General features: G+C 37.6%; 1 protein-coding gene and 2 long non-coding RNA genes across 5 annotated transcripts; all 3 read left to right on the forward strand.

Moving 5' to 3' along the window:
- Positions 1–40,888: 40,888 nt before the first annotated feature.
- LOC122049358 lies at positions 40,889–42,010 on the forward strand. Its single transcript, XR_006130935.1, has 4 exons — positions 40,889–41,395; positions 41,480–41,541; positions 41,627–41,725; positions 41,952–42,010. It is a non-coding gene; the product is annotated as an uncharacterized LOC122049358 (long non-coding RNA).
- A 637-nt stretch (positions 42,011–42,647) lies between these two features.
- LOC122046588 lies at positions 42,648–50,758 on the forward strand. The gene is made up of 6 exons (XR_006130312.1): positions 42,648–44,556; positions 44,631–44,712; positions 45,348–45,466; positions 46,177–46,271; positions 48,874–50,393; positions 50,481–50,758. It is a non-coding gene; the product is annotated as an uncharacterized LOC122046588 (long non-coding RNA).
- A 14,618-nt stretch (positions 50,759–65,376) lies between these two features.
- On the forward strand, positions 65,377–70,998 carry LOC122046592 (receptor-like serine/threonine-protein kinase SD1-7). Of its 3 annotated transcripts, XM_042607365.1 has the most exons (8): positions 65,377–65,555; positions 65,940–67,112; positions 67,199–67,342; positions 67,496–67,614; positions 67,695–67,905; positions 68,010–68,250; positions 68,422–68,572; positions 68,657–69,361. In XM_042607365.1, exons 1-8 carry the CDS (start codon positions 65,468–65,470, stop codon positions 68,927–68,929), a joined length of 2,400 nt encoding a protein of 799 aa, XP_042463299.1. In that variant the 5' UTR covers positions 65,377–65,467; the 3' UTR covers positions 68,930–69,361. The 3 variants fall into 3 exon arrangements, with proteins under 3 accessions (XP_042463299.1, XP_042463300.1, XP_042463301.1); XM_042607366.1 differs by lacking the exons at positions 68,422–68,572; positions 68,657–69,361 and adding an exon at positions 70,102–70,998 and having other exon boundaries at positions 65,379–65,555; XM_042607367.1 differs by lacking the exon at positions 68,422–68,572 and having other exon boundaries at positions 65,381–65,555; positions 68,657–68,826.
- The last annotated feature ends 1,091 nt before the right edge of the window (positions 70,999–72,089 follow it).

Below are 72,089 nucleotides of genomic sequence, written 5' to 3' on the forward strand. Positions count from 1 at the left end.
CTAGGAAAAGGTTCAGACCTTTGTACAAAAATTTTGTACAGTGGAACCTATAGGTTTTCCGAGTAGCAACCAACAAACTGGTTACTAGAATTATCCATAAACCATAGGTCTCGGGTTCAATAGCCGCCTAAGCTATTTTGCGGTTCTAATTATTTTTGCTGCTTCCGCTACTCGGAAAATTCCGGAAAAATATCTAAAAATCCTAGAAAAATCATAGAATATTTATAATGCAGTTTCGAGAATTTTTCGGGCGTTACAATCCCCCATACCTTATAAAAAGTTCATCCTCGAACTTAGAATAACTCTGGGTACTTCTGTCTCATGCTGGCTTCTGTCTCCCAAGTTGCCTCTTCTGCTGTGTGACTGTGCCAAATGACTTTGACTAATGGTACTTCCTTGTTCCATAATTTCTTAACTGCTCGGTCTATTATCTGAATAGGCCGACTATCATAGCTGAGGTCTTCGCGGATCTGTACCAACTGGGGCTCAATCACTTGGGTGACATCGGGGTATGCTTCTTGACATAGAGACATGAAATCGTTGTGGACGGTAGACATTTCCAGGGTAGCTCTAGCTCATATGCTACCTTGCCCACTCTTCTGCGATAAGGTATGGTCCCACATATCGGGACTTAGCTTGCCCTTCTTCCCAAGCATTACTCCCTTCATGGGAGCTACTCGAGGAACACTGAATCCCCACTGAAAACTCTGTGTATCAGCATAGCTCTTCTAGCGGCTCTGGTGTCTCTATCCTCTGGCGGATCATTGTATATTGTTGTGCTATCGCTACTAGATCATGCAAGTTCTAGTTCCTACATTCACCACTCTCATACAGTGATTGGAGATCTACACCTCAGCCCATAGAGCCTCGTAAGATGCCATCCGATAGTGGCACGATAGTCGTTGTTGTATGCAAATTCGCTAGGCTCGGATATTTGCACCAACTTCCCTTGAAATCTAGGGCACATGCTCGGAGCATATCTTGAGTACTTGATTTACTTGCTCGTCGACCATCATGCGAGGATGGAAGGCATCTTTGAATTTTAGCCGTGCCCAAAGATGGTGTACACACTCCCGAAGTGTGATGTGAACCCTCTTGTCTGCATGCGAAATAATGGTTCGTGGGACTCCATGCGGCCTAACGATTTCCTTGAGATACAACTGAGCTAAGCTGCTCCATGGAGTAGGATATTACGATAGCTAGGAAGTGGGTGATTAGTCAACTGTCGACTATTACCCGGATGGTATCAAAACCATTCGTGGTTTGGATAATCCCACTATGAAATCCATGGAAATATCCTCCACTTCCATTACTGGCAAGTAATAAAATCCCAAGGTCTTCACTTGTTAAATGTTCTCCTCTTCCATTACTGCCAATCTCCTCTTCATCCTGTGCCACCAAAAACATTTCTTCAAGTCTGGTACATTTTTGAGCCGGATGCATCGCATAGGGAGTCTTGTGAGCCTCATCTAGGATTTTCCTCTGTAGTTCCTCGATCCGGAACATCTGTCACCAAAATACAACACCCGCTATCCGATACTCTCCACCTTCTGTTTTTGCTAATCCTTGCTTGATATTCTGAATTTCGGGATCCTGTTCCGTATCTGGATGTCACCAAGCAAGGTCGACTCTAAGGTCATAGTAGAGAGCTGCAACTATGAATTCGAGACCAAAATCTGCGATCTCTTTATGTAAGGGTGGTGACATGGTGCTAGAGATAATAAGGTAGCCTTGGACTTCTGCTAAGTGCATCCGCTACCCTATTGGCTTTCCCTGGGCGGTAGAGGATGTCTATATCGTAGTCCTTGACCAGCTCTAGCCATCTGCGCTGTCGCATATTCAGATCCTTCTGAGTGAAGAAGTACTTCAGACTCTGATGATCTGTATACACTCTGCACTGAGCTCCATACAAGTAATGTCTCTAAATCTTGAGAGCGAACACCACTGCTGCAAGCTCAAGGTCATGAGTAGGATAGTTCTTCTCATAATCCTTAAGTTGTCTGGAGGCATAGGCGATCACCTTGCCATCTTGTATCAGCACTGCTCCTAGTCCCAACTTCGAGGCATCACTATATATGTCAAAGCTATCTGTATTCTCTGGTAGAGTCAGAATAGGTGCACTGGTCAATCTCCTTTTCAGCTCGCTGAAACTGTTCTCACAGTCCTCTATCCACTGAAATTTTCTGTTCTTTCTGGTAAGAGTTGTCAGTGGGGAGGCTATCCTGGAGAAGTCCTCTACGAATTTCCTGTAGTAACCTGCTAATCCCAGAAAGCTTCTGATCTCACTGGCGTTCTTGGATATTTTCCAATTGCTCACAGCTTCTATCTTATTGGGGTCTACCATGATACCATCCTTTGAGATGATGTGACCCAGGAAGGACACCTGATCTAGCCAAAATTCACATTTCGTGAACTTGGCGTACAGCTGATTCTGCTAAAGGGTCTATAATCCTCGGTGTTACGCATGTTCTTCTGAGTTGGAATAGATAAGGATGTCGTCGATGAACACGATAACAAACTTATCTAAATATTCCTGAATACCTTCATGAGGTCCATGAAAGTAGGTGGAGCATTTGTCACGCAAAGGGCATGACTACGAACTCATAATGTCCGTATCGGTCACGAATCTTTGTCTTGGGTATATCCTTCTTTAACCTTCACTGGTGATAACTTGATCGAGGTCTATTTTAGAGAACACTGCTCCCTTTAGCTGATCGAGAACACTATTCAGGAAGAGGATACCTGTTCTTAATGGTGACTTGGTTCAGTGCTCTGTAATCTATGCATAGGCGCATGCTCCCGTCCTTCTTCTTCACGAACAATACAAGCGCTCCCCATGGTGAGTGACTAGGGCGTATGAAGCCTTTGTCAAGTAGCTCCCGTAATTGCTCGTGAAGTTCCTTCAGTTCGGCTGGAGTCATGCGGTAGGGTGCTTTGGAAATAGGGTTGGTACCGGGAATGAGCTCTATCTCAAATTCAATCTCCCTGTCTGGTGCTACTCCTGGTAACTCTTCAGGGAAGACTGCTGGGTAGTCACTTACGACTCGGACCCCTGCTAGCTGTTGGTCCTTGTCCTGACTGGTACTGATTACGTGTGCTAAAAATCCCGTACACCTTGAATCCATTAATCTCTGTGCCTTCATAGCCGAGAGAAACCTCTTGGCCTTTCTTTTGGGTTCTCCGACGAATTCGAACTGTGCTTCTGCTTCAGGTTGGAATATGACTTTCTGCTTACGACACTCGATGGAAGCACCGTATCTGATCAAGAAGTCCATTCCAAAAATGACGTCGTAGTCAGTCATATTTAGCACGATCAGATCACAGAAGAGTTCTCTGTCTGCTATAATGACTGGCACTGCTCTGGGCCAGTGCGTGGATGCCATAATTTCTCCTGAAGGTAAGGTCGTCAGAAACTGACTACTGAGTGCCTCTGGAGGTCTCGCTAATTTCTTTGCAAATGCCCTGGATATATAAGAATGGGTTGCCCCAATATCGAATAAGACAGTTGTACTTTGCTGTAAAATACTAATCTGACCTGTAACAACTGTCGAGGCATTTGCTACGTCCTCTCTGGTGAGTGAGTAGATCCTCGCATTGGTCATAGCTGGAGGGGCTTCTAATCTGCCCTGGCTGATGTGTGGACCATCTAGAGCGGCCTGCATCTGATGCAACTGTGCTGGCTGGCCTCCGTACTGAATCGGCTGTGGCTGAGGAAGACAGGTCTTGTTTGGACACTGCTTAGCCATGTGCCTTTCTTGTCCACATTCAAAGCATCCTCGTGTGCCCTTACGACAAACTCCAGGATGGAATTTCCCACAAGTAGCACACTTTGGATAACTGGGCTGCTTGCTGGCTGGTCCTCCTTTTGGATAACTCCCTGGTTTACGCTTGTTACTGGAGTTCCCTTTCCAGTTAGAGCTGTGGCCCTGCTGCGCTACCTGAGCCTCCTTGACCCTTAGGTTACGAGGGGATTTGCTTCTGCTGATTTTGGTAGTGCTCGGTGGTCAGGCCGGCTGACTAGTTCTTCGGTGGTTTGCGGGTTGTGGATGCCGCCAGCCACGTTCATTGACTTCAACATCTTGAGCATCAACCGGACTCGTTCTTTTTCTGTGCTGACTAGTTATGGGCATAGACGAGCCAACCTGTTGAATTTCTTCACGGCTTCCTCCACTGTAAGGTTGCCCTGACGAAACTCTGTGAACTCGTCGTAGTGGCGGTTCGTAACCCGCATGTGAAAGAATTCCTCAAAGAACTCCTTCTCGAAGTCAGCCCATAACATTTGGTTCACTGGGCGCTTCGCTCTGATTCTCTCCCACCACATGCGTGCATCCCCTGTCAGGCAGAAGGAGGCACACTTCACCTTCTCGTGTTCTGGACAGTCCAGAAGCTCCATCGTACTCTCCAGTGTTTTGAACCAGGCTTGTGCATCCCATGGTTCACTAGTGCCTGAGAAGTTCTCTGGCTTGACTCTCTGCCACTGGATCAGATAAGCCTCTCTCCTTGCCTCTGCTGTTGGGGCTGCTAGTGCTGATGCTGCAGGCTGGACTGGTGGAACCTCTAAGACCACTGGAGTCGTCAGATTTGGTTCCGGGGTGACTGTGGGGGTATTCTGGCTATCTCCTGTTGCTGTTCAGCTAGCTGCTGCTGTAACTGAGCCACTAGCGCTGTAAGGTCTGGGGGAGGCACTGAACTGCCTGCCTCATGCTGGGGCTCAGTAGCCGGTGTCCTTCTAGCTGGGCGTCCCCGTGCCATTTCTAAAGACATAGAAGACAGGACATGTATAACTAATACAATTATAATTGTATAACTATTGCTATCATGTTATCTACTATCACATACTAACATGCATTAGTTATCTATAAACATGAACTATAACAAGAAAGCAAGGAACATAAATAAAGTAGAGGTATTCTTACTTGGAAGCTGCAGGTTCAATGCTGATGTGTGTGTAGGAAGTATGGAACACTGCTCTGATACCACTCTGTAACGACCCGCCTCCTACTGACTAGGCTGCGAGGCCGATCATTACGTAATGCTGTGCTAAATTACTATTGCCGAAAATCTGGATTGATTAAAATTTTACTAAACTAATTACTGTATCATCTGAACTTAATATTCTAGGTGTACCTAGGAGTTGTACACATGCTAGGGAGGATAGTCTATGCCTCTCGGATGTCCTGCTAGCTGTAATCAGGCATTTCAATCGACCCATGGATCTATTGGGCTGTCGGATCGATCCAGTGATCGATCCAGCTTGACACTGGCACGGAAGAAGACTCTGGATCGGTCGGCTGACCGATCAGCAAGCCATCTCGCTGCTGTATGCGGCTGGATCGGTCCACCGACCGATCCAGGAGTGCACTGATCAGTCGGTAGACCGATCCAGTGGCTCACTGATCGGTCGGCTGACAGATCAGTGAGTTGCTGCACCCTCTGTTCGCATTTGGATCGGTCGACTGACCGATCCTTAAACTCTCTGCTCGCGACTGCAGTGGCACAACTCAACTCTGATCGATCCGTGGATCGATCGGAGTTTCTGATTTCGCACTGAAACTCTGATTTCAGCACTTGTTCGTGCCAAAATCTCACATTTCACTTATACAATCCATAAAATATATTCTAATGACATAAAGCTAGCATTTTAAACTGGATATAACGCATGGTTTACTAGTTCGTAGCATTTAACAATTAAAAATGCGTGAAAATAGAAATACTAAAGGTTCAATTGTTTAAGCTTGCTAGATCCCTTAAGGATCTTTTATTCCATGTTCCTGCCACACACACCATCTCTGCATTGACCTCCAGCTTCCTCTGCTAGTTCATCTTCCCTTTACATTTATCTGCAGTATAAGGGAAAATAGTATCTGTAAGCTTTAAGCTTAGTAAGAAACCATCTACCTCACTAAAACATGCATACGATGCAATATGCTTTTAAAACATGCTATTTGAAAATACATACTGAATATGCTAAGCATGGCATGACATACAACACATAGAAGTAAACTAATCATGGCAATAAAGCTAATGATAAACTATCATTTGTATCAACAGAAAACTAAACTGATCTGAACATAAACTGAGCTAGACTAAAGTTGAATTCAAACTCAACTAACATAACTAATCTTTGTGAGTTTTGAAAAACTAATAATGTAATAGATTAAAGTACATAATCATACTGCTAGTGGGCCCGGCAACTGTACATGCTATGCGCGCATCCTTAACTAGACCCGGGGTTGCAAATCCCGAATTTTGTAAGGTTTACTAGGTTATCTAAACCTAGGGACCGACTATGGGAGCCCAGCCCAGTGGATATCTAATCCTGTACAGTGCCACTGAAAATAAAATACTGAACATAACTACAAATTGCTTATTTTGCTGTTTCTAGGTTGTCTGAACCTAGAGATAGGTTATCTAAACCTAGAGGCGACTGTGGGAGCCCACCCATTGGACCATAGTCCCATGTAAGCTGTAGTAAGGCTAACTAAGCTATTTTAAATGCTTCTATTGTATTTACTGAGCTATTAAAAATACTAAGTTGCATTTTACTGAGCTAATCATTTAATCGGACATCTAGTGTGCTTAAACTCTCCCCTCTATTAGGGAGACTACCTCTAGGCACCCGACAACATCTAAAACCTCCAACTGAAGGGGGAAAGACGTGTCCGGCCCATCCAAATGTACTCACCAAATCCCTAAACCTGCGAGGAGGGTTAAATACACCCTATGTGTCCGAAAAGTCTGCATATAACTAACTAATGCATGGAAAACCAAACGGAAGCTACTTATACTGTAGGTGAGGGGTTTCTTACCTCGTACGCTAATTTCCTTACAATTCTATTCGCTAGAATTCCGGTGGAGACGACTTCTCGGCGATCTTCTCGCGTCTAAGCGTTCCCCTCGCGAAGGAGAGCGTCCTCGTGCCGGAGTTATCGCCGGAAGATGTCCTTGGGGCCCTAGGGAGAGAACCCTAGGTCTTCCTTGTGGTTAGCGCCGAGAGAAGGAGAAGAGGAAGGGAGCGGCGTGAGGTTAGGTCTCGGAGGAGAAGTTGCCGAACCAAAATAACCCTTCACCTAATTAATTCCCTATTTATATTAAGTGGGTATTTCGGCCCAACTTAAACTCAAATATAAATGTTTCCCTTTCCTTTCAGCACGGCCCTGCTGGGTTCAACTGGTTACTAGAATTATCCATAAACTATAGGTCTCGGGTTCAATACCCGCCTAAGCTATTTTGCGGTTCTAATTATTTTTGCTGCTTCCGCTACTCGAAAAATTCCGGAAAAATATCTAAAAATCCCAGAAAAATCATAGAATATTTATAATGCAGTTTCGACAATTTTTCGGGCATTACAAAATTAGACTTAAGGGACTTAGGAAGAATAACATCTACACAATTGACTTATCAATATCCTCAATAAAGTGTCTCTTGACACAACAAGAGGAAACCCAACTGTGGCACAGAAGACTGGGTCACACGCACACTAGACTCATTTCAAAAATGAGTCAAAATGGTCTAGTTAGAGGTTTACCCAAATTAAAATTTATTGAAAACTCAATCTGTGATGCGTGTGAAAAAGGAAAATAAACCAAGTCAACCCACAAATCAACCAACCTAGAAAGAACTAACTCCGTACTTGAGCTCCTTCACCTTGACCTATTTGATTCACATGGAGCCAAATCACTAAGCAAGAACCAATATTGCTTAGTAATAATTGATGACTACTCTAGGTACACATGAGTAAAATTCCTAAAAACAAAAGATGAAACCTATGAAATATTTACTAATTTTTGCAAATTAATGGAAAATGAAAAAGATACTAAAATCAAAAGAATAAGAAGTGATCACGGGGGGGGGGGGGGGGGGGGTTTTAAAAAACATAGGTTTACCCAATTTTGTAAATGGATACCAACATGAATTTTCATGTCCTAGAACCCCCCCCCCCCCCAAAAAAAAAAATGGTCTAGTGGAACGTAAAAATAGAACACTACAAGAAGCCGCTAGGACTATGCTAAACGAATATTATTTAAATCATCAATTTTGGGCTGAAGCAATAAATACTGCAAATTATATTCAAAACAGAATTTTAGTTAACAAACTTCACAATAAAACACCTTATGAACTTTACTACCATAAAATTCCCAATCTAAACTATCTAAAAGTATTTGAGTGTAAAGTTCACATTTTAAATACTAAAGATTACTTAGGAAAATTTACACCCAAGTCTAACCAAGGAATATTTTTAGGATACTCCTGTACCAGTAGGGCCTTTAGAGTATATAATCAAAATTCCTTGAAAGTTGAAGAAACAACTAATGTAATATTTGATAAAGAAAACAACATATCCAATATAAATGAAAATATTGACATCACCCCAAGAGGTGTGGAAGATGATGAAATCCAACCCAACCTTAATGAGTCAGAAGAACCAGTTTCTGACCCACAGATAAGACCAACTAGAGTAAGTACCTCTCACCCACCTGACCAAATTTTGGGTGATCCAAACCTAGGAGTCAGAACTAGATCATCCTATAGAAACCTAAGTCAGATTGCCCTTATTTCTAAAATTGAACCTAAGACTATAGAAGAAGCCCTACCTGACCCAGATTGGATCATTGCAATGCAGGAAGAATTAGCACAATTCGAGAGAAACCAAGTCTGGGACCTTGTACCTAAACCCATGGATAAATCAATAATAGATACCAAATGGATTTTTAGGAACAAGTTGGATGATCAGGGTGATATAATAAGAAACAAAGCTAGACTAGTAGCCAAAGGGTTTAGTAAGTTGAAGGCTTAGACTATGATGAAACCTATGCTCCAGTAGCTAGACTCGAATCCATTAGGATGTTATTAGCCTATGCAGCAAATAAAGGGTTTAAGTTGTACCAAATGGACGTTAAGTCAGCCTTTTTAAATGGGTTTATCAAGGAAGAGGTCTACGTAAGCCAACCTCCAGGATTTTAAGACTTAGACTACCCAAACCATGTATTCAAATTAAAAAAGGCGTTATATGGACTAAAACAAGCCCCTAGGGCATGATATGAAAGACTATCTAATTACTTAATATCCAAAGGCTTTAACCAAGGACAAATAGATCCGACCTTATTTGTAAAAACTATAGAAAAAGACATCTTTATAGCCCAAATCTATGTTGACGACATAATTTTTGGCTCAACTAACTCTAAGTTTTTAAAAGAATTTGTTAAATTAATGGAAAATGAATTCGAAATCAGTATGGTTGGAGAACTCAACTTTTTCTTAGGCTTACAAATAAAACAAACCAAAGATGGAATCTACATTTATCAAACTAAATATGCTAAGGAATTAATTAAAAAATTCTGCATGAAAAATTCAAAAATTATAAATACTCCAATGGCAACCAACATTAACATTGACTCTGACCCTGAAGGAAAACCAGTAGATCCAAAGTACTATAGAAGTGCCATAGGTAGCCTACTTTACCTAACTGCAAGCCCGACATATTGCTTGCAGTACGAATGTGCGCAAGATACCAATCCTATGCAAAAGAGTCACACCTAACATATGTTAAAAGAATACTTAGGTATATTAAAGGAACTCTAAATGTAGGACTCTGGTATCCTAGAACTTGCACCTTTAACCTTTATGACTATTCTGATTCGGACTATGCCGGGTGCAAATTAGACAGAAAAAGTACAAGTGGTAGCTGCCAGATTCTAGGTCAGTGCCTAGTAAGTTGGTCAAGCAGAAAGTAACACTACTACAGAAGCTGAATACATAGCTCTAGGAGAATGTGCATCTCAACTGTTGTGGATGATGCATACATTAAAAGACTATCAACTAGAATATAAAAATACAAAAATCTTTATTGATAATATCAACTCAATTAATCTGACCAAAAATCCTATTCACCATTCTAGGACTAAACACATAGAGGTAAAATACCATTTTGTAAGGGATCACGTAGCTAAGGGTGAAATTGCACTCAATCATGTTGAGTTCAAATCAAACCTAGCTGATATTTTTACAAAACCTTTACCTGAACTTGAGTTCAGTGCACTTAGAAGGCAAATAGGAATGTGTTGGGTAGAGTATGTGTCTCGTTTTGTTATCTTGTTTTTTTTCAAAATCTAGAAAAAATGGCTTTCAAAATTCCAATTTATTAGATTTTTCAAAAAAAAATTGGACTTAGCCTAAGGTTTCCCCCTAGAAATCATGTTCCCCTAGACTTATGTCAGAGCATCTCACAAACACCTAGGTATACCTTGATTGTCACTACAACAAAAATATTAAAAGACAACGATTAAAAACCGTTGTCGTAGGCCTTTAAAACCGTTGTAATTGGCAGTGTTGTTAAAAGTGGGGGGCTACGACAATGGTTTTAAACCGTTGTCTTTGAATGAAAAGACAACAGTTTTACAACGGTTTTAAACCGTTGTCTTTGAATGAAAAGACAACGGTTTAAAATCGTTGTTATTTAGAGCATTTTTAATAACGTAACACTGCCAATTATAATCATTTTTGGGGCTACGACAACGGTTTTTAACCGTTGTCTTTGAGGGTGATAGACAACAATAACGGTTTTAAACCGTTGTCTTTTAAATTATTATATTTAATACCAATATATCAGATTTCAATTTAAATATATAATAAAGAATCATAATCAAGAAAGAATATTCTCCACAACAATATCATTCAAAATGTTATAGTTATACAAGAATTACAATCACAAAAGAAGAAACATATCTCATGTTCAAATAAAATTTATCCCATTACAAATAAACTTCCATGGAAAATCACATATTGCATATCTTTTAAAGTGCAAACTGTATCAAAAAGAAGCTTCGGCCTATCCTTACACCGTATTGTGACCACAGAATAATCCTTGCCAAAACCAATTGAAAAGTAGTTGTTTGATTCTAGAGAGTCTTTGAGGATCAGTTATAGCTGAATTCATCTCGTTGTTCACCTGCATAACTGCTGCAGCTCGAGTGTTTTGTGTCCAAACCTCAGCACTCACCCCATTGCATTTAAGATCAGTAAGAACAACACTAACTTCAGAGAGGAGGCCAGGCCGATTTGTCCCTGTCAACTCGATGGATGTGTGATTGGAAGAAGGTTTGAGATCTACATATCTCCTTCGTGAAGGTACAGCAGAAGAACCTTCCCCTATGGACTATAAAACAACTCTTGGGCATTTCGGACGCTATGGTACATAACGAAATAAGAGAATGCAGGAAGATGGAATTGAAATAAAATACCTTTTGAATGCACTCCTTTATATTATCAAGGTCCTTTTGTCTCTCAATTTTCTTCAACAAGTTGTCCAAGTTATTTATGATAAAAAAAGACAAGTTTCAAAATCTTGAACAATTCACTTCAGCAAGTTGAAACTGGAACCAGTCGCCAATCTTATCTGGTAGGATTGGATGGAGTCTGGTTAACCTAGATTTTTCACAAGTTTAACTTGGAAAGAATAGTCAGACCTCCAAGTGAAACCATAGTCCAGATTTTTCAATACAAGGGTCCTAACAATTTAAAGAATAAACTCATTGAAAGAAAAAAAAAACACACCTTTTGGTTAAAATTCCATCTCCCCCTTGATGGAATAAAGTCCTCTCCATTGCCAACTCTGAGCTACAACATTTGCTTTAGTTGTCATAAATAACCTCAAATAATACGTAAAAGTATAAATACAAAACATTAAACCATACCTGGGGAGGTTGTAATACTATGCCTCCTACTTGAGTAAAAGCAGTGACAATGCTAACGCCACATGCATGTAGGAGTGTGTTAGGATCATAATTATTAAACCTCAAAGCCTATCATCCAAGGATAAGCATGAAAAAATAGCATACATGTCATACCAACAAAACCAATCTTAAAGATCGGCACATACCTCACTGAGGACACTCATTCGTTCTTGAGGCTTCAACCTTGACTTTTCCACCAGGGAAGCTCATTAAAATGTTGACAGCGATTTGATATATCTTTGCAGTGAAACTAAGGAGCATAGCTGAACAGTTTGCCAAATTTGTGGAGGGATACCAGTGCTCCTTCTTGTTCTCCAAATACCTGCAAAAAGAGTTTGATTAGTCGCGTTGGAAATATTGTAAAGTGGATCTGAAGCTAAAACTATTCTTAAAAAATCAGGTTGAAGAACCAGAATAATGACATGTTAACATTCAAAACTTTGTGAGAACATGTAAAAGTGTAGATTTCTTAGTTCTTACCCCAGTATTCGTTCTCTCATGACAGCAATCTTTTCCACAGGAGTTGCGACATGAATACAAAAGTCGATAGATTCACCCATATCTGGACTCCGGTAAAAGTTGCCTAGCAGCAAGGAAGCCAGAACGGTGTTCAGATATGTAACCTTAAGGTTGTCAAACCTCAAGAAAATTGTAGTCAAGATATTCATCTCCTCCACACACATCTGGAAATTAGAAAATTTTTTAAGAAACTATTTACCATACTATGAGAATGTGTATGAGCTGAGAAGTACCTGAACTCCATCTATTTCACAGCGGTCCTCGACATCAAAAGGGTGCATTGCGAATAAGAAAATAATAGATTCAAAGACCATCTTCAAACTGTTGCCAAAAATAAAGACTAGCAGTAAAAGCTGAGAGCTTAGAAGAACAAAGAAATGGGTGGTGGCAATTCCCAGAATAAGTATGGTGAATCTATTTATGACAACATTAAATATTGGTTCGACGACATTTTATGGTGAGGAATTATGTAATTTGTAAATAAGCATTTTAGATAACAGATTAAGCTAGTGGAAAGTTAACTAATTGCCTTTTTATTTCCTGAAAGCAGGAAGGGTAACAAATTGATAACTTGGGACATTTGTTAGAAGTAGGTGAAAAGAACCAACATTAGATCCACAAAAATGACTAGGTAGCTCAAAATTTTGGTCTTGTGTGTGTGTGTACTATGTTACCTAGTCCAACCTATATGAAGTAGTCATTATAGTCTTTCTAATGTGATTCTCATACCTAAAATCTATTGAGAAATGAGTGTGAGAGATGTTTCGGAGGGAGATGCCAACTACTTGGCCACAATCAATGTCACAATGTACACCAGCAAACTCGCAGGGAGATTGGGAGGAACTCCAGCTCTCAAGAACACCCAGAGGATCTTCCAACTGATCTTTTATTTCAAGAAGCACAGTGGTCTCGAATGATATCGAATAAGAGATGTGAGCAACAAAAAGGAAAATAAGAGCAGTGAAGAAAAGGGAGTGAAGAGAGGATTTCAGCATTGAGAATGTTGATGAGATGAGAATTTCTGTAAGAAATACAAGTTCCGCACCTGAAAATTCTACACAAAAAACTGAGGACTAGTTAGAAAGGTTAATACATCTAATATGACTTTTATCTCCAGAATAATTCAACAGAAGGTTAGAGATTATTATTATATTTGAATTTAGCTTGTGGAACTGAGAGATTGAGACATTGAGTGCTACTCATTACATAAATTGCAGAACTGGAAGGAAGAAATAATCCAAAGCGCAAGGAATTTATTGCTTCTAATTCATTTTAATCTCTTTTCCATCTCACAAAATAAACAATGAAACATTTGGGCACAGAATTCCTTCCCTTCTCCCTAAATCATTCTTTGTTTTTATTTTCTTAACAAATGAAACCAAAGAGGGAATGCTCAAAACAATAGACAGTTTAGGCACCTTATTTCAGATAGAAAAGCACAAAACCTAATGGTAAAAAATTGTTTTCTGTTAAATCAAAGATTTTTAATTTTTTTTTAACTGAATTAGAAATGAAATCATCCACGAAGAAAACGAAGCTGATTACGAAACACAAATACAACAAGCACAGAAAAAGTGAAAAAAAAATAAAATAAAAGAGGAGAAGATCTAAAGAAAGAAAAGGGCGAGGATTTGTTACCGGGGAACAAGATCAGTGAGACGAGAAGCTTTAGGATCTGTCAGAATGGTTGCTGCGATCGTAATCAAGCTTTAGGATTTGTGTACTACTTGATTGTGGCCAAGTAGTTGGCATCTTAGGGCTTGTGATGTGATCTTAAATTCTCACCTCTTTCTGCCGACAGTAATCAAGGTCAGTCCAGAGCTCTCATCCTTGACCCGATCCGTTGGCCATCCAGGACTGGGGACGATGGTAGAGATCGATGATGTGACGACCACCCGGCGCACTCCGCTCTCCTTGGCCGCGTGGAGAACGTTGAGAGTCCCCGTCACCGCTGGATCTAGTAGTTCCATCTAATCAGAAAGGAAACGAGGTTAGAATAGGGAGGAGGAGATCTGGAAGGGAAAATACGGACCCGGGGATCCTGGACACGAGTGATGATGCAAGGTGAGGCGAGGTGGAACACCCCGGAGACGCTGCGAATGGCTGCGAGGATGGAGTCCGGATCAAGGAGGTCGATCTGGAAGAGGCGAAGGCGATTGGAGGCGCCAGGTAGGGATCGTAGGTGCGTTGTCTCGACCTCGTCTCCTGTAGAAGTTTAGTTAAAGAGAAGGTGGAAGAGGAGGGGGAGGCGGAGAAGAGAGGAGGAGGAGAAGAGAGGGGGAGGCGGAGAAGAGAGGAGGAGGAGAAGAGAGGGGGAGGCGGAGAAGAGAGGAGGAGGAGGAGGAGCACCTCCGCCTCCGCCTCCACCCAGCAATCTGCACAAGCAACCGCAGCAACCACCCACGCTCCTGAGAAAGATTGTATGATGAGAGGTTTAGGGTTCGGGTAGTCTAAGGGGGGGAGACAGAGCGCCAAAAAATTTCCAGAGAGAGGGAAGCAAATCATTGCTACAACAAAAACGACGATGCGGGGAAAAACGGCCCCTAAAAATGCGCTTAAAGACAACAGTTTTTGAAAACTGTTGTAAAAAGTGTTGTTGATTTTACAAAAAGTTACTCAACGATAACGGTTTTTACAAAACCGTTGTCTTTTATTTTTTTTGGGCGATCAAAGACAACGGTTTTGTCAAAAACCGTTGTCTTTTACCAAATTAACAACAGTTCCTTCTAAAACCGTTGTCTTTATGGTGTTGTCTTTTAACAATTTTGTTGTAGTGTGTGTTTGAAAGACATATATAGAACGGTGTGAGATGCATAGGGTACAACCTGGACTCAAGAATGCTTATATCTGTGCATCAATATGAGTATGGGCGTTAAACACATAATATACATCAATCAAGTCAAGTTTTCCAGCTCTAGTCAAAACTAACTGGATCAAATAGACTTAACTTGACTAACCATGTGAAAGCTGTTGCCCTATAGGCAATCAGCAAGTAGCTAAGGGTTAGACAGTTGGTAAAGGATACTCAATTTTCTAGTTAAGCATGTTTGATCTTTAGGGCTCTGATACCTCTTAAAGTAAATCTGTTGAACATGACTCATGCTTGGACTTAAGGACCAACTGACTTTGAATGAATAACCTAAACCAAATTTTTAGCTATATTACTCCCTCCTTGACCTAAAATTTAAGTATTGTTTAAACTTAAGTTAAGTTTATTGAGCTAAGCTAAGTTCCAATCTTAATTTTAAAAACCTGTAAAACTTAGCTCACTTTGAAATCTAACTTTGTAAATTCTTGCACAGTTTTGCAAAACGTAACTCATTCCAATCTTAAAAAGTGACTTTAAAATTTTCTCCTAAGTAAAAATTATATTTTTACTAGCTTTTTAAACTATCAAAAAGATCCACTGTCTAACAGTTTAATAATTTTAACTAAGTTTCCAAAGAGCTAACATCATCTTTTCACTTAGCTAAAAATAAGAAATGAAAATTATAAAACTGTTAAGTGGTCTCAAAATCTAGTTAATCAAATATCTTTTCTTGCTTATTTTTGATATATGGCAAAGGGGGAGAGTAGCAATTTCAAAATTAATTGTAAAATTCAAATTTAAAATAATGAATATTAAAGGGGGAGTAACAGTTAAGGGGGAGTCTATACTTGGCAATATACTTTAAATTCATAGGGTTTACTTTAGCAAATTTGCTTGTGTTAAATGTGTTCATCTATTCGTTTTTCATATCTGTTTACTTAACTTTGAATTTGAGTTGCCATAATAAAAAAGGGGGAGATTGTTGATGCGGGAAGCATCCGACGATCGAACTCGTGTTTTGATAATGGCAAAGGATTCAAAGTTAAGGTGTTTTGTAATCTAACAAATCTGCTTGAATATTACAAGAAAGTCCTAGCTGCGGTTAGGCAAAGGGAAACCCCTAGGGGGTGATAACCCTAGGTCATAGGGGGTGGTAACTCTATGCGGAAAGTTTTGCCAGGTCGATGGCTTCAGGCAAAAGTCCTAGGGGGTGGTAACCCTAGGTGGAAAGTCCTGGTGTCTCGAACCAGGTGAAAGACTGGACTAGCCGGGAAGCGGATGTCCAGCAGAAAGTTCAGAAGCGTCGAGTGCTGAGCAAAAGTCCAGTCGATCTGGAGGATCGCACTGGCAACAGGTAAATCTCCCGAGTGGAATAGGTGATGACGCGTTCCCCGTAGAGGGAACAGTAGGCGTCGGGTTGACCTAGGGTTTCCGGACGGAAATCCGAAGTCAGACCCGGACAGTCCGGAGACTGTCATAATATTCTTTATCATATTCATGCTTCTGTTTATGCTAACTTTATGTTGCAGGATAGTGTTTGGGACTAACATGTCTTGCAGGTACAAAATAATGAAGTTTTCCCTCGGATGAACAGTGTCCGAGGCGCCTCCATGGAGCTTGGAGGCGCCTCGGGTGCAAAAGCTGACCTGGCTGCGAAGCATCCATGGAGGCGCCTTGAAGGGAGTATAAGGCGCCTTGGAAGGCGCCTTGAGTAGGGTATAAGGCGCCTTAAGCAGATGAACTTCGACCAGTTCAAGCTTGATCCACGCGGAGGACTCGGCAGTATGGAGGCTCCTTGAACAGCCTTCAAGGCGCCTTGAACACCCTTTATAAGGGGGTTTCAACCAGCACTTTAGTATATCAACTTCCAAGCGATTGCTTTGCATCTAGCTGCTAACGACACGATCCAGAAGTGTTGCAACAACTTCCCGACGACCCGGAGCTCTGTTTTCTTCTTCCTTAGTTGTCGGTATAAAGTTGTTACAATATTTTCATTGTAATTTGTAATTCTTATCGAGCTTATAGTTGTTGCCCACCGGAAGCGATCAAGGATCGCAGGCCTTCGAGTAGGAGTCGCCTTAGGCTCCGAACGAAGTAAATCCCTTTGTGTCTCTGTGTTTATTTATTTTATTCCGCTGCGCTTTAATTACTCTGATAGTTTTCTGATAATCGAACGAATTAGCCGCGAGGGCTATTCACCCCCCCCCCCCCCTCTAGCGCTTCTCGATCCAACACAAACTCATCGGGAGACCAAAATCAATTTCTCCTCTCGATCCATGTTGTAGCCTCTATAAAGCCTTGTATCCACCAAGCCGACTTCTTACCCAAGTAATGAGCCGGACACATCCTTGCTTGGAGCAAGGGGGCCAGCCAAGCATTGGCTTGGAGCCTAAGAGGTGGTCGGCCAAGCCATGCTTGGTGTCCAAGCATGGGGTCAGCTACACCATTATAACTAAAGGGAGATTTTATTTTTTGGTGTCCAAGCATGCTTTTTTTGTAGTTGTCTACATGTTTTAAAAGCGAGAGATTAATTTTAAAACTTTCCTTTATTGCCATGTACAATAGGAAATTTAGAAAAGAGAGATTTTAATTATTGTTAAAATTTTCTTTTTTTAAGGGGAGGTCACAAATAAGGAAGTTTTAATTATGTTTAAAACTTTCCTTTTTTACCATGACCAAGGATTATAAAAGAGAAGGAGAGGGTGCCTCATGAGACACACAACCTAAGCCTTGCCCCCTCTCCTCTCTTCCTTGTGGCCGACCCTCTCCCTTCTTCTTCTTTCTTTGTTTTCTTTCCCATAAGGCCTGCGACACCTTTCTTCTTGTCTCCTCTTTTGCTTCCTTAGGGTCGGCGACATCAAGGATTGGAAAATCCTTGTGGCTGGTTGCTTGGAGAGGAAGAAGAAGAAGAGGAGAAGTACTTGGTGGTCGGTTGCTTGGAGGAGAATAAGAAGAAGAAAATTCCCTATTTTGGCATCCCTTGGTGGCTCGAGAGTCTTGGAGGAGAAGAAATGGTTCAGGGGGATTTCATCTTGGTAGATCGTCGCCCACACGATGTCCAAGAGGAGGAGAGGAATACAACAGAAATCAAGAGGTCTTTAGCTACAAAGAAAGGTACAACTAGTATATTATCCCGCTGCGTACTAGTTTTGTTTTCTTTGTATGGATCTTGAAATACCAACACAAGAGGCTATTGTTTTTAGTTTTTTGATTTCGTGTTTCGATTTCGTGTTTCGATCTTGTGCTTCTATTGAGGTCTCTTTAATTAAACCTAGGGTTACTGTAAGAAGTCAAGTACCCAATTTCTTTGAAAGGCTTTGTCTAGGAAGTGGTGGATGATCCCATAACCAAAAAGGCCTAGTGCCTCGCCATGTTTAACCTGGAAGTCAATATTTGAAATAGATATTTAATTAACTTCTGTAATATGGATTAACTTTTGAAGAACACATAGGTTAAACTTGGAGTAAAAATGTTAAGTATCGTTTCCAATCCAAGTTTAACTTCTGAAGAGCAACTTAGATTAATAATGTTAAGCATCGTTTGCAATCCAAGTCTAACTTCAGTAGAGCACATGGGTAGCTAGGTTAAGTTCTGTGCTTGTACAAATTTTTGTACAGGGGAAACAGAACGGTGTTCCGAGTAGCAACCAACAAAAATAGTGTTCCAGGCGTCGAGATTAATTGCATATACTCCATTCTCAGTCTTCCAAATAGATTCAAATCTGTAAATTAGAGACTTCCTACTCTTCATCAAATTTCAAAGGTGTTAAATGATATAACTTAGCTTGTAGCAACTCTACACAAAGAAAACAATAGTAAATTGCAAGTGCAAGCGACGTAAATCCTTAAACTTTCATGGTGTAGACGCAACTCTTTCTTTTACAGTTCCTGGAAATAGGACTAGAAGTAAAATTCTTTCTACATGGCCAATCCTCCTCCGGCTAGAATTGTCACAACCCACGATCGATGACTGACATCGGTGTTGCTTTCAAACCCAAAATTTGAAAACAACCAGCCTTAGTAGTATAGTAATTATCAAAGAAAACTAGTCTTTTCATCCCTAAAATAAATAGTATATTATTTTCACCATTTGAACTAATTAAATTACATTTACTTAAATTAAGAGTTCATTATTACAGCAGAATTCTAATCTTCCCGTCAGTAGTTGAAGCACATTCACCATCCCCAGAACTCGACTTACTCTCTTTATCCTTGATCTCATTCTCAGTTCCAATTTTGTCTCTAATTTAAATGGGTTGTAAGGGGTGAGTGGTTTAGAAGTCACTCAGCCAGCAGGAGACAAAACATAAATACTGTAGTTCTTGAAAAGCAGTAGTTTTCAGTAGTAAAATAACAATAATCTCAACACAGGTGTTAATGTAGACACTGAAATTAAATCATATTCCTTATGGCTTAAACTGATATCAACCCTCTAGAATTATTCCTCGTAGAGGAGAGGTCGGCAATCAATAATAATTAAATAATCAATAGTGATCAGAATATGTATCCTACGATTTAGTTCATGATCAATTTAGTACCCAAAATCTAGTAATGACAATAATTAGTAATAATTCAACAATCGATAATAACAGTAGTGAAACAAAATAATTTTCAAAAAATAAAACTATCACTTTTAAAACTCATAATTTGTATAATAAGCCCACTTATAACACTCCTTAGAAATTAATACGGCGGTGACTTCTCCTTGCCAAAATGATTTGTTGAAAATCCATCTTCTCTTACTATGAAGATTTTCCTTCGATAGGTGTATGGTTATTTATAGGGGTGAAGTTTTGATCTCGCACTAATCCCTTATCTCCATATCCCCATGATCCCACTAACCCCATTATCTCCATTTCCCCATGATCCCACTAACCCCATTATCTTCATGTCTTCGTGATTGCCTCTCCATTACTACCTTTATTCAGGAGTTACAACTCTTTGGATTTGACTGGTCTTCACATCCCTCCTTATGGAAAGTTTTGTCCTCAAAACTTGAGTCACCTTAGGCTTCAAAAAGATCAGGGTAGTGTATACACATTGCCTCTTCTCTTTCCCAGGTAGCCTCCTTGGTAGTATAATTGGACCACTAGACTTTAACATACAGGATAGTCCTTCATCTGAATACTTGATCCTTTGAATCCACGATTCAAATTGGAACCTCTTCATACTTCAGGTTTTCCCTCAAGTTCCCTTGAGTTACTAATGGATTGGCCTTCAGGATATGACTCGGGTTCGTTTATATCTTCTCAACTGAGAGACATGGAAGACAGCGTGAATCATCGATAAAGTTATAGGTAAGGCCAGTCTATATGCTAGCATGATAATCCTTTCTAAGATTTTAAATGGTCCTACATATCTAGGACTCAGCTTTGTAGACTTGTCAAATCTTGCCACACATTTCATCGGTGAAACCTTTATTTATATTTTCTCGCCAATATCGAATTCTAAGGGTGTTCGTTTTGTATTAGCCCAACTCTTTTGACTATCTTAGGCTATCTTTAGTCTATCTTGAATAATTATCACTTTATCCATGGTGGCTTGGATGAGCTCGGGACCCGTAAGGGTCTTCTCTCCCATTTCATCCCAATATAAGAGAGATAGACATTTTTTACCATACAGTACCTCATATGGGGGCATCCCAATACTGCTGTGGTAGCTATTATTATAGGCAAACTCGATTAAAGGTAGATGATCAGCCCAATTTGAACTAAAGTCTAGCGTGCATGGTCATAGCATATCTTCAAGTGTTTGGATGGTTCTTTTCGTTTGCCCATCCGTTTGTAGATGGTAAGTCGTGCTAAGAGTAACTTTAGAGTCCATTGCCTGTTGAAAGCTTTTCCAAAATCTGGACACAAATCTGGGATCTCTGTCAGACAAGATACTCACTGACACTCCATGTAGTCACACTATGTTATAATATACAGATTAGGTAGCTTGTCGAGATTATAATTTATGTTGACTGGTATGAAGTGAGCTGACTTGGTAAACCTATCCACAATTAGTCATATAGCATCATGACTCTGTCATGATCTCGGTAACCCTACAACAAAGTCTATAGAGATATGTTCCCATTTCCATTCTGGAATTTTACACTTGTTAACACACCAAACACTTAGCTATGAAGTTTGCAACGTCTTGCTTCATTCCACTCCACAAGAAGCTTTTCTTCAAGTCTCCATACATTTATGTTCTTTTGGGGTAAATTGAGAATTTGGATTTATGTGTCTCAGATAGTACTTCCTTTCAGAGGTTGTCAACATCTAGTATGCATAGTCGTTCCCTTATCCAAAGTGTGTCATTACCATCTACTTGAAATTCTGAGGCTTTTCCCTCCTGAGCTTGAGCTTTGAGTTTTATCAAATTAGATTCTTGGTTCTGACTTATTTTGATTCTTTCACGTATGCATGGTTTGGCCAACACTAAGGTAAGAATCATCTTTCCCAAGTGTTTTCGACTCAAAGCATCTGCCACTTTGTTGGCTTTTCTTGGATGGTAACTAATAGGGAGATCGTAATCTTTGAGAAGCTCAATCCATCGTCTCTACTTCATGTTTAATTCCTTTTAAGTAAATAAGTATTTAAGGCTCTGATGGTCAGTAAATATCTCATATTTGACCCTGTATAAGTAGTATCTCCAAATTTTTAAAGCGAAGACTACTGTTTCTAGCACGAGGTCATGGGTAGGGCAGTTTTGCTAGTATATTTTTAACTGGGTTAATGTATACACAATCACTTTGCTATCTTGCATAAACACACATGCCAGGCCTCCTTTCGAAGCATCACTATATATGGTAAAACCATTGCCTTATGTGGGTGGAACCAATATTGGTGTTGACACCAATTTTCTTTTTAAGGTTTCAAAGCTCCTCGCACATTTCTCATCCCAATTGAACCTGAACTTTTTTTGTGTGAGTTTGGTCAGAGGTATGGCCATTGAGGAAAATCCTTCGAAGAATTTCCTATAGTAGTCGACTAATCTTAAGAAGCTTCAAACCTCGATAACAGTTGTCAGCTGTGGCCATTCTAGTATTGCATCCACCTTCCTTGGGTCCACTGATACTCCCTCTGCGGATATGATATGACCCAGGAACATTACACTCTTTAGCCAGAATTCATATTTTTTAAACTTGGCGTATAATTGTTTCTGACGAAGAGTTTTGAGTGTAAGCCAGAGGTGTTCTATGTGGTCTTCTTCACTTGATAAGTAGACAAGAATATCGTCGATGAATACTACCACAAAGTTATCCAGAAATGGCATGAAGACATGATTCATAATGTCCATGAATGTCGCGGGAGCATTTGTTAATCCGAATGGCATTACGATGAATTCGTAATGCCCATATCTCGTTCAGAATGTAGTTTTCAGAATATCCTCTCCTTCAATTTTTAACTGATGGTATCCTAACTTGAAATTGAGCTTTGAATGCACTTTAGCTCCTTTGAATTGGTCAAATAGGTCAACAATTCTTGGTAGAGGGTATTTGTTCTTAATTATAATCTTATTTAATTCCCTGTAATCGACGCACAATCGTATGTTGTCTTTTTTCTTTATGGATAACACTGGAGCTCCCCATGGTGATGTACTTGGACTTATCGGTTTCTTTTCTAGTAGTTCTTGGAGTTGTTCCCTCAGTTCCTTGAATTTTGCTGAAGTCATTCGGTATGTAGCCTTTGAAATTGGCATGACATTCGACAATAAATTGACCTCGAATTCAATTTCTTGATCAGGAGGTGACCTTGGTAGTTCATCCGAAAAAATATCTGGAAATTCCCTTACTATTGGTATATCTTCTATTCTTAACTCAGAGTCTCCCATGACATCACTTATCATTAAAAGATATACTTCTTCCCCATATTTCATGGCTTTCCAAGTTTGAGAAATGGACAAGAGAGATTTCTGCTCCTTAACTTTACCATGAAAAATAATCTCCTCTTGATATGGGGTTTGTAGTCGAACGATCTTCGCATGGCAGTCCACCAATGCGTGGTTTTTAGCTAGCCAATCCATCCCAAAAATCACATCAAATTCTACCATGTTGAGTTGGATTAGATCATCCATGAACTCTTGATTTGTTATTTGTGCACTACAACTATAATATAGAGAGTGTGTTTCAAGATATTTATTTGCCAGTGTCTAGGGATGTAAATGAACCAAGTGTTCATGAACAAGCTTGGTGTTCGGCTTGGTAAGAGCTTGTTTATGTTCATTTAATATACATAAGATTAATTAAATAAACAAGATTGAACAACTCGTTAAGCTAAATAAACAAGCTTGAACACATATGTGTTCAGCTCATTAACGTTCGTGAACAACGTTCATGAACAACGTTCATGAACAATGTTCGTGAACAACGTTCATGAACAATGTTCGTGAACAACGTTCATGAACAATGTTCGTGAACAACGTTCATGAACAATGTTCGTGAACAACGTTCATAAATAATGTTCGTGAACAATATTCATAAACAATGTTCACAAACCATATTCATTAATAAAACTCTTTTCAATATGTTAAATAAATAATAAAATAAAATAAAATAAATTTAAATCATCAAGATCAATAACCAAACAAATAATAAAAAGTTTTAAACAATCAAACAAGCTTGAATTGAGAACTTGATAACATCTAAATGATCCAAGCTAGAACCAAGCTCAAGCCAAACTCGAACCAAGCTCAAGCCAAGCTTGAATTGAGAGCTTGATAACATCTAAATGAACCAAGCTCAAGCGAAGCTTCACACAAGCTCAAGCTCATAAAAAATAAACCAAGCCAAGCTTGAGCGCTCATTTCAAAAGCTTGGTTCATTTTAAGCTCGGCTCGGCTCGGCTTGATTACCTTATCAAATAAACTTGAATACCCCAAAGCTCGTCTCGGCTCAGCTTGTTTACAGCCTTACTGGTGTCGCTATTTTATAAGGTTCTTCTAGTTTTTCTAGTTTATCCCCTACTTTCTTCGCAAATCTCTTAGAGATAAATGAGTGTGTGGCACCACAATCAAATAATGCATAAGCAAGTAGATTGTTGATTGGAATGGTACCTGCCATGACATCATTAGTTGCATCCACTTCTTCCTGGGTTATGGCATATACATTGGCATTCGTAGTTACTTTGTTATCTCCTTGAGCTCATGTACCTACACCATTGCTTGGACCTTGATGTAGAGCTCGAGTGTCATGCTACGGGAGCTTATCAAATTACAATTAAAGTTTTCGAACCCCTCTACACTAAAGTAGTATAGAAATGACTCGGATCATCTCCCAAAGAATGTAACGATAGGATGATAACTTCATGATTGGTCGGCTTTTGGATTTTTATATGAAATTGGGGGTTTGGGTTTTGAATTTTGCGTCTATGGAATTAAGAGCAATATAAGTATGAAATTTAGTCCTAATGAATAAAAGACATCCTATCTATCCATTAGTAGTGATCTCATAGCACATTGTCACTCTACGCTATGATTTCACCATTAACGGAATTAAACTAAAAATGAAATAGCAAAACATTAAATGAAACCTATTCTAGTAAATGAAAGACAGTGCAAGTAAGAAAACCTAGTCTAACTTAAACTATGATTGCAAGGAAATTAGAGACAACACAGAGTAAACAAATAATGAAACTAAGCATGGAATGTAACTTAGAGCATTAAAGAAAGCTAATCTACCCTAGCCTAATTGCATGAAAATAAAAGACACAAATCTAACTAACATTCAAATAAGCTGAAGCAAGACAAGAATAAACATTGCAAGAAGTTTAACAAACTTAAATGCGACAATTGAAAAAACAAAAGGTGTTGGGATATTTAATCGAACATGTTGCGTGTGAAAATCAAATTAGCCAAAGTGTATGCAATCTAAGTATAGGGAGTTCAAATCAATACAAGCATTTCACATTCAACAATAACAATCCACAGAAATAAACCAATGCATAACCAAATCAACACAACCAACACATGAAGATCAAACTAATGTTGGAAGGAAATTGCTGCTCGGAATGTGAAAGGCTACTGTGGCTGGCCAAATTTAGAGAAGATCTGCTGCAGGGAAAAGGACAGGGATGCGCTTGAAGGTGAAGAATCTTACCGGAGAACCCCTCCGGTGAGGTGGATGATCGGAGCCGAAGCTTGCCTGCCCTTTTCCCAGCAGCAGATCTTCTCCAAATTTGGCCAGCCACAGCAGCCTTTCACATTCCGAGCAGCAGCTTCCTTCCAACATTAGTTTGATCTTCATGTGTTGGTTGTGTTGATTTGGTTATGCATTGGTTTATTTCTGTGGATTGTTATTGTTGAATGTGAAATACTTGTATTGATTTGAACACCCTATGCTTAGATTGCATACACTTTGGCTAATTTGATTTTCGCCCGCAACATGTTCGATTAAATATCCCAACACCTTTTGTTATTTCAATTGTTGCATTTAAGTTTGTTAAACTTCTTGCAATGCTTATTCTTGTCGTGTTTCAGCTTATTTGAATGTTAGTTAGATTTGCGTCTTTTATTTTCATGCAATTAGGCTAGGGTAGATTAGCTTTCTTTAATGCTCAAAGTTGCAATCCATGCTTAGTTTCATTATTTGTTTACTCTATGTGTCTCTAATTTCCTTGCAATCATAATTTAAGTTAGACTAGGTTTTCTTACTTGCACTGTCTTTCATTTACTAGAATAGGTTTCATTTAATGTTTTTCTATTTCATTCCTTAGTTTAATTCCGTTAATGGTGAAATCGTAGCATAGAGTGACAATGCGCTATGAGATCACTACTAATGGATAGATAGGATGTCTTTTATTCATTAGAACTAAATTTCGTACTTATATTGCTCTTGATTCCATAGACTCAAAATTCAAAACCCAAACCACCAGTTTCATATAAAAATCCAAAAGCCAACCAATCCTGAAGTTATCATCCTATCGTTACATTCTTTGGGAGATTGCTTTTTAATTAATGGATTAGATTGCTTTCACTACAACAAAATTGTTAAAAGACAACACCATAAAGACAACGGTTTTAGAAGGAACTGTTGTTAATTTGGTAAAAGACAACGGTTTTTGACAAAACCGTTGTCTTTGAGCGCCCAAAAAAAATAAAAGACAACGGTTTTGTAAAAATCGTTATCGTTGAGTAACTTTTTGTAAAATCAACAAGACCTTTTACAACAGTTTTCTAAAACTGTTGTCTTTAAGCGCATTTTTAGGGGTCAAAGACAACAGTTTTAATAAACCGTTGTCTTTGACTTTATTCTTTCGTCGTTTTTCCCCGCTTCGTCGTTTTTGTTGTAGCAGTGATTTGCTTCCCTCTCTCTGAAAATTTTTTGGCGCTCTGTCTCCCCCCCTTAGACTACCCGAACCCTAAACCTCTCATCATACGATCTTTCTCAGGAGCGTGGGTGGTTGTTGCGGTTGCTTGTGCAGAATTCTGGGTGGAGGCGGAGGCGGAGGTGCTCCTCCTCCTCCTCCTCTCTTCTTCGCCTCCCCCTCTCTTCTCCTCCTCCTCTCTTCTCCGCCTCCCCCTCCTCTTCCACCTTCTCTTTACCTAAACTTCTACAGGAGACGAGGCCGAGACGACGCACCTACGATCCCTACCTGGCGCCTCCAATCGCCTTCGCCTCTTCCAGATCGACCTCCTTGATCCGGACTCCATCCTCGCAGCCATTCGCGGTGTCTCCGGGGTGTTCCACCTCGCCTCACCTTGCATCATCACTCGCGTCCAGGATCCCCAGGTCCGTATTTTCCCTTCCAGATCTCCTCCTCCCTATTCTAACCTCGTTTCCTTTCTGATCAGAGGGAACTACTAGATCCAGCGGTGACGGGGACTCTCAACGTTCTCCACGCGGCCAAGGAGAGCGGAGTGCGCCGGGTGGTCGTCACATCGTCGATCTCTGCCATCGTCCCCAGTCCTGGATGGCCAACGGATCGGGTCAAGGATGAGAGCTCTGGACTGACCTTGATTACTGTCGGCAGAAAGAGGTGAGAATTTAAGATCACATCACAAGCCCTAAGATGCCAACTACTTGGCCACAATCAAGTAGTACACAAATCCTAAAGCTTGATTACGGTCGCAGCAACCATTCTGACAGATCCTAAAGCTTCTCGTCTCACTGATCTTCTTCCCTGGTAACAAATCCTCGCCCTTTTCTTTCTTTAGATCTTCTCCTCTTTTATTTTATTTTTTTCACTTTTTCTGTGCTTGTTGTATTTGTGTTTCGTAATCAGCTCCGTTTTCTTCGTGGATGATTTCATTTCTGATTCAGTTAAAAAAAAATTTAAAAATCTTCGATTTAACATAAAACAATTTTTTACCATTAGGTTTTGTGCTTTTCTATCTGAAATAAGGTGCCTAAACTGTCTATTGTTTTGAGCATTCCCTCTTTGGTTCCATTTGTTAAGAAAATAAAAACAAAGAATGATTTAGGGAGAAGGGAAGGAATTTTGTGCCCAAATGTTTCATTGTTTATTTTGTGAGATGGAAAAGAGATTAAAATGAATTAGAAGCAATAAATTCCTTGCGCTTTGGATTATTTCTTCCTTCCAGTTTTGCAATTTATGTAATGAGTAGCACTCAATGTCTCAATCTCTCAGTTCCACAAGCTAAATTCAAATATAATAATAATCTCTAACCTTCTGTTGAATTATTCTGGAGATAAAAGTCATATTAGATGTATTAACCTTTCTAACTAGTCCTCAGTTTTTTGTGTAGAATTTTCAGGTGCGGAACTTGTATTTCTTACAGAAATTCTCATCTCATCAACATTCTCAATGCTGAAATCCTCTCTTCACTCCCTTTTCTTCACTGCTCTTATTTTCCTTTTTGTTGCTCACATCTCTTATTCGATATCATTCGAGACCACTGTGCTTCTTGAAATGAAAAATCAGTTGGAAGATCCTCTGGGTGTTCTTGAGAGCTGGAGTTCCTCCCAATCTCCCTGCGAGTTTGCTGGTGTACACTGTGACATTGATTGTGGCCAAGTAGTTGGCATCTCCCTCCGAAACATCTCTCACACTCATTTCTCAATAGATTTTAGGTATGAGAATCACATTAGAAAGACTATAATGACTACTTCATATAGGTTGGACTAGGTAACATAGTACACACACACACAAGACCAAAATTTTGAGCTACCTAGTCATTTTTGTGGATCTAATGTTGGTTCTTTTCACCTACTTCTAACAAATGTCCCAAGTTATCAATTTGTTACCCTTCCTGCTTTCAGGAAATAAAAAGGCAATTAGTTAACTTTCCACTAGCTTAATCTGTTATCTAAAATGCTTATTTACAAATTACATAATTCCTCACCATAAAATGCTGTCGAACCAATATTTAATGTTGTCATAAATAGATTCACCATACTTATTCTGGGAATTGCCACCGCCCATTTCTTTGTTCTTCTAAGCTCTCAGCTTTTACTGCTAGTCTTTATTTTTGGCAACAGTTTGAAGATGGTCTTTGAATCTATTATTTTCTTATTCGCAATGCACCCTTTTGATGTCGAGGACCGCTGTGAAATAGATGGAGTTCAGGTACTTCTCAGCTCATACACATTCTCATAGTATGGTAAATAGTTTCTTAAAAAAATTTCTAATTTCCAGGTGTTTGTGGAGGAGATGAATATCTTGACTACAATTTTCTTGAGGTTTGACAACCTTAAGGTTACATATCTGAACACCGTTCTGGCTTCCTTGCTGCTAGGCAACTTTTACCGGAGTCCAGATATGGGTGAATCTATCGACTTTTGTATTCATGTCGCAACTCCTGTGGAAAAGATTGCTATCATGAGAGAACGAATACTGGGGTAAGAACTAAGAAATCTACACTTTTACATGTTCTCACAAAGTTTTGAATGTTAACATGTCATTATTCTGGTTCTTCAACCTGATTTTTTAAGAATAGTTTTAGCTTCAGATCCACTTTACAATATTTCCAACGCGACTAATCAAACTCTTTTTGCAGGTATTTGGAGAACAAGAAGGAGCACTGGTATCCCTCCACAAATTTGGCAAACTGTTCAGCTATGCTCCTTAGTTTCACTACAAAGATATATCAAATCGCTGTCAACATTTCAATGAGCTTCCCTGGTGGAAAAGTCAAGGTTGAAGCCTCAAGAACGAATGAGTGTCCTCAGTGAGGTATGTGCCGATCTTTAAGATTGGTTTTGTTGGTATGACCTGCATGCTATTTTTTCATGCTTATCCTTGGATGATAGGCTTTGAGATTCAATAATTATGATCCTAACACACTCCTACATGCATGTGGCGTTAGCATTGTCACTGCTTTTACTCAAGTAGGAGGCATAGTATTACAACCTCCCCAGGTATGGTTTAATGTTTTGTATTTATACTTTTATGTATTATTTGAGGTTATTTATGACAACTAAAGCAAATGTTGCAGCTCAGAGTTGGCAATGGAGAGGACTTTATTCCATCAAGGGGGAGATGGAATTTTAACCAAAAGGTGTGTTTTTTTTTCTTTCAATGAGTTTATTCTTTAAATTGTTAGGACCCTTGTATTGAAAAATCTGGACTATGGTTTCACTTGGAGGTCTGACTATTCTTTCCAAGTTAAACTTGTGAAAAATCTAGGTTAACCAGACTCCATCCAATCCTACCAGACAAGATTAGCGACTGGTTCCAGTTTCAACTTGCTGAAGTGAATTGTTCAAGATTTTGAAACTTGTCTTTTTTGATCATAAATAACTTGGACAACTTGCTGAAGAAAATTGAGAGACAAAAGAACCTTGATAATATAAAGGAGTGCATTCAAAAGGTATTTTATTTCAATTCCATCTTCCTGCATTCTCTTATTTCGTTATGTACCATAGCGTCCGAAATGCCCAAGAGTTGTTTTATAGTCCATAGGGGAAGGTTCTTCTGCTGTACCTTCGCGAAGGAGATATGTAGATCTCAAACCTTCTTCCAATGACACATCCATCGAGTTGACAGGGACAAATCGGCCTGGCCTCCTCTCTGAAGTTAGTGTTGTTCTTACTGATTTAAATGCAATGGGGTGAGTGTTGAGGTCTGGACACAAAACACTCGAGCTGCAGTAGTTATGCAGGTGAACGACGAGATGAATTCAGCTATAACTGATCCTCAAAGACTCTCTAGAATCAAACAACTACTTTTCAATTGGTTTTGGCAAGGATTATTCTGTGGTCACAATACGGTGTAAGGATAGGCCGAAGCTTCTTTTTGATACAGTTTTCACTTTAAAAGATATGCAATATGTGATTTTCCATGGAAGTTTATTTGTAATGGGATAAATTTTATTTGAACATGAGATATGTTTCTTCTTTTGTGATTGTAATTCTTGTATAACTATAACATTTTGAATGATATTGATGTGGAGAATATTCTTTCTTGATTATGATTCTTTATTATATATTTAAATTGAAATATGATATATTGGTATTAAATATAATAATTTAAAAGACAACGGTTTAAAACCGTTATTGTTGTCTATCACCCTCAAAGACAACGGTTAAAAACCGTTGTCGTAGCCCCAAAAACGATTATAATTGGCAGTGTTACGTTATTAAAAATGCTCTAAATAACAATGGTTTTAAACCGTTGTCTTTTCATTCAAAGACAACGGTTTAAAACCGTTGTAAAACTGTTGTCTTTTCATTCAAAGACAACGGTTTAAAATCGTTGTCGTAGCCCCCCACTTTTAACAACACTGCCAATTACAACGGGTTTAAAGGTCTACGACAACGGTTTTTAACCGTTGTCTTTTAATGTTTTTGTTGTAGTGAGACGACCCGAGTTATTTCTATACTACTTTAGTGTAGAGGGGTTCGGTAACTTTAATTGTAATTTGATAAGCTCCCGTAGCACGACACTCAAGCTCTACATCAAATTTTAACGTCGTTGTCGGGGATTGCTTGCCATCGTTGCTCGAATCGAGAAGCAGAGGTGGTCAAATGGAATCGAGAAGAAGAAGAAGAGTAGATAGGGATGGAAGGCCGGCAGCGAGTAATGAGCAGAGGTGGCCGCCGACTGTTGGTGAAGGAGGAGGAGACGAAGGAGTGGCATCACGAGCCCTAGCTCGAGGAGAAGTCGCACGGAAGAAGCCAAGCTGTGTCGTGCGCGTGAATAAAGCAAAGGGTTTTTCCCCTCCTTTAATCTGGATCGTCCATCCTTGTAAGGAAGATGGATGCAGATCTGGCCATTTGATCTAGCTGATGAAGAGATGAGTGGTGCGGATCTATTTGCCTTCTTGCTTGGATCCAATGGTCCATATAGCTTCAAATTTGGATGGAGGGATTGATGGCTTAGATCTGAATGAAGGAGGAAGATCTCTCTTGATCTGGATCAACGACTCATATTAATTCTGCTTGATCTCCCTCATTTGACCTCCAAATCAAGTCAAATTTAATCCGACTCGTCCCTAATCGATGACTCTTTTGATTTCCTACAAATTCATAATAAAAACATGAGATTAAATAGCAGGATTTGTAGAAAATTTACAATTAAGTTCAAAATAGATCCTACTCACAAAACATAATATAAATTCAAAATTAAGCATGCGAGAAGATAAAAATTCCAAGAATAAGAGCCAAAATAATGCATAAAAAATGCTAGTTATCAACTCCCCTACAATTATTCTTGCTCGTCTCGAGCAAATAAAATAAAACTAGGAAACAACCAAAAACTTATCTCCCTATCAATTCCCTAACAATACTATGAAATTAGTAAAAGAAAGGTATTTAGGATCATCAAATTTTAAGAATCAAGGTATTCATGGTTCCAATTCTTACATAAGTCAATAAGCATGGTAATTTCAATCAACTTGAATAGACTAAGCATGATAAAGCCTCACAAGGTGGGTATATGCACTAATACTCACATAAATAATAGACATAAAAGTGGAGCTCTCTCTAAAGCAACTCATGATATTGCACTACTATATGCTTGCTTATTTTCTAATTCTCCACTAATGTAAACATAAGTACACATAAATCAAGAGGACTTATCATGAATAATTATGAAACCACACATGTAAACAATAGAACAAGAAGGATAGACAATAAAGGAATTCAAAAAGAATATGAGAGCATTAGGGTAATCAACATGAAGAATACAATCAAATACTATACTCAAAAACTCATTCAAACATCCAACACTCAACTCTCTTTGCACATTCTCATTGTGATATACATCAACCACTATAATATCTCCGAAATACATGTATGTATTAACAACTTAACTCATGAGAATCTCTCAATAACAATATAAAATGAGTATACATCAATCTTTCCATGGAGACATTCCTTCTTGTTCATTACTACAAAACAACAAATGCTTGAGAATTTTTTTGATGTTTATTTTTTCTTCTTTGTTTTTTTTCTTTTAGTATATAGAGAGATTTTTTTTTCAACAAGCATTCGTCCATACATATTTGCATCCTCCACACTTAAACTTGTCCATCTCGGACAATATAACAAATCATTTAAAACTCACAACAAAAGGGGACTAAAAATAAACCAATAAAGATGTGACAATGAAAATGTAACACATCATGCAATCACCCAATGCTCTCATCAAAGGACTAGGGAATGAATGAATCGATAAAGATATGCTAGTGAAAATATAATGACAATGAGAAGATATGACAAGGGAAGTACAATGATACATGAAAGTAATAGGTGAAATGCTTACTGGTAAGAACAACAAAGTATAGGAACAACTAAGAGATCAATAAGAAAATTTGCCTCTATCATATTCATGCAAGCTTATGTTACCATAATTTCAAAAAGAATCAAAGCAAGTTCTAGAGTGTCAAGTATCACAAGTGCTATCACACACAAGAGGATTAAGGATAAGCGTGGGAACAACCTCACTAGGTGAATAACAAAATATCATGCATAATCTAACAAGATAGAGTCCATCACCACAACAAATGACTAAATGTAATTAATGTATCCAACCATACAAGAGAAACCAAAACTTGATAGTCAAACTTAACTATCTTTTTTCGATTCTCAAAGCATTATAAAGGGACGTCTAGGGAGATATGACTCAAAATCAAGCAAAGTATAAAAAAGACCAAACAAAATGCAAAACAAGAAAGCAAAGTATGAAAGCAAAGTATAGAAGCAAACACACATGCAAGTGTAAAGATAAAAAGAAGCAAGAAAACGAAAGGAAAGGAATGAACTCCCATTTATTCCTGGCGGCTGAAGACGGTTTAGAAGTAGAATCCATGCCGGTAGTGGAATGATCCTTCCCGGTGGTTGCAAACGGTTAAGGTGCAAAATCCAAGTTGGGAGTGGAATGTTTGCATTTGAAGTAAAGACCGCTCCCTTCACCCTATTCTTTTTGAAAGTTCTTCTCGGAGGTTGAAGGCGGTTCAACTTAAGTATCCACTCTAGGGGCCTATAAAAATCTGCAAGGCCAAGGACAGAACACACCTTCCACATGCATGTGGGGTAAGGAAGAGATGAAACAATATCAAACTTAGACAAGCATGAATCCAAATATGAGTCACATCCAAAAAAATCAATATTAGGAACCTCTATGGAATTCTCTAAAAGATCACAAGAAATACTAACCTTGCTGTACTAAAATGTACCTGGAGGTTCTAGAGTAATGGATGTGACTTCATCTTCATCAAGTAATAGCTTAGACTCTGATTCTGGCTCAGGTTATGGTGGTGCATCAAATAGAAGTGATTCTTGGGGCTTTGCCTCCACAGCACAAGTCCCTACACTCTTATCATCAGGTGGTCGTGCAACAAAACTAGGTGATTCTTGAGACATTGCTTCCACCATGCAAGTCCCTACACTTTCCTCATCAATAGATGTGTAATCAAGCTCAGTTGGCTCCTCAACATCACTAACAACACCTGTATCAACAATATCTACAACAATAATGTCATCAGAGGCAGGATCAACTACAACTATATCATCATAACATACAAAATCATAGGAGTCCTGTAGAGCTCTAGAATTAGAATCATGGTTGTCACAAGCTCTATACTCCATCTCCTCACTAGATAGTTGTGCTTGTCGCTGGCTGATAGATGCCGCAATTTGATCCAGATACATTTGGAAATTCTGTAGTGATTCTTCATTCCTTTGCTGAGACTGGATATATTCCTCTTGTTGTTGCTGCATCTGCTGTATTAAGTCCTTCAAATGTTGAAATTTTGATTTACTAGGGGCATGGACTTCTTCAGTGCTCTCTTGAAATGTCCCCCAAGGAGCTAGTTCGGTCTGATTGAATGGATGTGAATATGTAGACATATAATCATCATGAAATCCATGTGACCTCTGATACGATGGAAAAGATTGATCCAATTGTTGTTGCTCATTCCCATACTGCTCAAGAATTTGTTGGGGTTGATAGCATTGGGATTGGAAGTATCCATGATGCTCTGGAATCTGGGGTTGAAAGTACTGAGTCGAATAATTGCCCCAGTCATGACTATAGGTACTAGGAGCTAGATGATATGCTTGTGGATATTGATGTTGGAAATACTGGGGTTCCATAGGAAATCTAGCAGTCTTTTGAATGAGATGACATATAGCAACTGGATGCAATGGACTGCCACAATTTGTACATATGTGCCTCACTTGCCCAGTATCCAAATTGTGATATTCATTGAAACCTCCAAATTGTTGAGAATAAAGATCTATGTTGAACAAAAAGAATTATCTTGGTCTTACACTGAAACACTAACAGACAAGATTAGAAAACACAGGAGTATATGATATCAAACACATGAATCTATGAACATTAAAGCATTTGACAATTTTTTTAAAAAAAATAATCCTAAAATTATCAAACACCACTACAAGTTCCCCGGCATTTTCCCAGCAGCAGATCTTCTCCAAATTTGGCCAGCCATAGCAGCCTTTCACATTCCGAGCAGCAGCTTCCTTCCAACATTAGTTTGATCTTCATGTGTTGGTTGTGTTGATTTGGTTATGCATTGGTTTATTTCTGTGGATTGTTATTGTTGAATGTGAAATGCTTGTATTGATTTGAACTCCCTATGCTTAGATTGCATACACTTTGGCTAATTTGATTTTCGCCCGCAACATGTTTGATTAAATATCCCAACACCTTTTGTTATTTCAATTGTTGCATTTAAGTTTGTTAAACTTCTTGCAATGTTTATTCTTGTCGTGTTTCAGCTTATTTGAATGTTAGTTAGATTTGCGTCTTTTATTTTCATGCAATTAGGCTAGGGTAGATTAGCTTTCTTTAATGCTCAAATTTGCATTCCATGCTTAGTTTCATTATTTGTTTACTCTATGTGTCTCTAATTTCCTTGCAATCATAGTTTAAGTTAGACTAGGTTTTCTTACTTGCACTGTCTTTCATTTACTAGAATAGGTTTCATTTAATGTTTTTCTATTTCATTCCTTAGTTTAATTCCGTTAATGGTGAAATTGTAGCATAGAGTGACAATGCGCTATGAGATCACTACTAATGGATAGATAGGATGTCTTTTATTCATTAGAACTAAATTTCGTACTTATATTGCTCTTGATTCCATAGACTCAAAATTCAAAACCCAAACCACCAGTTTCATATAAAAATCCAAAAGCCAACCAATCCTGAAGTTATCATCCTATCGTTACATTCTTTGGGAGACGACCCGAGTTATTTCTATACTACTTTAGTGTAGAGGGGTTCGGTAACTTTAATTGTAATTTGATAAGCTCCCGTAGCACGACACGCAAGCTCTACATCAAATTTTGACGTCTTTGTCAGGGATTGCTTGCCGTCGTTGCTAGAATCGAGAAGCAGAGGTGGTCAAATGGAATCGAGAAGAAGAAGAAGAGTAGATAGGGATGGCAGGCCGGCAGCGAGTAATGAGCAGAGGTGGCCGCCGACCGTTGGTGAAGGAGGAGGAGACAAAGGAGTGGCGTCACGAGCCCTAGCTCTAGGAGAAGTCGCACGGAAGAAGCCAAGCTATGTCGTGCGCGTGAATAAAGCAAAGGATTTTTCTCCTCCTTTAATCTGGATCGTCCATCCTTGTAAGGAAGATGGATGCAGATCTGGCCATTTGATCTAGCTGGTAAAGAGATGAGTGGTGCGGATCTAGTTGCCTTCTTGCTTGGATCCAATGTTCCATATAGCTTCAAATTTGGATGGAGGGCTGGATGGCTTAGATCTGAATGAAGGAGGAAGATCTCTCTTGATCTGGATCAACAGCTCATATTAATTCTGCTTGATCTCCCTCATTTGACCTCCAAATCAAGTCAAATTTGATCCGACTCAACCCTAATCGATGGCTCTTTTGATTTCCTACAAATCCATAATAAAAACATGAGATTAAATAGCACGATTTGTAGAAAATTTATAATTAAGTTCAAAATAGATCCTACTCACAAAACATAATATAAATTGAAAATTAAGCATGCGAGAAGGTAAAAATTCCAAGAATAAGAGCCAAAATAATGCACAAAAAATGCTAGTTATCAGACCTTCACCCTTTCGCTCTGGATAAGGGCATTGAATGATACAATGTCCCACTTGTCCACATAGGAAGCATGCTCCTGTCCTCTTGTGGCACTCCCCAAAATGTGCAACTCCACAAGTGGGGCATGTCTTGGCCTTTTGGTTGGTTAGAGGACGTGTAGGTCCTCTAAGTTGGTGGTTTGAAAGACTTGGCCTTTTGAACATTTGTCTTTTGCTAGAGGAGCCTTGACTCATGTGCAGTCTTTTCAATCTGTTCTGCTCTCCTCATCATTTGATATCAATCTAGGCTCGAATTGCTAACCCCATTAACTCTTTAAAATCCCTTGGCTCACAAACTATAAGAGCTGATTGAATTTTGTTGTTTAGGCCCTTCTTGAAATGATGGAGTTTTAATATCTCATCTGCCATGATCGCTAGAGAATAGGTTCCTAGTGCGTGGAACTTGGACAAATATTCCACTACTAACATATTTGGATTTTGAGTGAGCTTGTCAAATTCAGTTTGCTTTTGAAGTCATATGATAGTTGGAAAATATTGTCTCAAAAAGGCTTCTTGAAACCTTTGCCATGTGTTTGGTCCCCTTTCAGCCAAGGAAGGTGTAATTCTTATAGGGATCTAGAGCGCTAAACACGCATAAGCGTAGCGGAAAGTTAACTAGATCCTCTCCAGAAGATTCATGCGAAGAAGAAAACAATCATATATATACTAAGTTTTACATGAGAGGTATGCCTTTATTGCGTGCCCTTTACAATCCCGACAGTAACTTTTTCTTTGGATGCAGTTCTCAATGCGATCAGGCATCCGCGCCTCTACGGTATCCACACGAACACATCCTTCGTTCGTCACACGAACGAAGCCTTCAAAGAAGAACCACCTTCATGGTGCTAGCCACTCATGGAGGTTCGACCAAGAGCCAAAATCGCCCAAGGAGGAAGGAGGAAGAAGAGGGAAGATTAAGAGTCACACTTTTCATCTCTTTTTCATCTAATGAAAAATTCATTCCAAAAACCTATTTATATTCATCCCATGAATACCAAGGATTTTTTTTGTCTCTTTGTATTCCTCTTAATGGGTTGGATTATTATATTGGATTAACCATTAATCCAATAACCTAATAAGTCTAACCCATTGAGTCTAACCCAATAATCCAATGTGTCTAATTCGGATTGGACTCAATCCAATGAGTGAGTTCATTTGAGTCTAACCCAAAAAGCCTAATAATCTCATAATTGGCTCTTATGACTAATTACTAACAATTCTCTCTCACCACTTTACAGCTTTAATTTGTCTACCAGGAATGGGGTTACAACCTCCAATTTAAGTTCATGGGGAACTTCAAGCAATTAGAGATGATTCTCTATCTCCTTGAACCAGTTTTGCCCAACCTGCGGGTTTGAGTTCCCATTGAGCTCGGAACTCTTGTCTTCCGAAGACACTCATAATAATGTTTAGTCCCATTGGGCTGAGGGACTGATGATGGTGGTTGATTAGTAGCTGGGTTTACAAACCTTGAAGTGTGGTCGCCACTATTATTGCTATAGCCACTATGTCTTCATGACTTAGGCCTTGTGCTCTTGGTGGTGGTTGTTCACTACAATCTGCTTCATTGTCATTTTCTCTTGGATAAGCGTAGCACAAGTTATGATTAGCTCGTGGTACCATTTCTTACAAGATCATGATATTCTAAGAATAATTGTTGGGGCGCGTAATGTAATACTAGAACATAGTAGAAAAGATCATTTTAATGATTTTAATACATAAATAGATAAATAAAATAATATAATATTAGAATTTGAAGTAATCTACTCTAACTCTCAAATGTATATTGCCTAGTCTATTACCTCTCTATCTCCTAAATCCTCTTCTTCCATAGGGTCCTCTTTGGGATCCTCTTCCTCTTCCTCTTCCACATTATCGCCTTCTCCTTGTTGTTGCTCAATAATTTAATTAAGGCCACATTTTGATCACCAAGGACTCCAATAGCGCCTTAAGTTCTAACAACTTGTTCTCCATTTGATTATAGTAACCATCATACTGCTACTGGATATGATCCATTTGTTGTTGCAGGTTTAGTTTTTGCTGTAATAGCAACATTTTGAGAGCAGTAAGTCCTCCAATTATTTATTGGGCCTTTTGCAACTCTTCTAGTGCGTCTCTGGGTTGTTTCTCTACAACGTGGTAATTGAAGGCAAATCATATTGCATCCATTTGGAGGCGGTCTCTTAATTATAGTAATTTGGCCTTCTCTTGTCATTTACACGTTAAGGAAATTTTTAGTTCTTATGATGGATAACGATTGGAATTCAAACTAGTTAACATACAAATGGATAATGGTTGCCATGCAAAACTTGTTAACATACAACTAGAAAACAAATGGATAGGTGTTTGAAATTCAAACCTTCATTTAATAAATATAAATGAATCATATGCATATATATAAAAACTTAAAATTTTACACAAATTTTCATAAGGTCAACATATAAATATGAAAATGGGTACTAGTGGAAGTCAAACTTTCAAAAGGTTAAAATAGGAAATTTGGAAAATTGGGTACATCACCCTTTAAACGGTGGCATTTTGTAAGAGTCGAGGGTTTATATGAGGAACAGCATGAATATAGATTCGTCTCGAAAAGGGCTTCATGTGTATATATTATAATAGTCAAAACTCTTCCTTGATCAAAAGTTTTGGCTATATGAAGTTTGAAAATAATGTGTTTAAGTTGGCCTATCCAACTCAATTGGATTACTGGGTCGAATTGGGTTATTGTAAGTTGGGGTTTCTTTCTATCTATTTTCTTCTCAGCAAAAACTCTATACAACTTGATTATGGGGAACCTCACTTTGAGACCACTTCAATGTTACGGCCCGTGACCGGCGACTGATATCGGCGTTGCTTTCAAACCCAAAATTTGAAAACAATCAGTCTTAGTATAGTATAGTAATTATCAAAGAAAACAAGTCTTTTCATTCCCAAAATAAATAGTACACTATTTTCATCATTCAAATTAATTAAATTACATTTACTTAAATTAAGAGTTCATTATTGCGAATTCTAATCTTCCTGTCAGTAATTGGAGTAGATTCACCATCCCCAAAACTTGACTTGCTTTCTAACCTCGATCTCATTCTTGTTTCCACTTTCATCTCTAACTATAACGGGTTGTAAGGGGTGAGTGATTTAGAAGTCACTCAGCAAGCGGGGGATAAAATACAAATGTTGTAGTTCTTAAAAAGTAATAGTTTCTCATTAGTAAAATAACAATAATCTCAACACAGATATTAACGTAGGTACTAAAATTAAATTATTTTCATTATGACTTAAACTGATATCAACCCTCCAGAATTATCCCTCCTAGAGGAGAGGTCGGTAATCAGTAATAATTAAGTAATCAATAGTAGTCAAAATACATATCCTAACCATTTATTTCATGATCAATTTAGTGCCTAAAATCCAGGAATGATAGTAATCAGTAATAATTTAACAATCGGTAATAATAGTAGTGAAACAAAATAATTTTCAGAAAATAAAACTATTACTTTCAGAACTCATAATTTGCATAATAAGCCCACTTGCAACACTCCTTAGAAATTGATACGGTGGTGACTTCTCCTTCCTTGACAAAATAATTCTACTAGAAATCTGTCTTCTCTTACCATGAAGATTTGCCTTCCATAGGTGTATAGTTATTTATAGGCACTGCAAGAAAACAGAGTTTTAGAGACGAAAAATTTCGTCTGTAAAAGTCATTTTTTCTGTCTCTAAAGAATGTTTCAAACGGAATATTTTATCTCAAAAATCCATTAGTGAAAACCCCGTAGCTAATTTTGAGATGGAAATATTCTATCTCTAATTTCAAAAAATGGATTGAAAAATTGTTTATAAATCTATTTGTATATTTTATTTGCCCAAATGAAAATAATTTCAAATATAAATTCTGTTTCTAAATTTGTTTTGAATCTGTCATTAGTCTATCTCAAATTAAATAAAAAATATAATTTAATATATTTATAAGTCCGTTTATAATTTTATTTATAAATTCTATCTTAAATTTTATTTTAAGTCCGTTATTAATCTATCTCAAATAACATATTAAATATGATTTTAATTTGTTATAAATCCGTTCATAATTTTATTTATAAATTCATATAAAATTTAATTTTTAAATTAATCACTAAATTTATAATATATTATATTTTTATATTTCTCATCCACATAATGTAAAATACCAGAAATAGGCGAATATTAATAAGGGAATTTTTCGAAATTTTTGAAAATTTTTCGGAGCTCGTACGGACGAGTTGACGGGGATAAAAACAGGACAGAAAAAAGCTTGTTTAGGCTACCATGTTTTAATGAGGAAAAGTTTTATTTTTCTTTTCCTTTTTCTTTTCTTATTCTTTTTCTTTTCCTCTTATTCTTCCCGCATGCCCTAGCCTTTCCCTTCGCTCGGCGATCTCTCTTCCTCCTCGCGCCGAGCCGCCAAACCACCTGTGCCCTAACCGCCAGGAACCCCAGCGCCTGCAGCCGGTTAATTGCCCTGCCCTAGCTTGGATTGCGAGCCCTCTCCGCCGCTGAGATCAGGAAACGCGCCGGCAACGCTCAAGCCATTGCCGGTTTTCCCCCTTCTTGGCACCCTATCTCCGATCACCTCACATCATAGCCGAACTCTTTTTTTTTCCCCTCATCTCTCGCGACGCCGGCCTTCTCCACGCCGAGTTCTGCACAAAGCCACCGCCGACCGAGCCACATCCTGGTCCTCTCCTCCGCGCGGGCTGCGCCCTTTGCTCCTCTGCCCTAGAACTCGAGCCGCTGCTGTCGACCGAGATTTTTTCTCCCCTAACGCCAGTTGCCACCACCTCTGTGCCTGCCGACGCCGCTGCCCTAGTGCTCTCTGCCTTGAGCAAATCCACGGTGAGATTTAGTTTGGTTGGAAATTCTGTGGGTTCAAGAATCTGGATTAATTGCTGTTTTGGTTTGTTCGATTTGTTCCAGCAGCAACCCATTTGTGCAGGTAGCCACAGTTCTGGTGTGGATCAACAACCACGGCTACGAGTTGGGTAAGAAAAATTAAGTGTTGCTGATTTTATGATGTCCTCATCTTAATTGGACAGTGGGAAAGAATTCTAATGGGATTTGTTGTAGTTTCCTTGATCCAGCAATTTATTTTGTTGTTAGCGGCGACAAGTTGATCTTCAGTTGTGCGGTTGACAGAATCTTTAGAGTGGTGCAGATTTAAATTGGGTAAGATACTTAATTGAGTTTGTTTGGATATGTTTGATTCATTATATAGATGGTGGTTCATGTGTAGTTTGATCGACTTGTGGTTAAGTTAGAATGGAATCCTAAGCTTTGGATTAGGGATAGTTAATTGTGATTAACTATTTAATTAGGGTTCCTGGAGAAAAATAATTTGGTTTAGCTATTTTGCTTATAATTAAATTTAGCTAAACTATACAGTTTATTACAGGACTTTGATTCGAGACGAGTATCTCGATTGTTGGATTGGACCATTTCGATTGGAGGCGGGTACTTTTGACTTATTGTCTTTGATATGCTTAGTAATGAAATTAACATGTTGCATTAATTGTGTTTCTTATTTGTTTCGGTTAATCACTGCCCAATACATGTTACCTGTTTGATTGGTTGTTTGTTTGCATATCAATTGTACCTGCTGAGCGTTGGACTCACCCCACCTCTATTGTTGATATTTTTTCAGATTGATGCTGTCAGGAGAGAGTTCTAGTTGCTAGTCCCCTGCAGACCACGAAAATACTGGATGATCTTTTAGTTTTATTGTTTTGACTATGTCCGACTTATTCTGGTTTTGATACTATGAATTTTTGATACTATGGATCTGGTATGAATGTATGTGTCGATGGTTTTGGTGTTTGGATATGTTCTACTATATGCCTGCCTAGACGGCAGAAGAGGTAAGTTGATCTTATCGTCGGATTTGAGCTTTACGAGTGTAGTTGAGTAGGGTTGATTTCGAGTCAGGGTATTATTATGTTGTTTACTTGTCATATTAACTGCGTGGTGATGATTTATTTACATGTTATTATTCCAGCCGCATGTGGCTGAGGTATATGTGATATGTAGAAAGTTTCAGATTGTCCGCCGTGCAGGGGAGATGTTGTCGAAATTTCTTCGGACAGAGACTCCTCCGGGGCGTGACACATAATACTTTAAACAATCGTACATTTCAAATAAATAAAAAATATTTAAAACAATTAATTTCTAATGCAAAAGTATCATACAATTAATATTAAAAAAGTAAATATTCACATCATCTAAATACACTTAACTATTAATCAAAGATAAAGTAATTTAATCTTTATTTCGCCAATCACGATGCTCACGGTCACAGGGACCAGATCCTCTTGAATATCAATGATATGTATATCTTGTCTCTTGAATCATTTTACAAATCATCTCCTTTCGATTTTCTTCTCTTTGCCTACCTTCCTTGATAAGTTGTTATTCCCTTTGTCTATTTTCTTTGACAATGAGTCCCAATTTATTTTTGCTTTTAATAGTTTCTTCCTCCATCCTCTTGCTAGTAGCACATATTTTTTCAATTTCTCGAGATAATTCTTTGTTCTTCTCATTGGAGCACATGTCATTGGAATGCCCATTATATGATCTTCTAAAGTGTTTTTTGATAGCATCAAAATCCATATACCCTCCCCTTACATCAGTTGTCCACCACATCACACCATGATTTGAGATTGAATGAAGGCTGAGAAGACTGATTATTAACATTTTCTCTCTCTTTATATTGTTCATGTCCATATTACAATAGCTTATATTAGTTTAACAAATATAAAAACAAACAAGTAAGAATTAATACAAGAAACTAAAAAAAATTAATGAATAATTAATTATGTTGACTTACACTAACTCGAGCTGATTTGTTATCCAAAAACTCTTCGCATTCGTTCAAAAACCTCAAATTCAGCCACTTCTCATCCCAAATATTTTTTCTGCAATCATACATAATTTATGTCAATATAAAATAGAACAAATGAGATACATTGAATTTATATCTTTGGTAGTAGACCCATCCTTCACTGTCATTTTATTCTTATGTGCAATTTCACATTTAATCTTGTGATCTTCTTTATTCCAATGAATTTTAAACAAGTCATTCCATATATTAGCTTTTATCCAGTCAAGTCTTCCATCTATCGTATCTAATATGTTTGGTTCCCTTTCTAAATCTTCTTGTGCATATGATAATGTTGCTTTCACTACAACAAATATGGTCTTTCTCAATGGTGGAAAGATAACGATTTTAGGAAAAACTGTTATAAATTTGGGAAAAGACAATGATTTTTGACAAAATCGTTGTCTTTGATGCAACGGTTAACCCAAAAGATAATTTTAACAATAGTTGGGACAACGGTGCAATGAACCATTATCAATGAGAATTCTTTTATAACGTTTGGAATAATGGTGCATAAACCATTGTTATTGTCCTAATAAGACAACGATTATAAACTGTTGTCAATGAAATTATAACTATTGTGTTTTTTCCTGCCTAAAAACTCATGCATGGGGAAATGTAAAAAAAATAAAAAAATAACAAACTTTAACCTAGATCTATTCTTGCACAACTCCTTTATTTACACTTCAGCCTTTGACCTCACCGCTTCACCGCTCTGCCATAAAACAAGAAAGTTAGAAAGAGAAGAGGAGGATGGACAAGATGCAGAATCTCACAACGACCTTCTCTTCTTCCTCTCCCTCTCCACGCGTCACTGACATCGATGGGGTTGTGCCTCCACTGGTGGAGCTGGTGGGGGAACGCGGTGGAGGTACAACCGAGAAGGTGGTTGTGGTGCTTGGAAGCCTGGTAGCGGTGGTGGAGGCGGGTGGTGGCGGCGGGTGGGATCGAGGTTCTCATGGAGGCAACGGAAACAAGACCAACAATTGGGAGAGAATTCGTTGTGCATGTGCTGCTACAGCTTGTCGCCGAAAGCCCTCGTATCTAAGGGCTCCAAGTGGGCGAAGGCACAATTCCACCACTGGTTGTGCTGTCGCAGTTGGGCTCATCGAGGGCTAAGCACGAGGTATCTCTTTTGCTTGTTTTTCCTTTACTCAATCTTCTATTAATCGTCTTACCAACGTCGGAATTGCTTCACAGGCGGCGATGCTACTGGGCTACTTGCGGGAACTGCGGTACTAGAACTAATCTGCGCCAATGGATGCAAGGCAAAGATTACTTGGTAACGTTAAGCATTGTATAAATTTTACCATTTGTATACATTTTAAGCATTAATAGGGGGCTGTTACTACAAGTAATGGAGTCTTGAGTGGACTAGGGCAAGTCTGGGACTGTGAGTTGTCGTGTGAATATAATTTTGGATGTTTAGTTGCTAACAATCTAACAGTCTGCTTATATGTGAGTGGCCACTCCTACAACGTTTTACAGATGTGTAATAGTAATATTGGTTTTGATAGAAGAAATTATGGGTCTCAGTGAGGATTCTCTCATTTAGACAAGGTAAATACAAGATTTTTATCTAGCATAACTGAAAGTTTTTGTGAAATTTAGATTGTCTGTAGTAGATGGTGTTTACTAGGAGTTTAGAGTAATTTCTTATAGTCGCCAATGATTGTTGCATTGTTGCTCTAAAGGAGTGTTCAATGTGACCAAAGGAACTCAGTTGGGAACCAAAACCTAAACTTGTCTATGTGGCTCAAAAAAAACACAAGTTGAACCATATTTTCATCTAGTGCAATAGATAAATCAGAGATTAGAGGTAGCTTTATAGCTTTATATATAAGATGTTTTTACATACAAGTTAATGCCTCAATGTTGCTGCTAATAACAATTTGTCCAATATTTCTTTTTGTACAGAGGCTCTCTTTAGTTTGAATAATGTGATTGGGCATCCTGATGCATTGCAATCAGATAATGTTGTTTCAACACTTGGAAAAATATGCAAATTTTATCGTGATGGTATTGATGCAGCTAAGGTATTGTTATTGCTCATATTTCTTTGCAATTTTTTTATGTGCATTTCATGTGCTTTATGATTGTAAATTTTGTTGTTTGAAGATTTGTCAAAATATTTCAATTTTCTTTTCTTTATAATTGTGTTGCCCCTTTTTTTTCTGGCATTTTGTAATTGCAATCAGCTAAAGCATCCAAAATTATAAATTTTTTGATTGCTAATAGATGATATTATTTAGGTTAGATAAGGACATATTATGCATTTATTTTATTTCAATTTTCTACGTGTGTTACATCTTACCTATTTAAATTGCATCTCACCTATTTAAATCATTAACATTTCCTAATGCTAAACAAGTGCCATCTTAGATTGAATTCACCAGAGAATTCTAAATATTGTTGGTTTTCAATTTACCTTTTCTTAAGACTTTGTTACTTTTTCTATAAATGTTCTTTTGCCCTTCATTATTCTTGTACTGTAGAATACTAATGAAGCATAATATTCTTATTTTTTTTATTTGATCAAGGGGAGATTTATCAACTATTACTTCAGTAACATAGGATTGCATGGACATTCATGTCTACACTAGAAATCATGCTCGTTATATGTACTTTGATGTGTGTATTTTTTGTGAATAAATTCATGCAAATAATATTGTGTGTATTTTTTAAGTGGATTGAAGCTTTTTTTCAATTGGTCTTACTTTTTAGCATGTTTTTAATCTCCATGCAGGGGTGAGGTCATTGGAAGTGGACTCGGAGGAGCAGAAGATGGTGATGGTTGGTGACAACGTCACTCCATTTGAAGTCCTCATTGGTGTATCAAAGGTTATGTTTCCAAAGTTGTGCTAGATCCTTAGTTAATTGATTGCTTAGCAAGGATACTGCAAACAAAACCAAATGCAAACTTATTCTCTCTAGTATGTTTTCTAGTAATTAAAAATCTTGGAATCAATCTATTTGAAATGCAAGCAAATTTATTTAAGTACTTCTTAATGAGATTTCGAAATCATTGTATCAGTTTGTATTAGAAGAGACAAAGCTTCCAACTAGCTATCCTTTGGAGAACTCTAAAATTGAGAAAGTTCCATTGCTGACTTCAATAGAGGCCGAATCTACTAGACATGAGAATGAGAAACTACAAGTATTTTATATATGTTTGTAAGAAGTATTGTATATATGTTTTGAACTTCTAGCTTCCAACTTTTTTGCATTTGCTAATCAATTAGTGACTGCTACTTTGTGGAATGGTGAGCAAAGTCTTTGGACTTACCCACCACACATCACCTTTCATTCCTTACCTGGTTCTTCACCATAATTTTTGACCAAGGGAATGAACTGTTCATATAGTCCAAATTATTTGGTATCAACTCCTTAATTTATTTCTACCTGAATTTCCATGTATCAACAGTGTTTCTAGGAGGACAATATAAAGTTTGAACTACCTGATATGACTCACCGAAACTGCTTGTGGGAACTATATGTGCTACAATTTATTACTTGTTTGAGATATTATTATCCTCCTTTTATTCATCTTTCTTTTTTTTTGCATATTAGCTGTGAATTCTGTGTTGGAAACCAAATAATCTGTTGCCGGAGATTTTAGGGAACTTAGTTGAATTTAAAACTTATACGGAATTTAAATTCAACTTACAGTCGAAATGATCTGAGCGGATAATCTCAGGTTGCCAGCAGGGTTGGTTTTCGTAACACGGCAGAGTTGAGCGACAGGGCAGGTCTACAGAGCGGTAGAGCAGGTCTACAGAGCGGTAGAGCAGGTCTGCAGAGCGGTGACCAGAGCGGAAGACTAAGTCTACAGAGTGGAAGACCAGGTCTGAAGAGTGGCAAACCAGAGCGGAAGACTAAGTCTGCATAGTGGAAGAGCAGGTCTGCAGAGTGGCAGACCAGAGCGGAAGACCAAGTCTACAGAGCAGAAGACCATGGCAGGTCTGCAGAGCGGCAGGGCAGAGCTGCAATGCGGAAGACTAGAGCGGCAGGGCAAGTCTGTAGAGCAGCAGACCAGAGCAGTAGAACAAATCTACAGAGCGGCAGACTAGAGCAGCAGGTCTGCAGTAAGGAGGACCCGGTTTGCAGAGCAGAATGACCAGGTCTGTTTGAGTAGGTCTGCAGAAAAGAAGACCAGGTCTGCAGAGCAGAATGACCAGGTCTGTTTTAGCAGGTCTGTAGAAAGGAAGACCAGGTCTGCAGAGTAGAATGACCAGGTCTGTTTGAGTAGGTCTGTGGAAAGGAAGACAGAGAGGCAGAGCAGACTAGACAGTAAGGTCGGGCGAAAATTCCAATCGGGCTAGCTGACCGAGGCCTGCGAGTAGCAGTTTCCTTGAAACAGATTCACCCACCTCCGGCTGTGCTTCGAGGGTTACTCGGGTCGTCTGTTTCCCAGTATACAACGATCGACCGTGAACTCCACCAAACACTGGTGGTCACGGCGAACTAAGTGGCACCCGAATGGTACCACCGGCACTCTGGCGAGCAGGAATTATGCGACAGAGGAGAGGAATAAGGCGGAGAGCCTTTGCTTGCTTCACTATGTTATCTTCGTAACCTTTTGCTCCGTTACACAAGCAGCAAAAAGATTTATGTGGCAAAATGTTGGGTGTTCCGCTTGGGCAAATTTAGCCCCGACCAGTCTGGCATTCGTGTGCGCAAGTCGCGCTCGCGCACGAGTCAACCTGGTTCAGTGCAATCTGGGCCTTGGATTTGGACCCCCCCTGCGCACCCACGCGTGAGAGAAACCATCTCCCCATGCATTTGTTCACATCATTAATGTATGTGAAGCAATATAAACCAACAAACTTGTCTTGAAACTTCCAATGTGGGACTAAAGTCCCATTCACAATGGAACTTCTTCTCTTCCACCTCTTCTCCATCCACACTTATTTAACACTCTGGATGAGTTACATTTTTTTGTTGTTGTTTTGTTCTAGCAGTTGTGTCCATTATATCCACATAATCCAAAGCTTTGCAATTATTACCACTTATATTATCCACTAATCTTAACACCGGACAAATTTTTAAGAGTATTATAGCATAACTTAGAGAAAATACAATTACTAGGATTGAAGTTTTGCACAACGTTTATATTTCTATGAATTTAGTCTCCTGTAATTTTGAATGTCTTGAGAAATAACTTCTTGTAGATTTTATTCCATTTGTATGATACAAATTGTTTATCAAGCTCTACGGTAGAGTTCCCAAAACTATTCTTGTTGCAATGTCTTGAAAACTATGAAGCATACTAAAGCTTAATTTCCCGTTATTATTTTAATACTTCGTTACTAGACTCCATCATATTGAATATCATAAGGTTATTTGACTAATTTCGTTAATTTATTCTATTTTACATTCTTGCTTCTCAAGAGTAATGTAATAAATCCTTGCTATGGTGTTGACTTGAAATATATCTTTACAGTTGGTCCTATCTATTTATTCGTTATGCACTCCTTATTGCTTATGTGGCTCGCTCTTCAGAGATTTTCACAAACACCTTCAGCATTCCAGTGTATGTGCACTTTTAGTGTCTCATTAAAGTTGTATATGAAAGAAAATCTATGCTATTTTTTTTGGGTTTATGTCAGCAGGAGTTTTATTTTCTTATGTTTCACTTATTTCAGTTTAATCATAGTCCAATTGTTTTTTTTTATCTCTATACCTTCTTTTGTGTTTTGTTTTTGGATAGGACATTGTTCTTCCATAAGTCATCTACATCTGCCTTGTTTTTATTATGTTCAATGATTGTTTACAATAGGTATCGACATGATTAGGTGGTCATGGCCTATTGTGCTTGAAAAGTGAATTATGTTCCTGTTATATTCACGATTCTACACTGGACTTTTCTTATCATTATTTTTAAAAAATATTTTATTTCTGATGAATTTTCCTATTTAATAATGACTCAGCAGTGTCATGATAGTCATGCACATTTAGTTTCATTTTTAAAGAGTGAAATATTATAATTATAAAACAACCATTTCTAATTTTATTTACAACTGCATGATGGTTTTAGCATAAGGAGAACTAAAAATTTACAACTTTTAAAAGGAAAATTTTCATGTGTGACATTCCAAGAAAATGTTGTACCATGAAATATATAGCTACATCAAAATATTTATCATTTATAACAAAAGCCTAAATATTCCAGTACTTGGTAATAAGTGTCTTTAAGCCTGAATTGCAAGTAAGACAATTAAAGTTTCTTTTGTGTTTTTACCTATATTATTTGGTTCATCCAGAGTTATTAGAAGATATTGAGAAATTATGACAAAAGACACAGCAAATGAGAATTGGGGGCAATTAGTTTGGTTTCATTTGGGACTTTGGGATATACCCATTTTTTTACTGGTTTGATTAGTTAGTGACCAGTTCATGATATACTTAGAGTGTACCATTAAAAACTGAACTGATCCTTGTTGAACTGGCTAAGCTATCTAGAGCATTAGTGGCTTGTGATTTATTCATGGGGATGTCAGATGGAAGTTTGTATTGGAATTCTTCATTGAAGAGCTTGATAAATGCGGAACTTTGTTTAAGCATGTTATTTACCATATAGGAGACATTATAAGTACTAATGATCTTGGCTAGAGGTGTCAGGCAGAAAGCAAGTATTTAATTTCCACGTAGTCATAGTTATTTTTCCTTTTCTCTCTTAGCTCGTGTTGGACTTGTTGTTATCCTTCATTAAGGGTTTATAGACAATATTGTCTTTTATAATTTTTTTCATTAAATTTGTCTCTTATCTTTTCAATGGTAAATTTATTAACTTTTTTTTTCATCAATGAGTATGCCTTTTGTGATCTTTGTTGTTACTGAGATGATTTTACTTGGTTATATGAGTTTCACATCAAATGTTTCCGACTGCAAACATCAAAACTTGTGTCGGTTCTTGTTTACCATGATTTGCTGGGAATGTTGCAACATCCTCATTATGCTAAGGTAATTTTATTTTTAATCAAATTTTCTTTATCCTGATATATCCTTGGCAGGTAGAGTTCTAAGACAATACTTTTGTCCTAAATTCAGTGAAATTAGTTGATTATAGAAGAAGAGAAGAAGCAAAAATCCTAGCTCTGAAAACATTACAGAGGAGAGGCCACGACGTATCGAAAAATTGAAATATTATTTGTTAGAAGGATGTTGGTGATAAGTTATCGTTGTATGAATTTATTTTTGGTGGTTGTTTACTTTAATTTCAGTAATATACTCTTTGCATATATGGTAAAGAGAATGTATATGTTTGACTACAAGTTTGTATATATGTTTGGCTATGAGTTTGTATATATACGAAGTGTTCATTTGAATTGGGATATTTATGTTTGTCGAAAATGGATTATTGTATATTGTTTATAGACAACGGTCAATGACAACGATTTATTATTCTCTAGTGTGTTTAGAAATGACAATGGTTAAATTGATATGTTGAGAAATGACAACGTTTAAAATAAACAAATGACAACGGTAAAAAAATCGTTGTATTAGACTAAAAAAAACCATTAGATTTTTATGTGTGTATTTTTTAAATAAAAAAGGTAAAAAATAATTGTGAAATAGGCAAAAAAACCATTGTCATTATCTGCATTGAGAAAGATAGGATTGCTCAAAGACAATGGGAAAAACCATTATTTTTTTACTTTAAACACAATGGTTATAAATCGTTGTCGTTTTTGAAAAAAAATCGTTGTAATCTTTATCACATACACAACGATTCAACTTAAAACACAAGGGTGAAAAACCGTTGTGTTTCAGGTAAATAGACAACGATTTTTAATTGTTGTCTTTGAAAGATCCTATCTTTCTCAATGGCTCAATGCAGATAATGACAACGACTTTTTTACCTCTTTCACAATGGTTTTTCACCATTGTCTGTGTATTTTTGTTATAGTATTTCTTAGCTAAATGACTGATGCCCTATATCTCTCACTTGAATTTTCATTCCATACTTTTTTCATTTCTCTATAAAATTATCCCAATTATATTTCAGCTGCATCAAATTCAATAACTAATCAATGGTTATAAATAATATCATAGGTGAATAAATAATCAATGGTTGCTCTAATAGTCGAGACATTGAATGCTACAAGAAGCAATGCTTGTATATGATGCATGACATTTATTTTTTATTACTGCAGTATGAAGCTCAGTAAATGGAGATAAACAAGTTAAATGGAAGACATTATAGTAATAAAACTCATTTGAGTTGTGCTTAGCACGCCTTAAAGCGTGCCTTTTGTTGATTGTTGGCTGAAGATGGTGACTGTTGGCTAATTAGATAAACAAATACACGCGCACACACACACCAAAGTGAATATCAACTCATGGGGTTTGAATCTTCTCAATAAATACATGACAAGTGTCAAAGCCATTAGAAACCAAAGCCTATGAGCTTACAGTGACAACCAAATGCTAAGTTGAATGAAGTTCACACCAAGAACGTTAACAAGTTTAGAAGTACTCTTGTTAAACTTAAAGTATTTGAAATAACTATTGGAAGAATCAATGAGAATATAAGCCAATAGAATAGATAAATGACTTGAGTTTAACAAGAGTTACTTCAAAACCTGTGCCGTTCAAATCAAAACCACATTCAAATCCAAACCTGTGCCATTCAAATCTTCTATAACTGATTGTCATTCTCTAATCTATAATACACAATAATTATATGTATCACACACAAACTATGCACTCAATTCACAAATTTGAACAAGGTTTCTTATTGATATGATACATGCACTCAATTCACAAAAAAATAGAATCCAAACAAGAAATGTATTACTTACATTAAAAATTTTCCAAAGTAAATATTTAATATCATTAGACGTCTTTTTTCACGTTGGTCACGTTCCTTTAATCACTCCTTGATATCATTTGTAATTTCACAAGGAACCTCATTGTCAACAAATCTAAAGATAACAAAATTAAGAATATTATAGCAAGAAAAATAACTTAATAAATTTAAAAGATCATATGACTTATTTATAACCACGTTTATTTTAGTTCATTCTTCAATATTGATTGGAATATGAGACCCTTGATAAGGTCCTCTTCGTCGAACTACTAGTGAACTACCTTCTTCGTATCTTGCATCATTGATCATGTTATCATCTGAAATTTGTCTTCCCTCCTCATCCTATAAGAAATACATACATACAATATAAGTAATTATTTAATAAATACAATATCGAGATAAAATTAACACACCTGTATTTCATTTGGTATGTTATCAAGTCCAGGCGTTGTATCATGTTGCCTACATGCATCATCATTAAAGTAAATATTATATAACTGATCAATGGTGTCATCAAATTGTAGCCCATTAATAAAAACTAAGTATACATACCCATCTTGTGTCGTAAAAGATTGTTATATGTGTCACCCTCTCCCCTTTGATCTCCTATTGTTAGAACTAATATCCTTTCCTCTACTTGACATCCTGCATCAATGTTAAAATATTTAATCAATATATTTAATATTAAAAAGAATGTATGCTATAGACAATTTGCCACATGTTACATTAAAAAAACCGAACTGTCATGCTATAGAGAACCTTATACCTATTTAAGCTTCAAAACAATTTTAAAGAACAACTTGTCAACTTTGTAAAATCGTAACTAAATTTAAAAAACTAAATATATACTCCAGGAAGGCAATGCAGGAACAATATTTAATTATAGAAAAGACAATATTACTCTAAGTTCACTTTTCTCCAAACGAAATAAAAAGAACAACACAATAAACTACAAAAATTCACAATCGATATTATTAGAGTCATGATCTGTTTCATCATGTGTTTCTTTGTTTGATTCAAAATCTTCAAGTTCTTCCCCCAGCTCTTCACCATCTACAACAACTTGCTTGCCATTCATAATGCCAAAGCTCCTCAATTTCCATTTTATTTAATTCCTCTTCATCAACATCAAAAATAGTGTTAACATCATCAATATCTATATCTGTGAGAACATGAAGTAGAGTGGATATCTCCTCTTCTTGATAAGCAACCTCAACAAACGGTGACACATTTTCATCTTGTGCTTCAAGGAATGGTATGTCATATTTTCCTCTAGCTTTCGCTTTGCATACTGTGACCCAATCATTCCTCTCTCATTTGATGGTAGGAGATTTGGTATAGTGTACTTGTTGGTCATGAGCAACTAATATGAAAATTTGTATTCAACTTTGATCTATGAGTAATTTCAACAAGACCCAACCGATGCACTTTCATCCCTTTATCTGATATATCATACCAATGATACTTAAACAATACAATAACATTTGTGAGACCGTAATATTTCAATTCTAGAATTTCTTTCAACACCCCATGGTAGTCCACTTCATACTCATTGATGGTGCTCCCTAAGACACAAACACCAAAATTTGATGTTGCTTTGTAACGCCCATGTTCTATGGTCTCGAATTTAAATCCATTGACAAAGTATCCTTTATGACTTGAAACCTATCAATTTGGACCATGTGCCAGCTTCTTTATGTCATCATCAACCTCAAAAAGGACGTTCTTGAATCTAAAATAAAATAAAATTAAAATTAAATGGACTAAAAATATTATGATAAAATATTAGAAATTGATGTATAAATTAAGATTATAATTTATATGCTTACATAAGTGAGTAACCATTGAGGAAATTCTTGATCACATAATATTTGAAGTTCCTTGTCATTGATCCCTAGTATTTTTGTTTCTTTACTTCAAAAAATTTCCTACATTTATAAAGTGATTATTTATGATTTTAATTCTCAATTGCCAAAATAATGAAAATAGAACATATGATTAAAGAAATTGCATCACAAAAGGAATGATCTTTTCACAATTCAACAAGATGTATCTATGGTTAGCTTTTAACTCATCATCTTTAAGATATTTAACTGCAACTCGAGAGCCAAGTGCTCATCTTGGGTGAGTAAAAATTGATAGCTTGCTAGAAGAATCTACTGTTCCTCCATCATTATTTCGCAGAATTTGATTTAGTCGTGATTGTATGTGTGGTTCAAAGTATGATGAACAAAATTTTGAAACTTCCTCAATCATATAAGCTTCAACAATAGAAGCTTCAACTCGAGCACTATTGCCCACTTTTTTCTTCAAATGGTACAAAAACCTGAATAAATTTTACATTTTTTATTAGATATATATAACTAGAATCAACATGAATTAGAAAATTTATCTAAAATAATAACTCTCAAAGGATACATCCATCTATAGTGTAACGGTCCACCAACTTTTGCTTCATATGAAAAATGAATTATCATATGCTCCATGGAATCGAAGAAAGCATAGGGGAAAATCCTTTCAAGCTTGCACAATATCTTAATAATATTTATTTCAATTTGTTCCATGTGCTCTACTTGCAACACAGTTACACATATATCCCAAAAAAATTGCTTAATTCTGTTAATGCTTCCCAAATTGATTTTGGAAGTAGATCACGAAATGTAATAGGCAATAATCTTTGAATAAATACATGATAATCATGGCTCTTCATCCTAATAAACTTGCATTCACTCTCATTTACACAATGAGATATGTTCGATGAATATCCATCTGGGAGTTTTAATGATTTAGTCCAAACACATATTTCTTTCATTTGTAATTTGCTCCAAGTGTATGGTGCCTTTAGTTTGTAAACTTTACCATTTGCGTGCTCAATCAAATGCAACTTACGACGGCTACAAAGTTGCTCCAAGTCTTTGCTAGCTTTAGTATTATCCTTTATCTTATCTTTGACATCCATGATTGTGTTGAAAATATTATCAAAGATATTTTTCTCAATATGCATCACATCTAAATTGTACCGAATAAAATTCGTTTACCAATAAGGTAGCTCCAAAAATATACTTCTTTTAACCCAATTATGTGTTTTTCCAAATCCATCAATCGGTTGGGTGTCACTTGGTGGTTTTCCAAATGTTACATGTGGAAGTTTATTTTCTCTTTGATAGATGTCTTCACCACTTAAACGAAGAGGCGGAGAATCTATTTCAACCTTACCCTTTCAAAATTTATATGCTTGTCTTCTAAAAGAATGATCATGAGGTAAGAATTGATGGTCAAACCAAGAAGCCTTTCTCCCACACCGAAGTTGGAATGATTTTGCATGTTCCATATAGTAAGGACATGCCAACCAACCATGACTACTCCAACCAGACAATATTGCATATGCTAGAAAATTACTAATTGTCCATAAAAGTGCAACCTTCATTTGAAAGTTTTGTTTAGAGCACACATCATAGGTCTGGACTCCAGTAGTCCATAATTCTCTTAACTCATTTATTAAAGGATGTAAGAAAACATCAATATTTTTTCCTGAACTCTTTGGTGCGAGAATAACCATGTTAAGGAGCATGAAAGGCTTCTGCATGCACATCCATGGAGGGAGATTATAAAATGTAATAATAAATGGCTTACAAGAATAAGGAGTACTTTGATAACCAAATGGGATAAATCCATCTATACATAATCCAAGACACACATTTCGTGGATCTGAGACAAATGAAGAAGAAGTGGGATCAAAATGTTTCCAAGCGTCACCATGACATGGGTGTTCAATTTTTCCATCTACGTAATGATTCTTTGCATGTCAATTCATGTGCTTACAAGTATATATAGATGCATAAAGTCTCTTAACTCTACGTATTAACGGCAAGTACAGCAAGACATAAAAAGGAACTTCATTTGCACTCCAAGCTTCCTCAGTTTGTATTTGGGATGAAAGCCTAGTCCTTGTATTTTTCATAATACAGAATACAATTATTCATATATGCATCAATTTTCTTATAATCAAGTCCAAGATTGAAAAGTTGTTTCTTTGTATTATACAAATTCGATGGCAAATTATCACTTTCTGGTAACATGCTTTTTATTATTGACATGAGTCTATTATAACATGCCTCTGGTATATTATACTCAGACTTAAGATTTAACAACTACGTCACGGATGAGAGTTTAGTATGATTTTTGCAACCATTCCATAGTGGATCATCTGCATCATTTAATAAGTCAAAGAACTTCTATTGTGGCAAAAAGGTGAATACGTTCGCCCCTAGCGCCCCCGCCAACTCGTCCCAGGACCAACACGAAGAAGGTAAATCACGGGCGGCTACTAGCCTTTGGAATACTGACTAGCACATAAGGGAGGCATTTACCTCGGCTTTGTCGAGATTCGAACCCCAGACCTCATTGTGCCAACACCTCATGAGCTAGCCACTAGACCCATCCGAGGGGACAAGTCAAAGAAATTCTATGCATCATAATTTCATGGTTGTTCATTACTTATTGTAGTCCAATCAAAACCTTGGTGCATACCTTTAATCACCATAGTTCTGTAACGAGATCCTTCATTATAATAATGAACTCTTTAACAATCATTAGTTTTCTTTAATGGTTCACCATGTGCATACTGTTGGTCCCTTTGGAAGTCGGCAAGAGGGGAGGGGTGAATTGCCCTACAAAAATAAACACAAACCTTTCTCGGATTTTCAACATAATAACAGACACATGTAATAAAAGAAACAAAGACTAAATAAAGAAATCAGATACAAGAGATTTACTTGGTTTGCAATTAGAGGATTGCTAATCCAAGACGAATACGGTGCACTATCTGACGATATCCTTCAGGCGGAGTAGCCTCTTTACAGCATTAAGAGTACAAACAAAAAAGTAAAGCACTAAGAAACTGATTACAAGTGAGATAAAAATCTGTGCAGATCAGTACTATATTTATAGCACTGTTCGGGGCGGCCCGAAGGGTTCCCGATGCCCTAGGGGGGATAAAACTTCATCCCCCAATGTTCAGTCAACGTCTACATCATCGTGGATGAGTTTTGGGTTCCGGGCGCTCGGACCCTCAAAAGGTGCCCAGGGCGCCCGGAATGATTACGAGCGCCCGGACCACTTAAGTCAACCTTGTTGACTTTTTGTGGTCCGGTTCCTCTGCACCAGTTTAGCACGTCTCGGTCCGGGTCTTCAACTCGGCTCCGCTATCTTGGGTGATCTCGGCCATCCGGAATAGGGCTCACCCGAACCCAAGTTCCGGCCTTCTCCTCGAGCAGCCTTCCTTCCCGGTTTTTTGTCCCTCGAACGTCGCGTACATTTTTCTCGTCCGCCGGTGTACTCTTCCGCGGTCACCGCGTCCCTCGGATGCACCGAGCCCGTCAACTCTCTCCCGTGTCGTCCTTCTCGCTAGCCGCGTCTTCCGCTCGACTTCCAGTGTTCCTAAGCTCCTATACACTTAGATATAAGGGTTAGACAAAACAGAACCTAACTAACTTATTTGATCACATCAAAACACTTTGGAGTTCCAACAATCTCCCCCTTTTTGATGTGAGCAACCCAAGTTAAGTTAGGGTAAAACAAATGCAATAAAAACAATTAATATGCAAATAAGTCTAAGATTTGTCAATTCAACAATTATATACCTCCCCCTAGACTTAACATACTTCTCCCCTTTGATCACATTAAAAAAATTGGGGTTCCTACACAAGTCTAAGGTTAAAAAGAAAATATTTTTTTAAGTTTTGTAAAAATCCTAAGGAATCAAATTTTAAATACTTTCTTAACAATATTCGAAGTTTCCAAACAAGATTTTAAGGAAAAAAAAATTCTAAGTTTTTGAAAATATTTTTGAATATATTTTCTAAAGCAAATTGAATAACTCTTTTAAAGCATTATTTGCAACAGAAACATTTTCTAAGTTAAACAAAATTTTCAAAACAAATGTTTAAAAACTTTTAAGTATTATTTAATTCTAACTTTAATACTTTTTCCAGAAAGTTAATTAAACATTTGATTTCAGTATTTTGGCTTCCAGGTCGTGGCGAGACACTAGACCTTCTTGGTTATTGGAGTAACAACCACTTCCTTAGACAAAGCCTCATAAAGAAATTATCTATTTAACTTTCTCGTTGAAGATGCTAAGTTTAATTTTAAATTCAAGTTAAACATGTTTTCGGAACCCAATAGAGGTTCCTACCTACAGGATTAATTAAATATTTTCTAGGTATATAGGCTTTTGATATTTTTCTGATTTGACTTTGATGAAACCTATAGTACTAATTTAAACCTCTATAATTTCTAAAAGTAGAAATATTTGAGTAGGTGGAATTTGTCAATTTTTCTATTTCTTCTTTTAATTTATCATTTTCAAATTTTATTTTATCAAAGTATTCTATTAGACAAGATTTTCCTAAAGTTCTTTTTATTTCTAAGTTTTCATTTTTTAATTTAATATTTTTACTTTTTAACTTAAACATGGATTTTGTCATAGACTTAATTCCAAAGTAAAGTTGATCAGGGGGTAAGAGGCATACCTCACTTACCATATCAGACTTGAAGCCTGAATCTCCCCCTGCTTCGCTGTTCTCATCTCAGGTCACTCCCCCTTCATTGATGCTGGGTTCTGATGTACTTTGTCCTTCGTAGCTTGCCATCAGCGCCAGCCCGGCATATTCTTGAATCTCGGACTCAGATGATGAAGTGTCGTCCCAAGTAGCTTTTAGGTTCTTGTGCTTCTTGGGAATCTTGCCTTTGTCCTTCTTTAGTTCTGGGCAATCCTCTTTTAAGTGTCCTTACTTTTGACACTAGTAGCAACGCATCCTTCTTCTATTTCTTGAATTCTTTTTATTCTGCATTTCTTTAAACTTATTAGATCTATTTTTTTTTTAAGTTTCTTACCATGTATGCTTCCTGGTCCTCTTCTGAGTCTGACTCGGGTTCATCCCTTTTGGTTACATTCAGCGTCATTATCTGGCTTGTTTCCTTAGTTGTCCCTGCACACCTGGTTTGATGTAATTCCAGAGTAGAAAACAGTTCTTCTAAGGTACTTACCTCCAGGTCCTTTGAAATGTAATAGGCGTCGATGATTGACGTCCATTCTGGAGTTCTGGGAAACGCGTTGAGAGCGTAGCGTATGGTGTCCCGGTTTGTTACCGTTTCACCGAGGTTCTCGAGACTGGTAATCAATTCTTTTACCTTCGCGTGTAGATCGGCTACCTTCTCACCTTTCTCTAGACGGATGTTCGTCAGTCTGTTCCGAAGGATGTCTCTTCTTGCTAGCTTAGCTTCGGATGTTCCTTCATGGAGCTCCAGGAACTTCTCCCAGAGTTCTTTGGCCGACGAGTAGCTTCCGATGTGGTTGACTTCTTGAGGCGGCAACACGCTCAGCAAGTGATATTCCGCATGATTGTTCACTATGGAATCATTCTGCTCTTTCTTTGTCCAATGACTCTCTTCTTTTTCTTCTCCATCTTGATCCGTCGGAGCTACAAACCCATACTTTATAATTAACCAAATTTCGAAATTAGTTTTTAGGAATACCTCCATACGATGCTTCCAGTGTGCAAAGTCCCCCTCAAATCTTGGTGGAACAATGCTCGGTCCGGCCATCTTGTTGCTTCGATCGGCGGTTAGTCCTCCTGAAGCGCCTTGCTCTGATACCACTTGTTGGTCCCTTTGGAGGCCGGCAAGAGGGGCCCTAAAAAAATAAACATAAGCTTTTCTCGGATTTTCAACTTAATAATAGACACTTGTAATAAAAGAAACAGAGATTAAATAAAGAAATTAGACACAAGAGATTTACTTGGTTTGCAATCAGAGGATTGCTAATCCAAGACGAATACGGTGCACTATCTGACGATCTCCTTCGGGCGGAGTAGCCTCTTTACAGCGTTGAGAGCACAGACAGAAAAGTAAAGCACTAAGAAACTGATTACAAGTGAGATAAAAATCTATGCAGATCAGTGCTATATTTATAGCACTGTTCGAGGCACCCCGAAGGGTTCCGGGCGCCCTGGGAGGGATAAAACTTTATCCTCCAACGTTCAGTCAACGTCCACATCATCGTGGATGAGTTTTGGGTTCCGGGCGCCCGGACCACTTAAGTCAACCTTGTTGAGTTTTTGTGGTCTGGTTCCTCTACACCGTTTTAGCACGTCTCGGTCTGGGTCTTCAACTCGGCTCCGCTAGCTTGGGTGATCTCGGCCATCCGGAATAGGGCTCACCCGAACCCAAGTTTCGGCCTTCTCCTCGAGCAGCCTTCCTTCCCGGTTTCTCGTCTCTCGAACGTTGCGTACGTTCTTCTCGTCCGCCGGTGTACTCTTCCGCGGTCACCGCGTCCCTCGGACGCACTGAGCCCGTCGGCTTTCTCTCGTGCGGTCCTTCTCGCTAACCGCGTCTTCCGCTCGACTTCCTGTGTTCCTAAGCTTCTGTACACTTAGACACAAGGGTTAGACAAAACAGGACCTAACTTAACTCGTTTGATCACATCAAAACACCTTGGGGTTCCAACACATACCATTTCTCGTAACCATGAGTGAATATGTTTTTGACGAGATTATAATGTACATCATTTTTCTTTAAACATTTTCTATTACGACACTTGCTGTATGGACATCTTATTTTGTTATCATTAACACATGTTGGATGTTCATAAGCAAACTTTAAGAATCTTTGACCCCTTCAATAAATCATGACGAAGATGACCTTTATCATCGTTTTGATGTCACGTCCAATTATAATTAGTAAACATATTTTCTGCATTTTAAAAAACATACAAATATTTTTCATAAACAAAATAAGATAGAGCTAATCATTCTAATCTAAAAACATATATTATATTAAAAGACTAATTGAGTCTAATCGAGTAGTAATTAAACTAAACAGAAACCTACTGCTTCAATCAAACAATCAAGTTTTTTACATGTTGGATGTTCATAAGCAAACTTCAAGAATCTTTGACCCCTTCAATAAATCATGATGAAGATGATCTTTATCATCTTTTTGATGTCACATCCAATTATAATTAGTAAACATATTTTCTGCATTTTAAAAAATATACAAATATTTTTCATAAACAAAATAAGATAGAGCTAATCATTCTAATCTAAAAACATATATTATATTAAAAGACTAATTGAGTCTAATCGAACAGTAATTAAACTAAACATCATAATAATACACAAAGTTGCCTATCACACCCTTTTCTCAATATAAGGATTATAAAGATCAGAGTGAACAAACATACCTGAGCATGAGCTTGTTCGGTGGATCATGGAAAGAACGCTGGAGAAGAAGATCACATTCGTCTTAATCAAGAGCATTGCGTGCCTTGAAGCTGTGTGTGATTTGGGACAGGAGAAGAAGATCGTGCGCCTTAAGTTGGAGTTGCGCCTGCTTGGAGCCGTGCGTGATTTGGGACCGGAGAAGAAGATCGCATCCGCCTTAAGTTGGTGTTGCGCTTGCCTTGGAGTCGTGCGTGATTTGGGACCGGAGAAGAAGATTGTGGCATGCGATTTGGGACGAGAAGAAGATCGCGTGGCGATTTTGGAACAAAGATGCGCTGTGCGGATTTTGGGAAAAAATGCAAAGGTTTAGGGTTTTTAATGAATTAAAATAAAGTACTTTTATAATTACTTAATACTTTTTTTCAAATTATATAAATTATAAATGGATTTTTTTTCAGTTTAAAATATTTTTAAACATATTTATAAATAAATAAAATTTTAATTATTTATAAATTCTGTTTTATTTTTTTCTATATTATTTTTTAAAAATGAAACGGATTAATAATTTTTGTAGTAAATCCGTTTATAGAAAAAGGTAGTCCGGTGCACGAAGCTCTCACTCGGGGAAGGATCAATTGTACGTAGTCTTACCCTATTTTTTTACAAGAGACTGTTTTCAAAATTCAAACCTGTAATCTGTTGATCATATAGCAGCAATTTTACCGTTACACCAAAACTCTCCTTCATAATAAAACCGTTTATAATTTACTAAAATTTAAAATGGATTTTATTTTTGTTTTAAAAATCTGTTTGTGAAACCTTATTTTCTTGCTGTGAGGTGTGAAGTTTTGATCTCCCACTAACCTTTTATATCCATATCCAATCCCACTAAATAACATTATCTCCATGTCTCCATAATTTCACTATCTCTTACCTCCATTATTATCTTTATCTGAGAGTTACAACTCTTCGAATTTAAGAGGTCTTCACAAGAATTAAATTATAACACTGCAGCATTTTCGTTCATTAATTTATCTGTTTATTTTTTTATTTGGCATCATCAAAGCCTCGGGATCACTATGAAAAGTTTACCATTAAGCTATACTTTGATATTCTTCACTTCCAAAGAATTTATCGAAGTTATTTTATACAATAATATGAATTGTTTATTTTTTAAGTTACCATCAAATATTCAATTTAAATCGATTAATTCTGAAAGATTGATCTGAGCTGATCAACCTTAAGAATAGTCAGTAAACCTAATTGGTACTATCATTTTTTTCTCGAGGCCACAAAAAGGGGCATTTGAGTGGCACGGAGAACTGCCATCAGCTCGTTCTCGCCAACCTTCAATGTAGAAATCGCCATCTGGAGCAAGGCTCTTCTTCTGCTCTGCGAATTGGCTTTTCTAATCTTTCCATCAAGAACCACTTAAAGATCACAAGCGATGAATACAAACGAAAGCAAAAACTTGGAAAATCTTTATGTATGTATGGATGGAGATTGATCAGAATAAAAAGAAAAACGAGCAGCATTAAACAAGAGAAAAGGGTGAAAGCGGGCGTCAGAATTGATCATCCTGTTTAGTAATTAAAAATAAACACGTCATTCAATATCCAATTGTTTTTTTTTTCAATAAAAGGGATTCGAGCCTCCGGCTTTGCAGTGGCAGAGCATCTAGGTTGTTATCCGAGTATTCGTTATTCGAATCTAAGCTATGATGAATTTGTAGGAATTTTTCTTCCAACTAAGGCACCCAACTAAAAGATGCTAGGCTCCTGGACTAGAGAGCAGATCCTCTGGTCCGCAAATTGCGGACCAGGGGATGATCCATTATATGAGGACCCTTGATTTGGATGGACCCCATCTTTAAATATATAGGGTCCATCCAAATTAAGGGTCCTCATCTGTGGATCATCCCTTGATCCGCAATTTGCGGACTAGAGGATCCCTATTGTCTTGGACTACCCGCTGTGAACACTTCCCGATTTATCCTGGCCTGTGGGAAACTTTCGTGGGATCGAACCGGTCACCCAGACTCAACGTTACCTAGCCTGATTAATTATTTTTTTCATTAAAGGGATTCGATCTTTATTATCTTTATTTGAGAGCTACAACCCCTCGAATTTAACCGGTCTTCACAATAATTAAATTATAACACCGCAGCATTTTCGTTCATTAATTTATCTGTTTATTTTTTTATTTGGCATCGTGCCCCCGAAGTTATGGTGCAGCGATAGGACATCCAGATTGTTACCCAAGTATCCACGGTTCAAGCCCCAACTATGACGAATTTGTAGAAATTTTTTCTTCAAATAGAGTACACAACTAAAGGATACTGGGCTACTGGACTGCTCGTTACAAGCGCTTCCCGATTTATCCTGGTGGTGGCCGGGCTCCGGTTATCCAAGGCTCGACGTTATCCAGCCTGGTTAATTATTTTTTTCAATAAAAGCGATTCGGTGTTAGCTTGGAACAGGTTGACGAGAGCACTAGGGGCGTATTCATCTTTTGTCATCATACCACCATCAATAAAAGGGAGAAAATTGATATTTTTTAAACTTATATTAAATTATTGTAATTTTTGTTTGTAATTTAAATTTATAAAATCAATATAATAAAAGTCGAATTTGCAAATTTTATAAGAAATTAATTAAAAATAATGTTAACTAAAAGAAAAAGTTTAAACATTTAGTATTCTAATTTATAAATTTGATCTTTTGAAACATCGGTTTTGACTTGTCCTCCTCGACCACGTAGAAAGCTAGGCTCAACCAACATATGTCTGATACCATGTGATCATAATTATTGTATTGCTTAATTAACTCACCACTAATGAAACATTAGAGTCAGGTATTCTTATTCACGGTTAATAAGCCTTTATTAATCTTAAGCCCGTCATTAATCATTAGCCAAATGAAAATTTTGATTTTCCGGGAGATTGAAAAGATTGGACTTTCTGTTATCCACTTCTACCCATTTTAAAATTGGACTGTTCTATTGTCCACTTCTTCTACTTATCTGATGATTGATGATTTCATTTTTTTTATAGTTGGAATCAGATATTTAAATTTTCAAATCAACTAATCTTTGGATGATCCGTTTGATTCTATAGAAATTTTTCATCAATTATCAAATAAATTAGAAGGCATTTATATCTAGATGGTCCGCTTCTACTTATCTGATGATTGATGATTCCAAATTAATCCTTTTTTTTAGTTGGAATTAGATATTTAAATTTCCAAATCAACTAATCTTTGGAGATGAGTTTGATTCTATAGAAATTTTTCATCAATCATCAAATAAATTAGAAGGTATTTATATTTAGATGGTCCGCTTTCTCATATCCACCATCCATGGGTATAAAGTCGTATAAAGAGATTAATTTACTTGATAATCCTAGACTTAGGTCTTGTTTCAATTGGTCATTTAAGGCTTTATATATAAATAGCACATGTTTCTTATATTTTATCTTTTCCTTTTATTTTTCCAATCATTCAACCAACCAAACTGATTTAAAAGTTTTGTTGATAGCCAAACAAATTGACTTGGGAATGGTTGATTACCTAAATCAAATAAAGATTTTGTTGATAATCTTGGATAAATAATCAAGGCTATCAACAATAACCCTCAATCAAATGCACCCTTATAATAAAAGAAATAGTAGAAAATAATATAAATTTTTGGAACATAAGGTATCAGAGCTCATATAATATAAATGGACTTAATTAACTGAAAGAGATATACGATGATTCCGTGTTGTTTCCTTCTATTATTTTTCTATTCCGTGTGGACAAATTGTGGAAGCAGAAGCAGTGTTCCCATATGCAGCCACACGCTCCTTGAGCATCTCAAACAGAGACAAAATCAGTTGACTAGAAACTTCCTGCCCTAAACTCTATAATCTTCAAAAGGTGTTAAATGTTATAACTTTGTTTGCAGCAACTCGGCGCAAAGAACACTAAATTGCAGGTGCAGAAAAGGGAAATCCTTAAACTTCCATGGCGTGGATGCAGCTCTTTCTTCTACAATTACTGGAAATAGTACTAGCAGAGACATTCTTTCTAATTAGCCTATCCTCGTCATCTGGTATGTCTAAGAAAAAAAATCTTAGTTCCGAATCAAAATAAATTATAAAATCGTAGGATTTTTGTCCGTTTGTTTATTTGTTTGTTTATTTATTTGGCATCGTCAAAGCCTCAGGATCTATGAAAAGTTTATTAGTTTACCGTAAAGCAATACTTTAATATCATTTCAAAACCAACCTATTGAATAAGTGAGCCGTAGAGTTATTAGGCCTCGTTAACACGGAAGTTTTTGCCTAGTGAAATAAGTGTACTTCACCGATTTGGAAACCTGATAGATCGTCCTGTTTGAGAGGAGAAATCGTGGCACAATTTGATAAGCATTTATAGTACAATTGATGACCGAAGGATATGATGAATTTATTTATTTATCTATCTTTTTCTGCAGGAGATATGATGATGGGGAATAGCTCACTTATCAATAACCAGACATTGATCTCGGCGGGGAACCTGTTCGGACTCGGCTTTTTCAGTCCAGTTAACGATTCTGCGACTGCATACATAGGAATTTGGTACTACAATAACCCACCAACAGAAAACAAAGTAGAAGTCTGGGTGGCCAATAGGAACAGATCTGTCAACACATCCATGGCATCGTTGAACCTGACTTCCGACGGAAATCTAATCTTATTTGAGGAAGGAACACAGATTTGGTCGACGGGAACATTCGCAGAACTCAATTCTGCACGTTTGCAGCTTATAGACTCAGGAAACCTCGTGCTGACTGCCGGCAATTCTAACAGAATTCTATGGCAGAGCTTCGACCATGCGTCTGACACTCTTCTCCCCGGCATGAAGGTAGGATTCAACTTCCAGACCAACATTTCGTGGCAGCTCGTGTCATGGAAGAATGCCACGGACCCTTCTCCGGGCAAGTACATCCTCAGAATGGAGACGTATAATGTTCCGGATTTTTTCTTGCTGGGAGTGAATGAATCCGTCAAACTCGGTCGCACTGGGCCATGGAACGGGCAATGGTTCGTCGGCCTTCCAAATATGGGGAACTACATCGCGAGGTACGTAAACTTCACATACGTGTCCAACCAGAATAACCAGACCTACTTCATCGATGAATATCAGACTCGATCTCAAGAGTTATTGCGGCTGCTAGTGGACGCCAACGGAACGATCCGGCTTTTGATTTCTGGAGGGGGAGAGTGGACTTCTTTATTATCGATTCTAGACGACGACTGCGATAACTACAATCGTTGCGGCCGCAACAGAGTTTGCACAAAGGGCTACCTCTCAACCTTTTGCCTTTGCTTGGAAGGGTTTGAGGACAAAGGCGCCGTCGGATGCGCGAGGAAGGAGCCCTTGCTTTGCTCGTCGAACCAGTTTTCGAAGGAGCAGAACATGAAGGTGCCCGACACAGAGAACGCAACCTCACGAGGCAAGATTAGTCTGGATGCGTGCAAGAAATTGTGCTTGGATGATTGCTCCTGTGTCGCGTATGCGGTGATAAATGGGCCTTATGGCTGCATAACTTGGCGCGGTGAGCTGTTGGATCTCAGAAGTTTTACTGACGGAGACAGAGGAGATGATTTGTACATTCGGCTCCCAGGTAGTCGGGTTGCATGCGTGAAATTGGATGATCAGAGTAACATTACATTTAATCATCTATTTTTCCTTCTTTTTCTTTTCCTGCAGGATCATCAACGTCAAAAAATTGGAAGCACCTCCTTTTGGCGATAATCATTTCGACGTTGCTGGGAAGTTTTTTGCTGTGCAGTGTAGGTGTACTCCTTAAGAGGAGGAGAAACAGAGCATTGCAATTTCCAAATGCGGAACAAGGTCTTGCACAATGTTTTATGTATAATACTGCTAGTTTTTCAAAATTATTTCGGATTTAAAAAGGATTGAGTTAAATTTATTTAGATTAATCACTCAATTCTCAACTTTCTAAGAAAAAAAAAATACTAATTCATAGTGTGATCCTTGTGCCAGGTTTGATTAGTCCATTGGATGTACTTCCTTCATATGGTTTGCATACTATAAAAGTTGCAACAAATAATTTTTCTGAAGAAAACAAACTCGGGGAAGGGGGATTTGGTGTTGTTTATAAGGTAGGAAGATTTTCAGTATTAGAAAAATGAATTTAGTCTTTCAAACCTGTAAAATTGAAGAAAATGATACATTTTGTCAGGGTGAATTGGATGATGGACAGAAGATTGCTGTCAAAAAATTATCAAGATACTCCTCACAAGGCCCAAATGAGTTCCAGAATGAACTATCCGTGATAGCCAAGTTACAACATAGAAATCTTGTTCGTCTTCTAGGCTCCTGTATTGAAGGAGATGAGCGACTTATGATACTCGAATACATGGAAAATAAGAGCCTTGATACTTTTATTTATGGTCAGCATATTTTCTCACGTTTCTTAATTAGTTTTATTACCTTCACAAATGGTTAAAAACTAATCACAACACATTTATCTAATCCTATAAATCTGGATCTCCAGATAAAGCAAAAAGTTCATGTCTAAATTGGCAAAGACGTTTTGATATTATAATTGGGATCGCTCGAGGACTTCTATACTTGCATCAAGACTCTAGATTGAGAGTTGTTCATCGTGATCTTAAACCGAGTAATATTCTTCTTGACAAGGATATGAACCCAAAAATTTCAGATTTTGGCATTGCAAGGATATTTGAAGGAGATAATGCTCTTGAGGATGCAACAACGCGACCGGTGGGAACATTGTAAGTCTTTTAGATTCAGTTTACTTGATTTGATTAAATATATAAGGGAAGAAGCTTGGGTGAAAAATTAACAACCAAATAGACATTAATTTCCTCTATTTTTTCCGTGTCATTCTATTTTTTTTTTTAAATCTAGTAATATAATACTAACACTGAAACTCTGAATTGTAGCGGTTACATGGCACCTGAGTACTTATCATATGGAGTTTTTTCATTCAAGTCAGATGTGTTTAGTTTTGGTGTGATAATACTAGAAATCATAAGCGGAAAGAAGAATAGAATATTCAATCAAACTGATACAAATCTAAATCTTTTAGGACATGTAAGTATTAACTTCAATTACATATTCTTTTATCTCTATGAGGTACTATCTAAAATTTAAAATATGTTTCGTACAATATTGCAGGCATATAAACTTTGGAACGAAGGAAGAACTTTAGAGATTCTTGATGATACATTAAATAAGTCATATTCAACAGAAGAAGTACTATGTTGTATCCAAACGAGTCTTTTATGTGTACAAAATGATAGTGAAGATAGGCCAACAATGACAGAAGTGGTAATGATGTTAGCGAGTGAGGACCAACGCCTCACCCCACTTAAACAACCTACAATAACAACTAGCAATGAAGAAGGTTTCACTACCAACGAAATGAGTGTCACACTTGTAGGTCGATGAAATATGTATTTAGTTCCAATCTGATCAATGTTTAGCATCGTCAAAGTCCCTGGATCACTACATAAAGTTTACTATAAAGCAATACTGAAATGATTTCGTTAGTTACTATCTGTAGAAGTTGATCATGATGATTTCTGTATAAGTTGATTTTTGTGAACTTTGATATGACAAAGTGACGCTAAATAGGATAGCGATTATCCTATGGGTTGACGAGAAGAGAGGTTTGAGGAGAGGAAAGAAGAGAAAACTACAGTCCTCTAGATTTTTCCATAAAAAGAAAATATTATTTAATAATAGAAGATTAATTCCTAAAATACAACTAAACACATATTTATATGGACTTCAATTCTAAGACACAACAAAAGAAAAAAAATCTTAACATATGAACTTTAATTCTTATCTTGTAAAAAATAAAATAAATTCTAGAAAAAGAAAAAATTTTCTAACATACTCACAATCCTAAAATCCTTGATTCAAAACTTAAAATATAAAAAATATAAATTGCCAAAAATACGCTAAAACCAAAAAAGACTCAAAATACCAAAACATCTAAAAATTAACAAAATTATTAAAAAATAATAATAAACTATAGATCCTCTCGCATTAGTCACTCAGGGTTGAAGGGACTCATTCTTGAGTTTAGAGTAGTTTTAGGTGGTACCCCAAGAGGGAGAACATCTGGCACCAAATCAACAATTATTTGTTGCGGATAAATGTGTACTTCCTTTTGTGTGATAAGAGGGTATGCAGTCCCATCTTTATCAACTTTATAAAAAACCATCACGTTTGGATGATGGAACTGGGAAATGATCTTAGCTTCTCCATCTATTGCCTTCTTCACGTAGCTGCTCAATTTGGATTCCTGCACAATTGTATCTTCAACAACATTAGATTTCCCATATTCAGACTTTGAAAGTGCATGTTGAGATTGTGATTTTTTGCATCTTTGCCACTTGTTTAGAACCCTTTAGGTTACTGATGGTTACCAGAACTAGAACTGTATTTGCTACAGCTTCATTTTGGTCATGCCAATTGTTAGCAATAAAATTCATGGGTTGTAACGAATAATTTACTATTTTTAACTCCCTTTGAATCAGAACTGGTTCAAATAGATTGTCTGATTAATTGTATTTCCCCCTTTTTCATGCTTTTTCTTCCATAAATCCATGAAGGACGAGCATTCTTGCTTTAAAGGTGACGCACCGAAGTTTTCTGAAAAAGATATCAAATCTTGGAAAAACCAGCAGCTGCAGCAATTGGTATCCATCATCAGCAATGATGCCTTTAGCACCTTCTATACCCTCATATAACAGAGAATCTGCAAATTTTGATACATGCACAGTTTGTTCACCGAAATTATCAGAAAATTGTAGAGACAGATTTCCAACACTCTGAAACCTTTAGTATCTTGTTTGATACTCCAAAATCCCTTGTAGATTCTCTGTTAGGTCCCATTCCTGAACAGGCTGCATATTTTGAGCATCAGAGAAGTCAATGCCTCACGATTAATGAATGCTCTCATCTTCAACGGACTTTTCCCTCCAGAACCACCAACAATAGAGATACTCTTGATCTTCAGGTCTGAGGTAAACAGTAGGAAAACAAGCCATTCAGGATCACCATCAATGCTATCAAGAAGGCCCTCGGAAGTATCCAATCGACGATCCTAGGATTTGAAAACTGATTTGACACTTCCAGTAACCGCTTCATTCAACGCTGACACCCTGGATAGGTTGATGGGCTCGTGTGGAGCAGATCAATGGGCAGCACAGCTATGATCCACACAGTCTATTTGACAATCTGTTGTCGGAAATATTGGAGAAAATTACTTAATTGAAATTACATAAAATCAGTTCTAACTTATCTGTTGAGATGACCTGAGTGGATAATCTCTAGCTGTCATTCGGGCTGGTTCTGCCACGTTTCCGGTGATCCGAGTTGCGGAGTTGATGCAGTGCGTAGAAGAATCGGGAGTTGATCATCGAGTCGAGAAGGGAATTCGCTGAGTAAGATACCAAGGCCCGAGCTCAAAGCAATTTCCTTGAAATAGATTTGGCCTACCTCCAGTTGTGCTTTAAGGTTCTCCCAGGTCTTCTGTTTCTAGGGGGGGGGGGGGGGGGGGGGGTAAATCATGTGGTTTTCAAAAACTCATTCTTTTATTTTGAAATCATAAGTATGCGCAGCGAAAATTAAAAACGCAAACAACACAGGAAAACACGAGTGATTTTACTTGGTTCGGAGCCATCGATGACTCCTAATCCAAGACCCAGGTCCCGTGAACCTATCGATGGGTAATCCACTAAAAACCTCTTCTGGCACCTCCGGAAGAGGAAATCTAGTACAGAGAAAGTTCAGAGAAGTGTAACAAACTACACTTTCCGTTTACAAAATTTAATTACAATTAGAAATCTTGTTACCGACACTTTAGGAATTGATGTGAAAACCCTTGTGTTGGAGTTGATCTGCTTGTCACGATCGGAAGTCCTCGGAGTAGTCGTCGAACGCAGCAGCTTTGTAGCAGAGTCATAGCAGGAGCCCGGAGCAATCGGAGACTCAAATGAACGCGTAGCAGCTCGTATATGTGTTGTTCTTCAATGCTTTCATGAGACAACCTTATAAAAGGCATGGAAGGCGTCTCTAATGAGCCAAGTTCGATCCCAAATAGCCTAGCACTTATCCGCTGCGACGTCAAAATTTTATCCTATGGAAGGCGTCTTCCATAGCCATGGCAGGCACCTTTTATGAACAGTACGAAGTTGCCTTCACTGCTTGAAGGCACCTTTGGATACTGTTCATCCGAAGGAAATTTTCTTCTCCTTGCCCTGCAAAATAATGTTAGTCTAAAATATCCTACAAAATAAGTATTAGGATAATTTAATAATAATAATAAAGAGTATTAATTAGTTTCTATCCACCTAGGACCAGAAACTAGTCAAGATCTCAGCTTAGAGATCCCAAATGAACCTAAACTGGACGGACGCCTACTGTCCCTTCAACTGGAATGCATCCTCACTTGGTCACTCTCCTCTAGTGACTTACCTTAACTTACCAGTTTGCGAGACATCCGGTCAGCCCGTCTACCTGCTTGGACTACATGCATGCTATTCGGTCGGCCCGTTGACCTAGCTGAACTTCTTGCCAGATATCCAGTCAGTCCGTC

Source organism: Zingiber officinale, chromosome 2B (assembly GCF_018446385.1).
Source record: "Zingiber officinale cultivar Zhangliang chromosome 2B, Zo_v1.1, whole genome shotgun sequence".
In the NCBI taxonomy this organism is placed as follows: Eukaryota; Viridiplantae; Streptophyta; class Magnoliopsida; order Zingiberales; family Zingiberaceae; genus Zingiber; species Zingiber officinale.

Coding starts and splice junctions, on each gene's coding strand:
- LOC122046592 (XM_042607365.1), top strand. CDS start 65,468: ATGGCGTGGATGCAGCTCTTTCTTCTACAATTACTGGAAATAGTACTA. Junction 67,343..67,495: donor ATTTCCAAATGCGGAACAAG/GTCTTGCACAAT, acceptor TCCTTGTGCCAG/GTTTGATTAGTCCATTGGAT. Junction 68,251..68,421: donor ACGCGACCGGTGGGAACATT/GTAAGTCTTTTA, acceptor TCTGAATTGTAG/CGGTTACATGGCACCTGAGT.